Raw genomic sequence first — 72,089 nt, forward strand, 5'->3', positions numbered from 1 at the left:
AATTGGTGTGAATTATCTGTGTAGAGTTGCTTTCATTGGAATTCAATTTGTGTACGAGTTTAATTGAGCAGCAGCAGAATTTCACTAGAAAGTTTGGAAAGCTTGTGCAGCCAAGAGAAAGGGAAGTTCTTACTGCCCTATATCTTTTTGTGCAATCTGCTTAGCTAAGGGTTTTTAAGTGACAAAAACTTTGTGCAATTGATTGTAGGATGAGACTGACAAGGAGATTCAAGACAATTGATTCCAGAAGCAACAAAGTTGAGCAAAAAAGCATAATGAAGTGGACCAGGACCGTAGCAGCCTAGCATAGTTGTTTTCTTTTGTAATTGTTTTCTTCAATTTGTTTGTAATAGGCTTGTGTTAGCCTACTGTTAGCATTAACTTGTTTTGTAAAAAGGCCTTTTATAAAGTCCAAGTGCTTTGGAAGAGTCCTTGGTGCTCTTTCAAACTCTTGGCAACTTTACTTGCTTTAATTTTAGCATAGCTAGACAAGTGAGTGTGTCTTGATTAGCCAAAGCTACAAGCCTCACCATAGGAGTAGACTTTAATATTGATTGTGTGATTTGTGTTTCACGTTTAGGGGTGATTTAGGCTAAAAGAGATTAAACTCTAAGCCTTATCACATTAGAGTCCGAGAGTCTAGTCTTTTAATTGTGCTTAATTGTTTGTGATTGTTTGTGAGTTGTGTTCTTGGATTTTAAAGGTGATTTTTGTTTAAAGGGTAACTAGTAGTAACTTAAGACATTTCTGGCAAGGTAAGACTTGGTACTTAAGTAGTCTTCATGACTAACCTCTCTTACCTGGGACTTGTCTAAGTGTGAATCTTGTATACCTTTCACACAAAGAAAACTTTTAAAAACAAAGATGTCTTGTTATAATTCATATAGGTCTTCAAGGTTAGATAATGTTGATGAAATGTTTAAACAAGCTAGGAATCTTCTATCCTTTGGTAAAGACATAGGTGCATTAACATACCTAGCTTGGGAAAAAGAAATTGATAAAATAAATCCTTGGTTTTATGGAGAGAGTGAATATTATGTCCTTAGCATATATCTCTCTAAGTTAGAAGAGCATGCAAGTGAGTGGTGGGATGAAAGACAATATCATGTTAGGAAAGATAGAAAGTCCTCCATACGTGATTGGCATGATTTAAAAGCTTGCATGAGAAGAAAGTTTGTGCCTTCAAGCATTAAAAGAAACCTAGAACTAATTAGGGATTGCATTGATGATGGAAAATTATTTCTTGAGAGTTTAAATGATCATGGGTTTCTTCGTAGAGAATTAGAATTTAGGGCAAGACTTAAAGAGATCAAGGACAAGAAAAGAGAAAGAGAGGAATTAAGAAGAGAAGAAGAGAGAAGAAGAAGAGAAGAAGAAAAGGAAGACGGAGAAGAAGAGAAAAGAAAAGAAGAAGAAAGAAAAGAAAAAGAGAGAAAAGAAGAAAAGAGAGAAAGGCAAGAAAGAGAGAAGAAAGAAAAGGAGAAATTGTTAGTGATGACAAATCCTATTCTTTCAAAGACCATGGAACCTAAAAGGGAAGGTTTCCAAATCTTTACTTCTTTTCCAATAATTGATTATTTTTCAATTTTTAACTTCTCTTTCAAACAAATTGTCATCTCATATTCTATTAAAACTTTTTCAAAATATGACAATTCAAATCTTGAATTATTCTTATCTTTTAGGAAAGAAATAATTCAAGACAAAAGTGAATTTGGACTTCTAGAATTTCCAAATATGATAAAACAAAATATTAGAAGTCCTTATTTCCTTTTTTATAGAAAAATTCTTTCTTGGATTGATATTAATTGAAAATATATTTGATGTTTATTGCAGATTTGTGTTTGATCCATGAGGAAGAAAAAGTGGATATAAAAGAATAAGGCCACTCCAAGATGGCCATGCTCCCAAAGATTGTGTGGAGCTTCTTCATAAGGCGATTGCCAGATTTGAGGACAAATCTTTTTTTAAGAGGGAGGGTATGATGGAATCCTGCTTGATGTGTTTTCTCAGTGTTCTTTTTTTTTAGTTTTCACATTTTATTGTGCACGTATTTTAGCTTGTAAGGAGCATGGGTTACTATAAATACCCAGCTCCTCTCTTGTATTGGCACTTTTGGAGCTTAATGAGAATTTAATTTTCTGACCTTCAGAAATAATTCTCTCTTGAAAGTCACATGCTAGAGAGTCCAAAGACTCCCTCTAGCCACCTTCCTTGCACACTGCCTCCATTCTCATTTTCCTTGAATTCCATTGTGCTCCACCTCATTTCTCTCACTTCCACGATGTTGTTTCCATACGCGTTAGCCATTCATTCGCTGCCACATCTTCAGCGCTTCAACCATACCTCATTGCACCTTGCGCGTCTTCATTTTTGTGTTTCTTCTTTCACGAGAGCATTTCTCTCTCGAGCCCCTCGTCGCCAGCCATTGTTCTTCACGGTGAGTCTTCTATCCTCACAGATTCACTTCGTCACTCTCGTGTCTCCCTCGCCACAGCCTCTTCCCACCATTTGTTCATATTTTGACCGTTTAAATACCTCTCTTCACATCGCTTTCCATTTTCCACCGATTGAATCCTCCTTTACTTCGATCTAACCCTTTTCCATCGTTCAATCTTCAACTTCAAGCGATTAATCGGTTCCATTTCACTTTTCCACCGCTTAATCGGTCTGATTCGCGTTTTCCTCCGGTCTTTAGGTTTTCCACCGATTAAACCCTAGATCTTAGGGTTCTTTATGTCTGCCCTCAGTTTTCCCCTTCAATCTCGCGTTCCCTCTCCATTTCGCTGCGTCGTCTCTCGTCGAGGAAGGCTCGAGGAGTTCGAATGGTGCTCGCACAACTTCTATCGTGATCACCTCGGGCATTCGTCTATCAATACATGTTTCCCATATGATTATCAAAGAATTAGAGTTAGTGGAGAAATTCAGAGATCTAAAGCTACAGATGGAGTATGAAGTAGATTTCATTAGATGCAGTAATCTGACTATATCTAACGACTTTCTAAGTTTAATCAAGGAGAAACAATTGGTGGACCCTAACCTCAAAGAGATAGCAGAATTGATCGAAACAGAACCAACTAAAGAATTTAGGTTAGGACCTGATGGTGTATTAAAATTTAGAAGTAGAGTGTGTGTACCAGACAATGTAGAGATAAAAAGATTAATCCTTGAAGAAGGACACAAGAGTCATTTTAGCATGCATCCCGGCATGACTAAAATGTATCAAGATCTTAAGGAGCCCTTTTGGTGGCCGGGAATGAAGAAGGAAGTAGCGCAATTTGTAGAAGCTTGTTTGACTTATCAAAAGGCAAAAGTGGAACATCAAAGGCCTGGAGGAATGCTACAACAATTAGACATACCAGAGTGGAAATGGGATAGATTGCTATGGATTTTATTACCCATATACCACGAACAATGAGGGGTAATGATGCCATCTGAGTTATCATTGATCGATTGACAAAAAGTGCTCACTTCTTAGCAATAAATCTGAGAATGTCAATGACTAAGCTGGCACAATTGTACATAAAAGAAATATTGAGATTGCACGGTATACCTTCTAGCATTGTGTCAGACAGAGACCCAAGATTTACTTCTAGATTCTGGCAAACCCTACAGGAAGCTATGGGCAGCAAATTACGAATGAGTTCCGCATATCATCCCCAAACTGATGGACAATCTGAAAGGACTATCCAGTCATTAGAAGATCTCTTGTGGAATTTACCTATAACAACAATTTCCAATCAAGCATAGGTATCGCACCTTATGAGGCTCTGTATGGCAGACGATGTCAAACTCCGCTGTGCTGGTATGAGGATGGTGAATCAGTTTTAATAGGACCTGAGCTACTACAACAAACCACCAACAAAGTAAAATTGATACGGGAAAGAATGAAGGCTTCTCAAAGTAGACAAAAATCATATGCAGATCAAAGGAGGAGACCGTTAGAGTTTGCGGTTGGGAATCATGTTTTCCTGCGAGTAACTTCAACCACGGGTGTCGGTAGAGCTCTTCACTCGAGGAAACTTTCTCCTAAGTTCATTGGTCCATACCAAATTTTGAGACGAATTGGGCCAGTCGCTTACGAGATTGCGTTACCCCCTCAGTTGACCAATCTCCATTCAGTTTTTCAAGTTTCCCAACTAAGAAAGTATGTACCTGATCCTTCTCACATTTTAGAAATAGAAGAGATTCAAATCCGAGAGGATCTCTCAGTGGAAGTACAACCTGTTTGTATAGAAGACACTAAAACAAAGGAACTTAGAGGAAAAACTACCAATTTAGTCAGGGTAGTTTGGGATAGGAGAACAGGTGACTGATGAATCATTATTTTATTCACTTCATTTAGTTTATTGTGCTAGAATTAATCAGGGAATTGTGCTTATTTGTCCAGTATTTTCCCATTTTACTGAATTGAGCCTAATCCGATCAGAAATTCTTATTTTAATTAATTTGAATTATCTGAAACGAATTATTTACATTATTGAGTGCAGGAAAAATTTTGGAAAATATTTTTGGACATTTAGACTTTCTGTACAAATTCCCAATTTCTCTCGGGTAATCGTTTACAGGGGTGCTGTAAACGAGGGTCACCCCACACTCCTTGGCCTCACATCACATCACCATCCACCCTCTCCCACCACTGAAACACCTGAACAAGCCTCAGACAGGGGCAGAAGTGCCTAAAAGTCAGTTTTTTTGCCAATGGTGACCTGTGTTCACCTGACTGAGTATCTGTGTTGGACTTTCTGTACAAATTTGCAATTCCTCTCGGGTAATCGTTTACAGGGGTGCTGTAAACGATTACCAGTGCTGCGTGAATGTTGTGTCAACTTGTGTGTCTTCGTTTGAGTTCAATTCTTATCCGTTTTGCATGCAATTTTTTTTCATAGTTTCGTCTGGATGTCTATTTTCACGTATAGTTTTTACTTTGTTCAAATTCGTTTTGTGCTGTTCCCAGTATTTATTTTACTCTCCTATGTCAGTCTAGTGATTACTGTTTGAGTGACTTCTAATTTGTTTGCATTGTTTGCTTGTTGTTTGATACTTGTGGTGGCTGGAATTGATCATTGGACGGTGCTAAGACCTCCCAACACTCAAGGATTCAACACTCATGTTGGCACATTTTAATGCTCATTTCAAGAAGTAATATTGGTTGGTTTGGAAACCACATTGCAAACTCACGGTTTATAGCTCTTGGAAGATGACAATTGTACTGCCACATTTACTTAGTAAATGTCACGGCCATACCACCTTGACCCATTGGAAAATTCAACAAGCATCACATATTGAATGGAAGGCCACGGCAATATACACACAAGGAAAGGCAAATTGTAATTAGAGGAGGGGGCCATGGAATTAAACTCACGGCAGATTTTTAGCTAGCTAAAGAATCCTCTTTCTTACTTTCTAAATGGCATTGCATTTGGCATAAAAGAGGAGCCACCACTTTGAAAGCCTACATCCAAATGAAGGAGCTCCAAAATAATTCTATGCTTTTGATTCTTAAAACAAACACATGGCCCCATGGTGGACAAGTCATTTTGGCATGATATGGAACAAAACAAAAAGACCAAATGGAAGCCACCACATCCCTTTCTTTGCTGAACGTGATTTCAATTGGCTTCTTGGCCTTTGAAGAGAAAAAAACACAAGGGACCACCACTCTTGCCAAAGCTCACGGTTTTTAACTTGGTGCAGAATTTTTGAAGTGCTTTTCCAATCAAAGCTCACGGCCCACATGCCAAAGAGAGTTGGATTTTCAATTGATAAATGGAAGTGTTACGGCATGAAGCACAAAGGCATGTTACAGCAAGATCTTCATTGCTGCAAAGTGAAGAGAAACAGCACGCCTCAACACAAGACCTTCACGGTCCAGCAGCAAGGATGCAGTAACCCGTCCAGCCATCTCCAAGTCCAGCAGCCCCTCCGTTCTTCTCAAATACAGCAGCTTGGAGCTGGAGATGCACACACGGAAGAAAAGACAACCAAGCGTCCAAGGTTGGGCAGCAGCTAACATCTAAGGAGCTGGAGTGGTGTCACGGCCCTGGAAGAAGGTGAAGCATCCATAAAGAGAGTGTCCAGCCATTGGAAGAAAGAAGAGAAGCCATGGATGAATGGAAAGGAGAAGGAAGGAAGCACGGTCTAGCTTTGCACAAGGAGAATGGTGTTCTCGGCTAGCATGGAATGGAATTGAAGCAGAAACGGACACAACAAAATGAAGGGTCCCACCTATTTCCTTGGACATCTAGGAGTTAAGGAAGTCAAATGCTACAGGGGACAAAAACAAAACTGGAAGGTCACGGACACCAGAGACAAAATCCAAAATGCTGAATTGAAGGAGGATGTCCAGAGTGTTGACACTATAAATTGGCAGCATAGCAGAGAAGAAAACCATTAGATTTTAAGAGTAGTTTAGGAAGAGAGCAAATACGGAAGTGTTTTATTTTCTGCAGCTTATTTTTCTTCCTCCCCGTTGGGGAGGTTTAGGATTTGTCTAATTTTACAATTTCATGTATTTGGTTTTAATTGATGTTAATTGCAAATTTCATTCTGTCAGTTTTCTATTTACGGTTTCAAAACTTCATTCACATTTCTCAATTTATTTTCACTGCACCCGTTGATTTACGTTTTCAGAAAAAGTTAAATTTCATTTTCATTTAAGTGTTTTATTTTTACCGTCTCTTTATTTTACCGTTTATTGTTTTCTGCATCGTTAAATTTTACCGTTTCTGGATTTTTACTGTTCCATTTTTACCGTGTTTAAAATTTATTTCAAAAGTTTTTAAATTTTGTTTTATTTAAAATTCAGTTGTTTTTAATTTATTTTATTTTTCAGTGTCAAAAACAACCTTTAAACCCCCCCTTTCGTAAAAAAATCTGAAACTGAACCGACATAAATTGGTCCTTGAGAGACGACCTAGGAGTCACTTCCTAAGTCCTGTACTACATTAATTTCGTGTATCAAATTTGTATGACCACGACAGTCGTATCAGTGACTCTACATGGGAACTAGAAGAAGGAATGAAACAATTATACCCTCAACTATTTCCTTGATGTATAGAATTTTCGAGGTCGAAAATTTTTGTTGTTGTTGGGGAGAATGTAAGACCTATGAAAAGTATTTACAATTTTGTTACTAGTAGAAATGAATTTCTTTGTGAATGGAAAATATAATAAGTTTATGTGAAAAGTTAAATAAGAAATTTTGGTAGCTTAATTGGTAGAAAATTTTGGTGATGGGTTCAAACTCTTTTCTACCTTTTAGTAAAAAAAAAACGAAAAAGTAAAATAAAATTTAAAATATTGATAATGGAGAAAGCATTCAGATTTGAAGGAATTATTGAGGAATCCATTATGTAAGTGGTGATTAAAAAATTAATATAATAAAATAATAAATAATATTAAAAAAATTGATTAATAGTAAAATTTTTGGACTATAAATAGTCATGAGGGGGGAGGCTATTTTGCACAAAGAGAGGAAGAATCAAGTGAGAAACCTTGAGAAATAGAGAAGAAAGAGTTAGGAAGAAATTTTTAGTTGCAAGAAGAGTAGAGCCTTTGGAGGGTTTTTGGGGAAAATAAATTCGGAACAAGAGAAGTCTGGAATAGAGGTAGGGGAGCTAACCTTTTTAAGCTTTTATATTATGATTTAGTATTGTTTTATTACTATTCATGTATTGAAATTTTGTGTGAATATTGTTAATGAAGAACATAGGTGCTTACGGTATATCTATCTATAGTGAATTTCTGTGCTAATATTATATGCTGTTGTTTTGAATCTCTAAATAAGAAATTTGTTAAAAACTAGTTGAGGAACACTTTGGCTAAGGAAAGACTTGATACTTAAGTTGTCCATTGTGACGCACTTATCTTTTTTAGAAGTCTACTCGACAGGTTTTTAACTTAAATCCTATTGAACAAATTATGTACTGTTAAATTATTGTGCAATATATCTTGTTGGAATGGAAATTTCTGATGAATTCATGTTATTGTGGTAGATATGGAATTATGAATTATAATTGTGATGGTAGGATAGAGGAATCTTAAAAACCGGAGTTGGTATATCCCTGATCATAGAGCAGCCCTGGTCCAATCCAGTAAGTTGTGACTAGTCATATGTACTGGCGTTTATGGTGAGTTTGATTTGTCAAACATTTGATTCTTCTCCGATGACCATTTATAGTGATATTTTAGAATTGTTAATTTATTTTGTGATATATTCATTTTGTATGATTTCTCTGATGATTGTAATTTATTATGTTGGATTTGAATTTATGAATCTGAACATGATATGAGTATTATGGGGAGATTTCGTAAGGGTATAATATGAGTCGAGGAATGTGAGCATGGTATGAGTCTCGTGGAGAGATTCTATAATGTCATGGTATGTGTGTATATGTTGATGTTGAGAGTCATGAAGTTTGAGATTATCCTGATACTCTAATAATCATTCAGTCTCAAGTAGAGAAGGATGAATTATGTGGTGAGAGGGGCAGGAGGTCCTGGTCTATGTGCCGGTTTTGGACATAGTGTTGAGGACTAACCTTGTGGATGGTATGGAGGGTAGGAGATCCTGGTCTATGTGTCGATTTTGGACATAGTGTTGAGGACTAAGAAGGCATCACAAGTGCGGAACCTCCCGTTGATCGCTCATCAACATATCGTCAGGATAAGTGTCTATTGGGTATTGCGGAATGAGTTTCTATTGGGTATTGTAGAAGGAGTGTCTATCGAGTGTATCAAAGTAATGGATGAGTATCTATGATGCGATTGTTGTATGATGGTATGAGTGTGTCTGACATAATTATTATATGAGGTTTGTTGAGTGCATCAAAGTAAATATGCATGCTTTATAAATGATTAGTTGCATGTTAGCTCACCCTACTTGTTTGCATTTGTGTTTGGGTATGTGCGATGATCGTATAATTCGTTATACGGGAGTAGATGAAGGAATGTCGTGTGACTCAGTGCCAAGGAAGGGAGAGATAGAAGAACTCAAGTTATAATTATGATTTTTGAAATCTGAGCTTAAAACCTATATAGACATATATCAACTATGAATTTTTAAGTGTGAGATTACGGGATGTTACCGTAAATGTAATGTTAATATATATATATATAAATTATGAATTATCAAGTGTGATATATTGGGATGTTACAGATTTCCTGTCATTTTAACATGAATACAAATTATTTCCAAAATCACAATTGTGGATGACTCTTATCCAACTTAATTATAAGGCTTAATAGGTTATTTCGTCCCCAAGTTAAGAGCTGAATTTCCGTTTAGTACTCGGTTTTAAAAATGCTTCTATTTTATCCCAAAGTAGTATAAATTGTATGATTAGATTCCTTCCGTTAAATTCACATAAACGGAGTTAACTCCAGTTGACGAATCTGCACTTTTTCTCCTCTTTCCTCTGTATTTCCTGCAATGTTTCAGCTTTTTGTATATTAATGATTTTCATAATTTCTTCAATTTTAGGAAGTGGAAGAGAATGTCGGGATGAGCGGCGGGGCCCAATGGGCCTTCAAGAAGTCCAGGAGGCGGGCATAGTGAACTTGGGACACGAGTGTGTCTGAGGGTGGAGAGGGAAGAGGGAGTATTTTTTCTCAAAGTATTGTTCAGACCATTTCAGGGTATGTTCCAGGTGGAAAGATATTCAAACTTGCAGCTAATTTCTTCCATAACCAATGCATCTCTAGGGTTGTTGTATTTGTGCTTAGGCATATGGGTTTTAGAGGAAAACTTAAGGAAGAGTCACACTCTTCTTCCACTTAATGGGTGGTTGGTATAACTCTTTGAAAGATTCAGATGGTTGTTAGTATGATTAAGTGTAAGTCTTAAGCTGAAACAACTTCCAAGGTCATGGTTGTGGTTGTTTTCACTTATGCAATTTGTAGCAGAGAATTGATCTTCAAGGAAGCTTTAGATGTTCTATATAATCGTATATAGACGTCGGGATAGCGGGATCAGACGTCTATATGGCAGAAAAAATAACTTTTCATCTACTTGTCAGACATATAAACGTCTGTTAGGAGGGGCACCGACGTCTATAATATTATAGACATCGGGGACTGTTAACTCTTTGGCAAGTGTACCAAATCGTTCAAAGTAATAAACCGGTAAGACCGGATATCGTTTCCCAAGAGACTCGTGTAATACTTTAAAACCGTATAATAAGTTAACTAACTTAGACTAAGAATAACATCATTTTGGTATGATTCAAGTGTAATAAAATTTACATTCATAAATATGTGATACAATGAACGTCTTAGAGGATAAAAGATTGAAAATGGTTAATGGATAATGAAACAATATGGATGAGATGTTGGAGAATGATTGTAATTACTACGCTATCATGCAAATGCACATTACTACTTCATCAATTGATTGCGTTTGTCAACCTTCCTACTATACTTAGACCCAATTCCTTGGTAGAAAAAGCCTAGACTCACTTTTGCAGTCCCAATTCCTTGGTAACCTAGAAAGTTCATCTGCATTACAATTAGAGGTTTATGACAACTAAAGGATCAAGCTCCATTCCTAGATACAATCTCCTATAGGTGTTAATTCCAGTTCAAGATCCACACAATATTTTCCAATATCTAGCAAATCTTAGAATCATGCTATGGTTGATCAAGTCACAACAAGCTTTAAGAGAAGGAAATTAAACACTCACAATCAAATGAAAGAAGCTTAAATTCATTAAAACTCAAGTGCATTTACATGAAAGTTTCGTAACTACATCATTCCCCAACAAATTGAGATTAGTTCTCCATAGTCATGGAGAACTTGAGCTTACAATGGAGAAAAATGGAGGAATGGGGATCCAAGGAGGAAGGATGGAGAGTTTCCACTGCTCAAAACCAGCTCCCTTAGGTCTGAAAATGGTGTTCCAAGCTTTAGCCGCCAAGAAGATGCCACCCTCAGTTACAGAATGCTTTAAATAGATCTAGGGTTCCAGGTCAGCAGAGGTCGCGCCCGGGCGCCCTCTTTCTCGCGTTCAGGCGCGGAGCTCGCGCAGATGGTCGCGCCCGGGCGCCCTCTTGGTCGCGCCCAGGCGCGGAGCTCGCGCAGATGCTCGCGCCCAGGAGCCCTTTTGGTCGCGCCCGGGCGCGAGGCTTGCGCAGAAAAAGTATCCTGCCTCCTTCTTCTTGGGCGCTTAGGCATGAACTTCCTTTCCTGCTCCATCAGATCCTGCTTTTGAATCCTTTTCTTGCTCCCATTCTTGGTAAATGCAGTACTTCTCTAACAGCTTGCAATTCTCCTACAAATTTGACGAATTAATGATGAAAACTTGTATGTAACGCTTAAGCTAGACTTATTCGCAAACTTAGATAAAAAGGGAGGATTAAACATGTTTCAAGCTTAAAAAGGGTAGATTTGGTACAAGAATTGGTTCAAAGATAATGGTAAAAATTACCGTTATCACAACCCCAAACTTGAAATCTTGCTTGTCCTCAAGCAGAAAAACAAACAAATGAACTGGTTTGAACAAACAACTCAACTTTAATGCTTCATCACTCAACAAGAGTAAAATTCAATCATGCTTGCTCATCATGTTGACTAGATTTTTGTCACAAGAGGTGAAACTTTCACTGGTGGTACTCACAAAATTACAGAATTTAAACATCAGCTATGTTCTATGAGGGACCAACACACATGGCAAAAGTATTTTCTTAACTAACATGGAACCCTTCCTCTGAAAAGAAACTGTTTCACTCACTTTCACAGGTGTATGGGGATGTGTGTCTCTCACTCAAACATCACAATATCACACAATTGAACTTTGCCTTTCATTTCCCTTACAATGAACACACTTACCTATAAATTTGAAGTACAAGAACATTCAAGGCTTTACAAAGGTTGGGCTAAGAAGGAGCTTTGGTTTTTCTAGGCAAAACTAATACTAAGAGAGCATTCATTTTAGCACAAGATAACAAAGTCTCGCGTTATTCCACCAATTGTAAGCAAATCTTACTTATTTTTCTCTTTTTGTAGTACTTTTATTTTATTTTATTTTTTTGTAAATTTTCCTTTTTCTTTTCATTTTGGCTCTTAATGTCATTTTTCTCATGTCACCTCAAATACCCCAAACTTGAACCATTTTCCTGTACCCCACTTGAATGCTAATCTTAGCTTAAGGTAGAGGGATTACAAATTTTTCGGATTGCTTTTTAAGGTTCATGGATGGGCTACATAAGGTTACAATAGGCTTTGGGTTCAAAAACTTAAGACAACAAAGGGAGAACAAGACAACCTTGATCATGTGTAATGAACAAGTAAATGATCCACTTCAGGGAAAATCAGGCAAAACTCAATTGTGCTTCTAAAGTGAATTCATTCAACAATAATTCTGGAGCACAAAATCTCACTAGGTTACTTAGGGTTCCATATTTGTTTTCAAACACAATGCCATGCATATTAATCACAAGAAGAACAGCGCATGAAATTCATTCAGTCGAGCGTAACCACAGTGAAAAAACTACCCAACTCGATCCTAATTTCTCAAAGTCTCGCAGAGTAAGAGCAAACATAAGTGATTTCTAATCAAGTCAAGTTCAAAACATTTTCATCAACATGTTCATTCAACCAAGTTCAAAATTTGACCAAAAGTACGAGTGCTGAAATTAAATTAACTACGGAAATTAAAGCATGAAAGTAGTAATTTTTTATGAAAGAGATGAAAGTTGCCCGTCTCATTGTCTCATCTGTCTCCTCAAGAATCACTCTCAGTGTCCTCCTCTTCTTCTTCCTCTTCAGATTGCTCCTCCTCATCTTCCTCTTCAGATTGATCCTCTTCCATTGCTTGAGCTCCAGAGGATGTTCCAGCTCCCCCATCAGTAGAGGTCTGGTCCCCAGGCCAAGCTACTCTTGCAGCATACTCCTCAGAAGTCATGAAACCTGGGTGAGAGAAGGCGTAGACCTGACGCATCATGTCTGCGTAAGCAAGGCCCATCCTGTGGAGTGCTTCCAGCTTAGCATTGAGGTCAGCCATATTGAAGGGGTTTTGTGGGCCGTCTTCTTTAGGCTGTGCAGGTGGTTCTGGATGATTTCTCCTATGCCTTCTTGGTGGCTGGGGTGCAGGAATGTTTTGACCCTCCTCATCAATTAAGCAGTATTGCAGGTAATAGGACCGATCAATGGTTTTCCTTGGTTTCTCAAATGGAGGCATTGAAGTGTCAACCCCAGCAATCTCACATAGGTGAGTGATCAGAGATGGGTGGCCTAGTGGAGTGTTGCTCAGTGCAGTATGGGCATAGTCATTGATCTCATGTGCAATAATGTTACCCACATTGATTGGCTGACCCTGCAGTATAAAGAAAAGGAGAAGTTCTCTACTCACATTGAGGTCAGACATATGGGAGCATGGAGATATGTTTGCATGTATGAATGCCATCCAATATTTGGAGAGAGGTGTAAGAAAGGAACGCTTGATATGCAATGGTTGTCCCTGTCTGTTTCTATGAAAGTGGCCTCTTGGGAGGCACAAAGTCCTCTCAACCTCCTGATAGTCTATCCCTGCAAAATTAGTCCGATTTGCGTCTGAATAATGACATGTTGAATTGCCCCCTGGCCACTGAGTGTTCAAGAAAGAGTTGATTGTATTTGCATCAAAAGCCACTGGCCTCCCTCGCACATAACTTGTGAACGGCTGTGGTTCGTCTGAATAGCTGCGAGCATTGGCATAGAATTCCCGGACTACATCAATATTAGCCGGTTCAGGGAAGGAGATAAGATTGCTCCAGTGTCGACGCCACACCTCTTGGGAAAATTGTGGTTCCTCCTGAGGTAGCTGTTCTACTACTCTTTCCATAAGGAGCCGTCTGTTTTGAGACTCCTCAAAATTTTTCTTATGTCTCTGGGAGAGGAAGGTTTGAGGTTTGGAGTTCTTCTTTTGCTTCTGCCTCTTTGTTGCTATGGTTTTGATTCTTTTTGTTCCTGAAACAGAGGCCATTTCTGCACAAACATGCAAGCATTGTGATTGTAAGGAGGAGACACAGAAAAATCAAAGTGAGATGTAACGTTTGTGCAAAGGTTGTGCATTCATGGCTCAAGAGCATACACAAACAATTAGGACACTCAATCACAAACAATCACAAGGAAATCAAAAGACAAAAATTGAAAAAAAACGTATGAAAAACTCAACCATGGCCAAATGCTGGCCGAACCAGTCGCGCCCAGGCGCGACTTCTGCAGAATAATTCTGCAGAATTTTCCTTCTTGGAGCCCTATTTTTGTGGTTTTTAAGGTTTTTCAGAATTCAATCCATCATGCAAGCAATTCAATTAAATACACATACTAAAACAAAGCAGTCAAAACATGGATGAAACAGAGAAAATGGAAAAACAATTGAAGATCAAAGCATGGGCCGCATTCTTGGCCGAGCCACTCGCGCTTGGGCGCGACCCTGCAAGGAGCGCCCGGGCGCGAGTTTCTGCAGAGTGCAGAACTCAGTGGCAGTGGTTTGGTTCCACTTTTCCATGATCAAACACGCATTCACACAGTTTAATTGAACAAACCTATTCTAATTCAAACAACAATCAACACATGAAAGCAAAAGAAATTTTCAAAACTAGCAAACGAAAATAAAACCTACTTGATTTGGAGAATTGAATTTGAATTTGGAAATTGGGGATCTTGAGAGAGTTGAGAGCTTGACCGTGATTGCCCAAAGAAAACGGATTTGGTGAGGAGAATGAGTGGGTGTGATGTGTAAGTGATAAAGTTGAGTGGGTGGGTTGAGTTGGGAATAGGTTTACCAAGTGAGAGAGTTCACAATGGTGAGTGGGATGGTTGTTGAGTGGTGGCAGTTTGTGTGGCTTAGATGGAAGGGTATGGTGGTTTTGGGGTTTTGGAGAGAATAGGCATGAGAGAGAGAGGGGGGGCTGGAAATTAGGGTTTGAAAATAGGCAAAATCTGACCACTGTGCACTTAAGGGCCATTTGGGTTGGGCCTGCACATGTCGCGCCCGGGCGCCCCTCGTGTGGAGGGCGCCCGGGAGCGACCAGCACGCTGCTGCATCTCGCGCCTGGGCGCGCCTGGTCAGGGGGGCTTGGGCGTGAATTCTGCAGAATTTCAGCAGACTGCAGAATGGCTCAACTCACAGTACCATTTTCTGATTTTTGCATTTTCTAGCTCTCAAAGCACCCCAGAACACCTTATTTTTATCAAACACGTTTGCTTAAATCTCCAATAAGGGAAATTCACTTGAAGAATCAATTTGAAGGTGTTCAATTTCACAAATTTTCAACATTCTCCAAAACAAGCAATTAAAAATCAAGACACAACACAATCACACTATTCACATCTCAAGCTACACAACATACTAACATACTTCCTCACAGACAAATTTTAACAAGATCTAAAACACAATCAAACAATCAACATCACACACAAATAACAAAATAACACTGAAGGAAGGTTAGAAAGGTGGGTTGCCTCCCAGTAAGCGCTTGTTTAACGTCATTAGCTTGACACACTGATGCTCAAGGATCTGAGAGATGAATGATTGTGGTGAGACGCTGAATCTCACCGCCTAGGTACTGTTTCAGCCTCTGTCCATTTACCACCCAACTTCTGTTTGGATCATCTGCTGCAGGGTTAACCAACTCAATAGCCCCATGGGGCTTTACCTCCTTTATGATGAACGGTCCAGACCACTTTGATTTCAACTTGCCTTGAAGAATTTTGAATCTTGAATTGAAGAGTAAAACTTGTTGGCCAGGTTGAAACTCTCTCTTTAAGAGCTTTTTGTCATGATACAACTTAACCTTCTCTTTATAATTCTTGGAGTTATCATAAGCTGTCAATCTCATTTCTTCCAACTCCTGTAATTGCAACTTCCTCTTTTCTGCAGACAAGGTAGAATCAAAGTTCAAGAACTTCAGGGCCCAATAAGCTTTGTGCTCCATCTCCACCGGTAAATGACAAGATTTGCCATAGACTAGTTGAAAGGGAGTCATCCCAACAGGTGTTTTCATTGCAGTCCTGTAAGCCCACAGAGCATCATCCAGCTTTAATGACCAATCCTTCCTGGAAGAAGAAACAGTTTTCTCCAGAATCCTCTTGATTTCTCTATTTGATACTTCCGCTTGCCCATTGGTTTGAGGATGATATGGGGAAGCAACTTTATGTTTCACCTCATAGTGTTTTATTATCTTTTCAAGCTGATAGTTGCAGAAATGTGATCCTCCATCGCTGATAAGAATTCTTAGTACCCCAAATCTTGAGAATATATTTTTCCTCAAGAATTTAATCACAGTGGTTGCATCATTCTTCTGACATGCTACTGCTTCCACCCATTTGCTAACATAGTCTACTGCAACCAGAATATACTCATTAGTATAAGATGAAGGTAGGGGACCGACAAAATCAATACCCCATCAATCAAAAACCTCAACTTCCAGGATGCTTTGTAGTGGCATTTCATGCCTTCTTGAGATAGTGCCCACTCTTTGACATTTATCACAACGCTTGGCGTGGGCATAAGCATCCTTGAATATAGTAGGCCAGTAAAATCCAGATTGGAGGACTTTGGCAGCTGTTCTTTCACCATTGAAGTGTCCTCCATAGGGTGAATTATGGCAATGCCACAAGATTCCTGCTGATTCTTCTTCAGTAACACACCGCCTCAAGAGATTGTCAGCTCCTAGTTTGAATAAATAGGGGTCATCCCAAACAAACTGCTTAACATCATTTAAGAATTTCTTCTTTTGTTGCCATGAAAGATCATCTGGAAGGATTCCCGCAGCTTTGAAATTAGCTATGTCAGCAAACCATGGCCTCTGTTGGATGTGCAAGAGAGTTTCATCAGAAAAGGATTCCCGGATCTCTTCTTCTTTACTTGTAACTTCATCATTGATGAGCCGGGACAGATGATCAACAATTACATTTTCACTGCCTTTCTTGTCATGAATGTGCACGTCAAACTCTTGTAGTAAGAGCACCCATCTGATCAAGCGCGGTTTGGAATCAGGTTTGGTGAGCAAGTACTTGATGGCAGCATGATCAGTGTATATAATCACCTTAGACCCAATGAGGTAGGGCCTAAATTTCTCTAATGCATACACTATGGCAAGAAACTCCTTTTCTGTGGTTGCATAATTTAGTTGTGCTCCATTCAAGACTTTGCTTGCATAATAGATTGTGTGGAACACATTCTCTCTTCTCTGTCCAAGCACTGCACCAATAGCATAGTCGCTAGCATCACACATTAATTCAAAATCTTTGTTCCAATCAGGGGATATGATCACCGGAGCGGAAATTAGCTTGGCTTTCAATGCTTCAAATGCCTTCAAGCATTCCTCATTCAGTTCAAATGGTGTATCTTTTACAAGGAGATTGCTTAAGGGCTTAGCAATCTTGGAGAAATCTTGAATGAATCTTCTATAAAAGCCAGCATGCCCAAGAAAGCTTCGAATTCCTTTTACATTAGTTGGTGGTGGAAGCTTTTCAATGACTTCCACTTTAGCTATGTCCACTTCAATTCCTTTGGATGAAATTTTATGCCCCAAAACAATCCCTTCCGTCACCATGAAGTGACATTTCTCCCAATTAAGAATGAGGTTGGTTTGGATGCATCTCTTCAAAACTGTTTCCAAATTTGCTAAACATAGATCAAATGAGCTTCCAAACACTGAGAAGTCGTCCATGAAGACTTCTATACATTTCTCCACAAGATCGGAGAATATAGCTTGCATGCATCTTTGAAAAGTGGCAGGGGCATTGCAAAGCCCAAAAGGCATCTTTCTATAAGCAAATATACCGAACGGGCACGTGAATGCGATCTTTTCTTGATCTTTTGGATCGACAGCTATTTGATTATAGCCAGAATAACCGTCCAAAAAGCAATAGAAAGCTTGCCCTGCTAATCTCTCCAGCATTTGATCCATAAAGGGAAGTGGAAAATGGTCTTTTCTTGTGGCTTTATTTAACTTCCGGTAGTCAATGCACATTCTCCAACCAGTGACAGTTCGTGTAGGTATAAGCTCATTTTTCTCATTACATATAACTGTCATGCCACCCTTCTTCGGGACCACTTGCACAGGACTTACCCATGTGCTATCAGAGATAGGATAAATGATCCCTGCCTCAAGAAGCTTGAGAACCTCTTTTCTCACCTCCTCTTTCATGACTGGATTTAGCCTTCTTTGAGGTTGAGTTGCTGGTTTAAAATCATCTTCCATAAAAATGCGGTGCATGCAATAGGTTGGACTTATCCCTTTTAAATCAGAGATAGACCATCCTACAGCTCCTTTGCTTCTTTTCAACACTTCAATCAACTTTTTCTCTTCAGCAGATGATAAGGAACTGCTGATAATCACAGGCTTGTTGTTACCCTCATCTAGAAAAACATACTTTAAATGAGAGGGTAAAATTTTTAGTTCAAGCTTCTTCTCTTCCATCATGACATCAGTCTTTATATCTTCGATCTGTACCTCATTAGATGGAATCTCCTTCAGCACATCCAAATCTGTTAAACGTTCTTCAATCATTCTCTCTTCTTCTTCATTGAGAGATTCACGTGCATCTATGAGTGTTTTTATCAGCGGGGACGACACATGTATCTCCCTTTCTACCGTTATGCATGCTTCGTCAAGCACATCAACTTGAAAACAAGCTCCCTCATCAGTGGGGTGAGACATTGCTTCAAAAACATTGAAATTCACCTCTTCATCTTCCACCCTCACCTTGAGCTTACCATCATCAACATCGATGAGTACTCTTGCCGTCTTCATGAATGGCCTTCCAAGGATGAGTGGTACCTCCACATCCGCCTCCATTTCCATGATAACGAAATCCACTGGAAACACAAATTTATCTACTCGTACAAGGACATCCTCCACTACACCAAGTGGATACTTGATGGATCTGTCTGCCAATTGTAGGCTCATCCGAGTAGGTTTGAGTTCAAGCTCTCCAATTTTCTCAAATAGAGAGAAAGGCATCAAATTGATGCTTGCACCCAAATCGATCAATGCTTTTCCAATAGCTAGCTTACCTATAGTGCAGGGAATGGTGAAGCTACCAGGATCCTTGAATTTAGGAGGGAGGAGCTTCTGGATAATGGCACTGCAGTTACCTTGAACTTCAATGGTCTCTTCCTCAATGTATTTCCTCTTTTTAGTGAGGAGTTCCTTCATGAACTTTGCATAGGCCGGCATTTGTTGTAGTGCTTCTGAGAATGGTATTTTTATCTCCAATTGCTTGAAGATATCCATGAACCGTCCAAACTGCTTTTCTTTATCCTTTCTTGTGTATATTTGTGGATAGGGAAGGGGCCTCTCAACTTCTTTTTCTTTTCTTTTTCTTCTCTCATCCTCTTCTTCTTTTTCTTTCTCTCCACTAACACTATTCTCATTTTCTTTTCTCTCATTCTCTTCTTCTTTTCTATTCTCACTCTTTGTCTCATTTTCATCTTTTCTTTCATCACTCTCTTCTGAGTTCTTTTTCTCTCCACTCACTAACAACTTACCACTTCTTGTAGTGATTTCCTTGCACTCCTCCTTTGGGTTGGTTTCAGTATTAGCTCCAAAACTCTTATCAGGTTTTTCTTCTAGCTTCTTGGCCAGTTGGCCAACTTGTATCTCCAAATTCCTTATGGATGCTTCCGTGCTTTTGTGATTGGAGATGGATACTTGCATGAATTGTTGAAGAGTGTCCTCCAATTTAGAGGTCCTGTCTGATAAAGAGGGGTGTGGTTAGTATTGTTGTTGAGGTGGTCTGTTTGAAGGTCCAGCTTGTCCTTGGCCCATGCTTGGGTGCGGTCTCCATCCTTGATTAAAGTGATTGTTACGGTTTTGATTACCCATATAGTTCACGTCTTCTTGGGTATTGACCTGCATAGCACAATGACCATTAGCATGTTCTCCACCACACAATTCACACCCTTGATGTTGGGCTTGTAAAACATTCTGGAGTTCTTTTGGCAATTGAGAGAGTTTGTTCATGAGCGCTTCAAGCTGTTGGGTCATTATCTTGTTTTGGGCTAATAGAGCGTCCTGAGATTGTAGTTGAAAAATGCCTTTTTGCTGAGCCCTTTCATTCTGCAATTCACTGTCATTTGCAGCCATGTTTTCTATTAGCTCATGAGCTTCTTCTGGTGTCTTCCAACGGATATTTCCTCCAGCTGAGGCATCTAACATCAATTTGGTTTGGGATCTCAATCCTCCCAAAAACATGTTGAGAACGGTAGGTTCATCAAACCCATGAGTGGGTGTCTTTCTCAGTAGCCCTTTGAATCTGTCCCAGGCTTGACTCAAAGTCTCATTAACATCCTGCTGAAAAGATGAAATCTCCTGTTTCCCTTTGTTAACCTTGGACTGTGGAAAGAATTTGTTGAGGAATTTTGCCACAACATCCTCCCAAGTAGTGAAACTATTTTCAGGGAAAGAGTTTAGCCACATCTTCGCATTACCTCCCAAGGAGAATGGAAATAAGCTGAGCCTTATTGCCTCATCTGGCACTTGATGGATCTTTACAGTGTTGCAAATTTCCAAGAAAGTTGCCAAATGATTATAAGGATTCTCGTGTGATAGGCCATTGAATTGATTACTTTGCACCAGATGGATGAGAGCAGGCTTCATTTCTATGTTCACAGCATTTACCCGTGGTCGAGCAATACTATTAAAGTGGAGCGGTCCTGCGAAAGTAGAGTAATCTTCCAAGGTGCGCCTTGCTTGTCTATCACCATTGCCATTCATATCATCACCCATATCCCCTATTTCCTGATTAGCTGTGGAAGAGTTTGGTTGCTCAGAGATTACATGTGCGGGAGAAATGTCTCTCGAAGTTCTGTTTTCTCTCCTTCTTCGGCTATTGTTTCTTCTTGCTGTCTTTTCAACTTCAGGATCCAATAGAAGAGGTTCAACTGATGGTGTGCTTCTAGTACGAATTTTTCTCTGCATTCACTAGAAACAACAATACTAGAGCACAAGATTAACTTTAAGATCACTAAAACAAATTTATTCACAGTATAAAGAATATAAGAATAAAGCCTAAGTTGGTTAAGAATTACACAACAGTAAAGTATTAACACCGAGTCCCCGGCAACGGTGCCAAAAACTTGTTAACTCTTTGGCAAGTGTACCAAATCGTTCAAAGTAATAAACTGGTAAGACCGGATATCGTTTCCCAAGAGACTCGTGTAATACTTTAAAACCGTATAATAAGTTAACTAACTTAGACTAAGAATAACATCATTTTGGTATGATTCAAGTGTAATAAAATTTACATTCATAAATATGTGATACAATGAACGTCTTAGAGGCTAAAAGATTGAAAATGGTTAATGGATAATGAAACAATATGGATGAGATGTTGGAGAATGATTGTAATTACTACGCTATCATGCAAATGCACATTACTACTTCATCAATTGATTGCGTTTGTCAACCTTCCTACTATACTTAGACCCAATTCCTTGGTAGAAAAAGCCTAGACTCACTTTTGCAGTCCCAATTCCTTGGTAACCTAGAAAGTTCATCTGCATTACAATTAGAGGTTTATGACAACTAAAGGATCAAGCTCCATTCCCAGATACAATCTCCTATAGGTGTTAATTCCAGTTCAAGATCCACACAATATTTTCCAATATCTAGCAAATCTTAGAATCATGCTATGGTTGATCAAGTCACAACAAGCTTTAAGAGAAGGAAATTAAACACTCACAATCAAATGAAAGAAGCTTAAATTCATTAAAACTCAAGTGCATTTACATGAAAGTTTCGTAACTACATCATTCCCCAACAAATTGAGATTAGTTCTCCATAGTCATGGAGAACTTGAGCTTACAATGGAGAAAAATGGAAGAATGAGGATCCAAGGAGGAAGGATGGAGAGTTTCCACTACCCAAAACCAGCTCCCTTAGGTCTGAAAATGGTGTTCCAAGCTTTAGCCGCCAAGAAGATGCCACCCTCAGTTACAGAATGCTTTAAATAGATCTAGGGTTCCAGGTCAGCAGAGGTCGCGCCCAGGCGCCCCTCCTCAGTCGCGCCCAGGCGCGAAGCTCTCGCAGAAGGTCGCGCCCGGGCGCCCTCTTTCTCGCGCCCAGGCGCAGAGCTCGCGCAGATGGTCGCGCCCGGGCGCCCTCTTGGTCGCGCTCAGGCGCGGAGCTCGCGCAGATGCTCGCGCCCAGGCGCCCTTTTGGTCGCGCCCGGGCGCGAGGCTTGTGCAGAAAATGTATCCTACCTCCTTCTTCTTGGGCGCTTAGGCATGAACTTCCTTTCCTGCTCCATCAGATCCTGCTTTTGAATCCTTTTCTTGCTCCCATTCTTGGTAAATGCAGTACTTCTCTAACAGCTTGCAATTCTCCTACAAATTTGAGGAATTAATGATGAAAACTTGTATGTAACGCTTAAGCTAGACTTATTCGCAAACTTAGATAAAAAGGAAGGATTAAACATGTTTCAAGCTTAAAAAGGGTAGATTTGGTACAAGAATTGGTTCAAAGATAATGGTAAAAATTACCGTTATCAGGGACCCCCTAACCAACATCTATATGCCCAACTTATTTACGAAAATACCACTGATGAATAATTTATGTTGGTTATTTTGTGGTCCGACGTCTACGGGGTGACGTTAAAGGCCAATTATGCACTAGTGTTAATAAAAAACTACAATTAAATTTTAATCTTCTTTTTAAATAGTTTGTTGGCGGTTTTTGTAAACCTCGACAAGTATCCGCGGTTTCGCTTAACCTCGGTTAGTTCCAGCGGTTTTGGCAAAACTCCCGCTAATACCGACGGTGTTCTCAAAATCCTTGGAAATCGCAACGATTTCTCAAAAATCTGTCAGTAATTATTTAGTGATGCAACTTTTTCCAGGGTTTTTTTAACCCTAGATAACCTACTTTTTGGGGGTTAAAACTACCATAAACGAAAAATAACCCCAAAAAAATTGTATATTTTTGTAGTGATAGTTGTAGATTATTCGGCAAATCCTCAACAAAAGCCAGCCGTTTCCCACAAAGTTGTCCCAATATTCCACGGGCATTAAGTATTGCAATCTCACATTTATCACTTATGAAGGTTAGATTACAATTTATTTAGAAACAAATATTTCATTTTTTAATTCAAATTTTGTTTGCATTTGTTATGAATATTGTTTTGTTTTTTCATGTGTTAGTGTATTCATTTTGTTTATGAATATTTTTTAATAAATAAATCTTGGATTGTTAAACTTCAAAATACATTTGAATACTCAATTGGATTAGAAAACTTCTTTGATTTTGCTTGAGGATAAGGCTTCTAGAGATACAATTTGATGTCCATGTCCCAATTATTAGTTTATGAAATGACAAACTATAGGCATATTTGAGGAGCATTTTATTTAAAACAAGAGGACCATCTCATACTAACAACATTTAAGAGATTTATGATGTTTTTTTAGGATGAAATTATATTTAGTCTATTATGGATTTTGAGTAATTATGGATGAAGTTATAATTTTATTTCAGTTAAACTTACTTTTATATTATTATGATGACATTAAAAATAAAATGTTTTGATGATATATATTTAAACACTTTGGTAAAAAAAATTTGTCATGTCTTTTGTCTCCAATATATATTAAAATTTTGTTACAAATAAATATTATTGACAAAAATATAAGCACCTAAATACAATACAAATGAGAAAGGATAACATCTCCACATTATAATTGTCAAATTAATTAGGACATTAATCACAAAAACAATGAAAAAATGGAAGTAATCTTTACATTGAAATAATTAAAAATAATGAAATTTCAAACTTTTACAAACTAATAGTCAATAAAGAAAAACTAATTTTCGCAATATAAATTCGATATAAATCTTTGTAATCAATTGTGGCAGACTGCGAAGATTTAAAAAATCTCCACAAATTAATTTGTGAAGAGTAAAACCTTTTTTTTTAATGAAAACTGTCATGTGAATACATAATCACGTGTTAAAGATTCATTAGTTAAAAAAGGACTTTTGAAGGCGCCATATATGCTTCGGTTACGAAAAACTGAAGCATAAAACCCTATATACCTCGGTCACCAGTTCACCCAAAGCGGAATGATTGTACTGCCTCAGTTGATAGAAAACCCGAGACCTATACCATTGTACAAATCATTGCAAATCAGGCTGTCCTGTCTGACAACTTTTCAAACAGCCTTACTGCCTCGGTTTCTTAGGCACCCGAGACCTATGCACCCGTGAATGCCTGCTTTTCACCTGCTTTTTGCCTGAACCACTGACAGGTCAGCTACGACATCGGTTCTTCAGAAACCGAGGTGGTTAAGGGGGACTTTATACTTCGGCCATTGCTTTTAACCGGTGCAATATGTGATATTACCTCGGGCTTTTTAGTAACCAAGGTAGTAGCTTCATTCACCTCGACTTAACCTACACACTTTCATTTGCGTCGCCCAGCATAGCTTCTTCTCCCTAAATTTTTTTTTCTCTCTATTGAGTCAACCAAAAACTATACTATATCACTCTTCCTGTTTACTCGCCTCTCTCTGATGAGGAAACCGGATCTGGGATTTTCCATGAACGAGAGTGCGGTGACTACAAGCCCAAACCGCCGATATTTGTCACCCGAGACAGCCCCAACGCGATGCGAAGCCACGTCATGGAGATTGCCAGCGGCACCGATATCACCGACTGTGTGGTCCAGTTCGCGCGAAGGCGTTTGCGCGGCGTGTCAATTCTCAGCGGCAGCGGGGCCGTCGTGAACGTTACTCTTCGCCAGCCCACGGCTCCTGGCGTCGTCATGGCTCTCCACGGTCGCTTCGATATCCTCTCCCTCACCGGCTCGTTTCTCCCCGGACCATCCTCTCCTGGTGCCACCGGTCTCACCATCTATCTCGCGGGAGGCCAGGGACAGATCGTTGGCGGCAGGGTGGTGGGCTCACTGGTGGCGGCTGGTCCAGTTTTGATAATGGCGGGTACGTTTTTCAATGCAACTTATGAGAGATTGCCTTTGGAGGAGGATGATCAGGAGTAGGGTGGTGGCGGCGAGTCTCTGCCGGGGATGGGAGGCGGTCCTGGCGAAGCTTCGTCGTCAATTTCGGTGTATAATAATAATGTTCCTCCGAATCTGGGTCTTCCAAACGGACAACAGGTGAACCATGAAGCTTGTTCTTCTCCTTGGGGTCATGCTCCTCATGCCAGACCTCCTTTCCAAAGATGAACATGAATTTTCTCAAATCAACCAAACATTATATTACTCTTGAGAAGGATCATATATGAGTCTTACTTAGTTCAGCCAGTTAATTAATTACCTTCTAGACTTTATTTAAATATAATAATAATATTATTATTAATATTAAAAAAAAAAAACCTTACTGTCTCAGTTATGATCACAACCGAGACAGTAGAGGTGAACATACTGGATCGATTGACTTGACCCGAGGCGAAATTATTCAACTTTAGGTCTCGGTTTGGAACCGAAGCATAAAACTCTGGACTTTTTCCCTCGCCTGTATATGCATCGGTTCAGGAACTGCTGCCAAATGACGAAAATAACCGCTGTCGTATCCCTTGACTGCACTAGTGATTGAAGCATCATAGTTAATATTTACCCCTCTTTGAAATATCTTTTTTGTTTTTGCTTTTATTCTTTGGGTTGCTCTATGAACGAAACGTGGTTACTTATGCTTTCTATTATCAACTTGCAGTTGAATTTTCATGAAATTAGTGTTGGGACTAAAGGAAACAACAATCGTAGTATTAATCAGAATATTGTCCTTAGACAATCTTACAATAACATACCACCAACTGTGTCATTATTCATCCGTTGGAAATAATTTTGTAGTGATGTTTAAGTCACATGAAATCTCCACCATAAAATAACTTAAAAATTAACACAAAATGCAATGAACAATTTTTTTATAAAATATATAAAATTTAGTTATGGAATATATACTAATCAATATTAAAAATTTATTAATATTTTGAAATCGTTAAACTAGACAGTTCAAAATTTAAGACAATTATTATGAATAACACTTCCATTTGTTTTTATATCCACTTGTTTTTATATAAAACAAAACAAAAACATTTCAAATAAAAAATATACTACACAAATAAAATTTGTATTAAATTTCAAAAAGGAAAATTAAGAATATTTCAATGCAAATAAGTATAAAAGAATTTGTCATAACGATTGAAGCACAAACTTCCCAAAATATAACAATACAATTTGTTGTCGAACCTTTGGACCAATACACATTTTTCAACGTACAATTTTTAACATAACTAAATAAATTAATATCTAAATAATTAAAAATACTTAATATAACAACATGTAATATTGATTTTTAGTCTAATTTAACTTAGTAACTTCAAATGAAAATCCTAAGTTTACCTTAAAATAATAAATATAATTTCAAATATAATTTCTAATAATTTAAATTTTAAATTCTAAAAAACATAATATATTTTAAATTTAAAACCTATTTAATATTATATTAAATTAAATTAAATACTAAATAATAATTCAAATAATAAAATATAACATAAAATTACTAACCTTGAAAAGTTGTAGAGGCGACAATAAATAACGTTTCAGAAAACAAATAACACTTCAGAAAACAGTGACATAGTGAAACAATAGTGTGATGGGACTACACAAAGCAACAAGTATTAATCAGAATATTGTCCTTTGACAATCTTACAATAAGATACCACCAACATTGACACTATTCTTCCATTTGATAAGAGTCATCCACAAGTATCACATGCCAAATATGCTAAGTGAGATGAGTGTCGTGAATCAAACATGTAGAGTAGATGAATGTCAGATGTTAGATATGACAGACATGCAAACTTTGCCAACCTTTCCCTAACTACTGTACACACTCTTGTTAGTCTAGTACTGTGTTAGCCACAATTTTATGCGTGTTATGGTTTACCCCATGAGTTCCTTCAATATATAGACCCTATAGCCTTGGAGCAAACCATTCATTTTTTCATAAATCAGAAGAAGAAAGCTTTGAAAGAAAATAGCATGTCTATTGCACCTTCCACTCTTCTTCTTTCTACTCAACATGCACCACCTCACATCACCACGAGACCTTGTGCAAGTTTTCCTCCAAGCTTTTGGGGAGATAATTTCCTTCAGTATCATTCACATTCACTGGTACTTTCTTTTCTTTTTCTATTCACAAATATCTACACAAATATATTATATAATATTCAGCCATTACTAGGTTAGTCTTAATGCAGAGTTTGAAACTTCTTTTCACAACAAACTGCGACACCTTTTTCTTCAGAGTTTGATATGCTTAATAATTTGAATCCCTTCATCTGTGGCTGATTGTGCAGTGCATGGTATTGCACATGCTCTCTTGTAGCCTCTCATACAACATAACTTTTACCTTAAAGACCCAATCCCCTTATTATTTTCATTCTCTTTAAGGTTCATCTTCAAAATTTTAGCCAAAACAACCACCTTCAAAATTTTACCCAAAAGATCGAGCGAGCATCCTCATACTGTTTCTTACTTTTGATCCTCCAAAGTGCTGTCTTAACTAATATTTCACCTTCAAAACTTGTTCTAAAAAGTTAAAGTTATATTCTATATTATATTTTGAAGTTTTCAAAATATTCTATATAGAAATATATATATATATATAGAGGATGTTACTTCAGTTAAAATGAGTTGTAACCCGTGAGTCCACTCGATTCACCATGAGTTTAAGTTAGGTTGGGTTTGAAAAAAATGTAATTTTTTTATGCAGGTTAGTTTCCAGGGTGTTGCTCCCTCCACCACCACCCTATACTTCCTCCACCTCCCCACATTATTTTAAATACATTTATATCCTTAAGTTAAAAAGATTTTTACTTTTACCCTATTTTAAATAATTTGAAATCCTAATTTTACTTTCCCAGTACCCACCCACGGAACTCTCTTCCCCTTTCCTCATTTTCGTTTCACCTCCCCACCTCCCGCACTTCCATTCCTTTTTCTTCCCAGTTTTTTTTTTGTTTGAAAGCTTCCATTGTCGCCGTGATGTGAAGGAGCATCGCCGCCGTGGTGTGGAGGAACATCCAGGAACGTCCAGAGCATCAACCGTGAGGAAGTATACATCAACGGAGATGTCACCTAATAAAACAAATTCTAAAATAAAAAACATAACCTTTAAACGGGAGTTGACATCTTCAAAGGATGTCAACATCTGTTTAAGGTAAAACGGATGTCGACATCCGTTTTTCCTTAAACGGATGTTGACATCCGTTGAAAGATGTCACCTCCGTTTAAAGGTTACGTTTTTTATTTTAGGGTTTTATTATTTTAGGGTTTTATTTCAAGGTTTATTCCAATACGAGGAAACACTCCACGCACTGCACCACGATAGGGAAACTGCTTGATAATTCTTTCCACCACCACCAACTTTTGCAACTTGTAGTATCTCACAACGACGAAAGAAAGAGAGGAAGAAATATAATGTTAAAATAAAAGAAAAACATTTTACTCATGTTCGAGACTAGAATAGGTTATTAATGAAATAAGTTCTGAATGGGTAAAATTAAAAAATAATAACTCTAAAAATAAAATTTTACTGAGAGACAAAATAGTAAAGGGGAGGTGGAGGGAGAAAGGTGTGGTGGTGGAGGGAGCAACACCCTAGTTTCTAACCTGGCTCACTTAGAACACGGCTCATTCGGGTTGAACCCGTAGTGAGCTCGGTTAGCTCACCAACCCACCTAATTTAATTTAATTATTTATTATTTTGTTTTTAAATATTATTAGTTAGTATTTTTTTATTATATTGTAGATGAGATAAAAAAAAGATGTTTTAATACAGAAAAATATTATAGATTTATCTATTCAAGATTCTAATATTATAAAATGGACATATGATACAAAAATTATCAATCTTAAAAATTTATTTGTTCGCTTTTTGTGCTTGCTTTTGAATTAGGCTAAGATTGTATGATATTTTTTATTTATTTTGAATTGTCTTTGGAATTGAACATAATTTTAGAGTGAAATTTATTTAAATTTGAATTAAAAAATTGTAATTTTTTTTGTTTTAAAAGATTATAATTAAGTGAGTCAGTGAGTCAACTCGTTTAACCTATCTATTCGTGGTGGGTCGAACTGGAATTAAATTTTTTCATCTTACTAATAAATGAGTCGGATTGAGTTGACTCCCTGATTCAAATTAAAAATATTCATGCGATCTCTGAATAAGTCATAAGGCATGACTTGATTAATTTTTCAATTTAATTCTTTAGATTATTTTTTCATTGTCATTCTTCAAAACTTTAATTATCTTTTTGTTATGGTCTTTAAAATATCTTCTTTCATTTCTTGTATGAGCATAAGCTTAATTTGAATTTGTTCTTTCTCCAACATCGATCATTTTTCCTGGAAAGGAAACTCTCTGCAACGTGATTATCCAATTGTATCGTTATCTCAATAATATCTTCAAATTGAAGTAAATGAATAATTTGGTGTTCAATAAGATATATGGTTTCAATAAAGAAATATGATTTGACCGTTGATTCAATTTTTTTTTCAGAATATAATTAGGATAAAATATTATTTAACATTGGGAATCATTTAATCAATTCTCAATTTCAAATAATTAAATAAAATTATCAATTCAAATAATAAATCATAGATTAAAGGAAAGAACTTAGTCAAATCACAGGTCATTTTGACGTAATGCGTTTAGAAATATGGTATTTAATTCATGTGAGTCTACACAATTTGAGTTGTCTAAAGCCTTGATTGTCTACTGGTTTGGTTTGTCAAGGGACTTAAGTTGTCTAATGCCTTAGGACGTCTAACATTTTAGGTCATCTAATGTACTGATTTGTCTACTTTTTAGATTCGTCTAGTATCAAGACTTTGTTTATTGCATGTGTCAAATGTTCAACTTTTATAAATACTAATAAAACTTAAATATAAAAGATTAAGCATATAAAAACACATATCCAGAATATATATTTTGGTCTGCTAAACATGTTTGTTTCATATTTAAAGTATATGTATCAATTAGATAATTTCCTTGTCTTGTAGTATGAGTGTTTTGTTATTATCAAAACTTTTTTAACTTGAGGGACTCGTTGCTTCAACAATAGGATTATACATATATTTGCAAAATAACAAATCTTCAATATTGGATTTTCATACCGAATAATTGGTGAAGTCCAATTTAATCATGATTTCAACACATTATTAGTTTTCATCTTCAAAGTACAAACCAAATCTTCTCAAAGCTCCTAAACAAAGCCCTGATACCAATTATTAGAAAGATAATGAAAATAACAAGCAAAAGCAAAACCTAGATCAAAGATTCCCTTCCCTACACAAATTTGTACAACATACAGTGGTTGCTCTTTTCTTTTCACACGAGAGGCCTTCAAAGCTATTGTCTTTCTGTCTCCCTCATAAGAACTTAATGCAAAGGATTGTATTATTTTAAATTTTATAATAGGTTGATAATCCATAAAGAAAAAATACCCCATTTTTTTCTTAGTTAAGTCCTCATGAACCCAATAATTAGTGTCTCACCTGGCAATCTATAACACTTATATAAAAAATAACGTCAATGAAAATGACAATCACTCACATGTGCATTAATATTAACAGTCTAATTGTTTATTAATATCAATGAGAATCAATGTGTTTAAATCTTTCTAAAACATATTGAAGACATTTTTTAAACTATTTTTTTAAAATGTGAATGAAATTATTAAATCAATTTGAACCATTACAGCCTATTTAAGATCAATCAAGACTTTACAAAATCTTTTAGAGAGATAGAAAACCCTCCTACATTGTTTTTTTTATTGTGTAAGCTTACTATAGGTTTCGAATTATTCACACGTGCCTGTTTTTAGTTCCTCTTTCCATCCCATCTTCATTACAAAAACTTCTTTCTTTGCAACTGAGTGCAGGAAATCAATGACCATATGAAGCAACAATTTCAAATGCAGAAGGAAGAAGTGAAGAAGATGTTTCTACCTTCAAGCAATAGTATCTTACAAAAACTAAATTTCATTGATTCCTTGCAACGTTTGGGTATATCTTATCATTTTCAACATGAAATTGATGAAGCATTACAGCAAATCTACAACACATCTACAAATGATAATGTCATAACAGAAGAAGGTTGTCTCACTATGTGGCGTTACTATTTCGTTTGCTTAGGCAAAGAGGGTATCATATTTCGTCAGGTATGTAGAACTTTGCCACCATATATCCTTACCAAACGATTCATGAACCATATTATATGCATAGATTCTTTATAATCCAACTTATATATTCTATAGATATATTTAACAAATTCAAGAACAATAAGGGAGACTTTGATCAAAAGATTGCAAAAGATGTACAAGGATTGTGGAGTTTGTTTGAAGCTTCACAGTTAAGGATTCACGGGGAAGATATATTAGATGAAGCACTTGATTTCACACAAACACATCTAAAGTCCTTGATTAATCAATTGAGTTCATCCTTTGCTGCACAAATAAGTCATTGCTTAAGGAAACCTCTTCATAGGGGTGTTCCTAGGTTGGAGGCCAGACGTTACATTTCCTTCTATGAAGAAAATCCTTCCCATTGCAAAGTTCTTACATTTTCAAAACTAGATTTCAATATGCTACAAGGATTGCACAAGATAGAAGTCGGGAGTTTCACCAAGTAAGTATTACAAACCTGTAACCGTGTACTTGTAGAATAAATAGTTTTAATAAAACAGATGAAGAACTAAGAAAAGATTTTTTGGACAGACATATATGATTTCACCACAAGCAAAATTACTATATGCATTCATAACATTGCCTTATGCTTATACAACAAAACTTTTAAATTATAAAAATGAAAGAGTTAAGTTGCTATTAAGCTGTCAACTATCAATAACATTAGCTGTGTTTTTTCTGCATGCAGATGGTGGAAAAAGTCAGAATTTACAACAAAGGTCCCATATGCAAGAGAAAGGGTACCAGAGTGTTATTTATGGCCAATTTCCCTGTCCTATGAACCTGAATATAGTATTGCAAGAAGGATAGGGAGCAAATTAACTGGGTGTATCTCTCTTCTAGATGATACTTATGTTGCCTACGGAACAATAGAAGAACTTGAACTCCTCACACAGGCAATTCAGAGGTTGATCTTAGTTCAAATTATATGATCAACCAATTTTATATGATATTATCACAATGGGAAATTTAATGATTTGAAAAGTCTTCACCAGTTGACTATTTTTATTCTACTATTTTAGTCCCATGATATTATTGTTTTTAAATTTAAATTCACAATTCTCCTTTTGTTCGTTTGAATTTCAGATGGGATATTAGTTCCATTCAGTCTCTCCCAGATAGCATGAAAGTAGTGTTTAATGCAATTATAGAAGTGTGTGATGAAGTAAAGTTGGCTACCATAGAGAGTAAAAACTCGAACACAGTGGTGCAATGTGTTAAAGAAGCTGTAAGTTCTTCATTCATATACTTTTAAACTAGTCAACTAATTAATGTTTGACATCATTTTCTTATAAAGTAACTAATTAACATTCAAATTATTTTACTTGCAGTTTGGTAACTTGGCACGAGTCTACTTGACTGAAGCAAAATGGAGTCAAGAGATTTGTATTCCAACATATCAAGAATATAAGGATAATGGAGTTATATCTTCTACATACCCTCTTATGATAACATCATTTATTCTTCTAGCAAAATCAGCACAATACGTGTTTGATTGGATTTCGAGTAATCCAAAAATCATTGAAGTTGTTTCGCTTATTGGCAGACTTGGGAATGACATATGCTCACATAAGGTACAATATATTTATTTTGATTCAAATCTACAAAAATTTAATGGTGCTTGATGCCTTGGATTTGCTTTGATTATTTGTAGTTTGAACAAGAAAGAATGCACGTGGTTTCAGCAGTTGAATGCTGCATGAAACAATATGAGATTTCAGAGGAAGATGCGTACAAATTCATTGAGAAAGAGATTGAAGATTTGTGGAAGGTTATAAATGAAGAGTGTCTCAAGTCAGACCTTCTCACTAAACCTATGCTTGATTGTTTTCTTAATGCAGCCCGCATAACTGAACTTGCCTATGAAAACTTCAAGGATAAATACACAGATGGGAAACTATGGAAGGATGACGTTATTGCATTACTTGTGGATCCCATAAGCATGGAGAAACCCAATGGAAATGATATCCATTATAAATAACTATTTATGTATTTATTCTACATCTTGTTTTATTTGTTTGAATGCGTTCCAATATTTTATTTGAAGTAGCTACCCCAATGTTATGTGATGTATATTTTCATTGTTCTATATAAAGTCTTAGTATCAGTTCTTTTTTTTACACTGGCGTAATTATTTTTTTCAAATTTATCAAAATGAGTAAACTAGTAAAAAATTACACAAATAGATAAGTCCTTTGAATAATACGACTTACGAATAAAAAAATTTGTTTTTCATTTATTTTAGACTAACTAGGAAGAAAGAAATCGTATTTTGAAAATGTGACAATTTTTTTTTATTTGTTTATAGAAGTCATGCTTTATAAATATTTTTACTTTTTTAAATTTTTTTGGTTTACAAAAAGGTCGTACATTACAAGAAAACAATAAATTAGAGTCAACCAAAAGACAACTTTACACATTAAAAATCGACGCTATAGCGTCATTCTAGAGTCATAAATCACTTTGATGCAAAACTCATGGAAGCTATGAAAACTAGAGTCGGAGATGAACATGATGCTAGTAGCGTTGACCTAGCCCTTTCGAAGGTTTCTATAATAAAATAATGTTTAATTTAGAGTCGTTAAGGCCAACTCTACTATAAAATAATTAAAACAGTAGCATCATCTTGGTCATCCTAAGGGCATCGAAACTTTAAAATTAATTCTTTGGTAAGAGTCAGCCTAGCCAATGCTACCTATAGGCATTGTAAAACAGACACTCTATTTGATGAACTTTGCAGAAGTTCCTTAGCATGATACCTGATAACAATGTAGACATGATGACTCCAAGCTTCACGGATTGATAGAAGGAATCTCGAATTTAGATAAACAAAAATGATAAAAGGTCCAATGATGACTCTATTCTTTTACTATTAATACTTTTATTTTTATTACTTTAATTTTAATTTTTTAATAAAAATATTCTAAAAATATAAATCATATTTTAATAATTATTGAAATACAAAAATACTATAAATAATATTAAAATTTTAAATTAAATTTAATAATTATTAAACTTTAAATAAAAACAATATTTTAAAAAATAACTTTATCAGATATTGATATCTGATAAAAGAAATATTTTTAACCTCGGGTTTTGATATGCGAAAGTTTTTTAAAATTTAATTTTCTATTTAAACATTATAAATTAATACAAATTTATACAAAAATTAAAAAAATTATAAACTAATACAATATAATTAAAAGGCTAACGTAAGGAAAGATTTTAAAAAACAATCAAACAAATCGAAAATGAACATCTAAAAATTACAATATGGAATGTTGATATTCAATTTATCATGCGTTGGATCTCGACATTGGATGTTGTGATTTTTGAATATCTATATGCATATATGATAGTCTCATGTACACATCAAACATAAATCGGATATAGACATCCGAAAATTATAACATCTAATGTCAAGATGCAGAATGAATCGGATTTTGACATTTGATATTGTGATTTTTGAATGTTCATATCCGATCCATGTTTAATGGTTTTTTAAAATCTTTCCTTATGTTAGCTTTTTAATTATTGTATTAGTTTATAATTATATTTTAATTTTTGTATAAATTTTTATTAATACAAAAAGTTGTTGCCACGTCACCACATCTGACCATCAAGAAGTTGTCATGTCATTAATCCTCTGCACACCAAATTAACCAATCAGTTGTTGCCACGTCACCACCCTTGACCACTACAAAAAAGGAGGGCATTACCGAAGGCCAGAATCCTTCGGTAACATCCAAAAGCCGTCGATAATGACAATTTACCGAGGGATTAGCGACGGCTATTAGACCGTCGGTAAACATGTTGTCGCTAACCATTACCGACGGCCTATGGCCCTCGGTAATTACCGAAGGGCAGAAGCCTTCGGTAATTACCGAAGGACAGAAGCCTTCGGTAATTACCGAAAGACAGTATCACATAACAGCTCATTTATTTCTCTTTATTTCTCTATAACAACTCATTTATCACAAGGCAAATTCCAATTCACTATAACAGCTCATTTATTTCTCTGAAAAATCTGCACTTATCCAATTAAAAAAAACACAATTTGTGAATGCACTAGAACAAGTTCACCGACCAGCTTAAGCAGACAGGTCAATTTGACCAAATAATAGCAACGTGCAAAATTGAATTCCTAATGCACTACACCTACAATTAACCAGACGAATCTGATACATATTGCATGATATGACAAAACAAACAGCAATTGCACTACTTTCCCTTGTGATCTTCGAAGCTCTTTGGAAATATCTCGAAGCTGAGAGAGCGTAACAGGATTCCCTTGAAGGACCCATTTCTGAAGAATGTTTGTGGCGCTTCGCTTGGGGAGCCTTAGCCTCAAGATTCTGCTCCTTAGGTCATCACCTTCCACACTCTCTTCAACTAAATCACTGCTCACAGCACCCAAAGACACAAATCTTGTTCTGTTCTAAACATAAGTAAAACGATTACTTCTGCAAGATTTTTATTCCTCACCAAGAAATACAATCCTTGAGGCAATCCCATCAGGTTTTCTCCCTTGGCCTCGCTTCTCCGAATGGACTAACCCCTTAGGTTTCCCCACATTCCCATCCCCCCCTTTATTGGACACCAACAGAGACCGAGGTTGCAGAACAAGCCTTGGTCTCCCTCCACCAGCACCAACACTCTCACTACCAACGTTGGATTCGCCTATCTTCTTGTTCTAGTCATTTGAATCAGCATGGCTGGAGCCAAACCCAATAACCTTCCTCTTTCAGTCAATTTCAGTCCAACACCACTTCACTGCAACGCCCTCGACACGCCAACCCCAACAACCCCTACCTCTGTCGCAACACTCACAAGGACCAAAACACGAACCCTAGCCGCAAACCAGCCACCAACGAACCGCCGTCAGCGTCTGCAACAGCAACCACTTCAAACCGCCTTAGGGCGACAACCTCACACTTCAAACCAACGAATCGCTTCGAACAGAGAGTAGGGAATGGAAGAGCGCCACCTAGCAACGAACCTCCGTCAACATCCACACCACTAAACTCGCACCGTCAAACCGTAGTGTCGAACCGACTGACCACCACCACCCCTAACGCAAACGCCAACTTCCACGAGTCACCACCCTCCATAGTAATAGCCACCAACAAACCCACCTCCGTTAGCAACACGACAATGGCTTAGGGTGACCAACTTCGGCTTACGGTAATGACGAACAGACCAGGGAAGGGGAGAGAGGGATTTCTGAAATTGAAGAGACGAGGGAATTCTGAAATTGGGGAATTCAGGGCAAAAAAACCAAATTTCTAATCGCTGACATTACCGAAAGCCTACATGCCTTCGATATATTATGTGACCAATACTTTACAGAAGGCCTAAAGGCCGTCGGTAATTACGCTCTTTCCTGTAGTGGACACATCATCATCTTCCCCAAACAGAAACCCTAATTTCATCATCCTAACCTAACCCTTGCCGCCACTACCGTGCTGCCGTCATCACCATGCTGCAAGGCGCCGCCGCCGCAAACCCCAATGTCGCGTCGCCGCTATGAACCCTAGATCTGACCAACCACCTCATCGCCAGCGCCGTCGCACAGCAACCATCGTCAAAGCCGCCGCAGGAGCAAAGGGAGAAGCCCTTTCCCAATCTGAAACCCTAATTGGGTGAGAAAGAGGGTTGCCACGTGGCAAGCTTCCATTGGCCACGACCATATGAGTCAAAGCTGGTCAAACAGTCAAAGTCTGGTCAATTAAGGGGTTCTGTTGCAATTTTGGGAAATTCAGTTGGGGCTAAAGTGCAGATAGAGGAAATTTCAGGGCTTTTATTTAATTTTGGAAATTCAGAAAAGCTAAAAGATAAAATTCAGTTGTTGAATTAATTTAATTTGGGAATATCAACAGAAAATATCTTCCAAATAATGTTATAATTATCTAAATCTTTTAGTTATTTGGAAGATACAAGATAAAAGATTTTATCAACTGAATATTCAGAGTCCAAGCCCAATCAAGCCCTATATAAAGAGACCTAGGGGAGGCAGAAAAGGGGACTTGACTTCATTCATTCATTCACCACTTCTCTCTCTCTTATTTCATCTTGTATTCAACTCCATTCATGGAGAGCTAAGCATCTAGGGCTATTCTGTTGTAATTCCATTATGGATTCTGAGGTTAGATTGAGTTAATGCAATTGTTTATTTTGATTATTGCTTTAAGTTGTTCTCTCTCTATGTATTTCATCTCTCTATCAAATTAAAAGCAAAGACTCTTGCATCATAATGTGTTTGAATCTACATGCACATTGATTATATGAGTTCTAGGGTTTCTAGGTTTAATTAAGAATCTACTTTGATTTAATTTAGGAACTTTCAGATGATTAATTGGTTTTTACTATCAATTGAGAATGTACTTTGATTGGTAGTAATAATTTCAACTATAATCAATTGAGAATTTACTTTGATTGATTAGTTTTTAATTTGGTTAGGCGATTTAAGAATAGACATGATTAAACACAATAGGATTTGATTGAGAATGTACTTTGGTTGAATTCATTGTGAATAATCTAGAAAGGTTTTGCATTTGATTGAGAATTTACTTTGGTTAAATGCATGATCGCCCTCAAATTAATTAAGAATGTACTTTAATTAATTTGAAACTTAAATAATAATCGATTGAACAATTATCTGTGAATAACCGATGATGAATCTATCTTGGAAAAGTAGTGGAATTAGCCTATTTCATCATAATTGTTTTAAAGTTTCTTATTTGTTCTTTAAACCTTCTCCAAACATCATTTTTATTTTTGAACATTGCATTGCATTCATAAGATTCAAAGATTAAAAGGCAATTCCGTAATCGTTGGGAGACGACTTAGGGTTACTTTAACCCTATCTACTTTCTTGAATACTACTTGACAATACTGAAGTTGACTTGAAAAGTAGTATTAATTTGATAGCTTCAACGACAGCCTATCAAATTTGGCGCCGTTGCCGGGGAGTACGGTTAGTATTTTGAATATTTTGATTCTTATTTTTATTTTTATTTTTTATTTTTTTTATCTTTATTTTTTTTAACGCACATACATTTAATTTAATTTGAAGTATTTTGTAGTCTTTAGTCATTATTGTTTTAGCAAAAAAAAAAAATCTTTGTTCTTGTTTTAATTCAGAATTTCTCTTGAGAAATACTTGAGGCTAGTTTGAATACACTCTGGCTAGGAAAGACTTGGTACTTAAGTTGTCCATTGTGACGCATCTCTCTTTCCTGGGAGTGGACCCAACAAGTCTCTCTTATCTCTTATTTGAAATCTTTCTCTAAAGCAAGAACAAAAGAAAAAAGAGAAGTAACAAAGAAACAACTTGAAGCAGATTGCGTAGTGCATGACCAGAGCTAACCCGGGAGAATTTTATCAAATTAACCCGGAAGTCGAAAGGAATTTGCGTAAGCTGCGGAGAAGATTGAAATTTGGGTGTTCTACTGAGGGAATACTTCCTACATCTGAAGTCATACCACCTTCATTATCTCCCATCACAAACATACCATCTAATCCTTTACCTGATCCTAACCCAAACAATATGGGACAAAGAACCATCAAACAGTTAGCCACGTCCCAGAATACAGTTATCCGAAGTAACATTGAATACCCTAATGAGGAGTGGGAGTTGAGACCTGACCTGTTAAATGCCTTACCAAAGTTCAATGGGTTATTAAGGAAGAATCCACACAAGCACTTGAGACAATTTCACATGTTGTGTGAAAACTTTAGATCTCCCATGATCACAATAGAGAGCCTTAAAATGAGAGCTTTTCCTTTTACTCTTCAAGGAGCAGCTTAAGATTGGTGGTATTATCTCTCTGCACGTATCACAAATTGGGAAACTATTGAAAGACTCTTTCTTGAGAAGTATTTTCTTGCATCTAGATTATCAGCTATCCGTAGAGAAATTCAAGATATAAGACAGAGAGATAGAGAGAATCTTAGTGAATATTGGGAAAGATTCAAGAAACTATGTTCTTCATGCCCTCAACTCCAAATTGAAGATTTTATTCTAAGCTTTTATGAAGGCTTAAGTCCTACTGATAGGTCATGGGTAGATGCTGCAAGCGGAGGATCTTTCTTAGACATGTCACCAGATGTTGGCATAGATCTAATAGAACGGAAGGCAGTAGACAATCAACAGTATGGCACAAGAGAAAATTCAGTTACTTTGCTGAAGGGAGTGCATGAAATTGAAAATGGTGTAGTTGATGGAAAGAGGATAGATGAAAGATTGAATAAGCTAGAAAGCAAACTCGACGAGATTGCAAGTTTGTTTAAAACCTCAACTCCACAAATTGCTAAGAAGTGTGGAGTTTGCATTTCAACTAACCATTATACTAATGAATGTCCTAGCTTGGTGGAAACCACTGTGGAAAACTCATCTCAAGCTTTTGCTGCAAACGTGATTAGAGGAAATAGACCATACCAGAATTATCATGACTCATCCTCCAATAGGTATCAACAGAATAAACAACCTTATGTTCCACCTCAACAAAGGCAGCAACCTCAACCTGAAATGTCACTACAAGATTTCATGAAAACAATACTTGAGCAAAATTCAGAAATCAAGAAATCAATTGTAGAGTTGACTTAGAGGGTGGAAAAATTAGAGGCTAAGGAGTCAAATAAACTACCTGCACAAACAATGATCAACCCGCAAAATGTAAGTGCTATTACTTTGAGAACGGGTAAGCAAGTAGAAGGCCCTGAAGGAGCCCAAGAGGATGAAGATAAGGAGAAAGAAGGAGTGCAAATTGATGACAATGGAGGACCAAGTGAACAATCACCTGAGACTACCATTGATAAATCCAGGTTAGTATCCTCTAACTCTTCTTCTAAAAATTCTTCTTCATCTTATTCTCCACCTCCTCCATATCCAAATCGGTTGAAACCGAGAAACAAAAAAATGGAGGAATTAGACCAAGAGATCTTAAATACTTTCAAAAAGGTGGAGATCAACATTCCTGATGCGGCTGTCGCGGCCCATCAAATTTGATGTGCAAATAAATGCAGTATAGTGCTAGGAAGTGACTCCTAGGTCGTCTCTCAAGGACCAAATGTTGTTCGTGACTTAGGTCAAGCACGAAGTGGGGGGGTTTGAAAGAGTTTGTGAATGCAAATGACAAAATAAAAAATGAAACTTAAACACAACCGAATAGAATTGAAGGCATTAAAGTGCATGAAAACATTAAACTGAACACTGCAATAGATAAATATCCAAACACAATTGAGCTATTAAAAGACAATGTTGAGCTAACAAATTAAATGCACATTGGAATAAAGCTTGGAAATTGTAAAACAAAAATCACCACCGATTCAAGCATCAACACAATGTAAATAGAACTTTTTAGAGCTAAAGCAGAATAAAAGACAAATCAAAGAAAATGCTTTTCTAAAAGCAAAATGCAAATGAGCGTGTGTGCTCTTAGTTGAAAACGCTTTCTCCAACTCTGGACGTCACATTGTCCTCACTCCCTCAATAATCAAGCACCATGTACTACCATGCCACTAAAGAAAGTCACCATCCTATTCTAAAGAAAAGAAGAATTTAGAACCTTCCAGCCGTGACAACACACCACTTTCTCCATACCAAGCCGTGACACCACATCTCCTCCAACGTGCTTCACTTCTTCCAGCTCAATTCCCGTGCACCACAAAAATACCAAACTCCTAAAAGCATTCACCGCATTTGCAAGTCACCGTGTGCTTCTCTCCATGCCATGACAGCACTTCTTTCTTTTCTCCCTCGCTACATATCTTTTCCCAAATAAAAATCCCCCACCTCTGCACCGTTTTCATTCAATGATTAACTCAAAAAAAATAAAACTTTCTAGCTTTGACCGTGTTCCATCACCGTGCACACCATTCCAGCCCTTCTCTTGTTGAAAAGTGAATATTAAAAAAAAACGTTCCAGCCATGGCACCACCTCTTCTCTCCTCTTCCATGAATCAGCGTTCACACCCCTTCATCCATAAATCACCGTCCTTTCCATGGTGCACTTCTTTGAGAGCATTTCTCCCAGGCCGTGACATGTGCACTTTCCAATGACTCAACGCCTACCTATCTTTCAAGCCAAAATGAATTTTTTTATTTTCTCCCAGGTGGCAGCTGCACCACACACCTCTTTCAATCACTCATGTGCATCTTAAAATGAAGAAAATGAATGCTCATTCACGTGCTGGACATCGTGCACACTGCTGCAGCATCCACTCCTCTCCGTCAACGTGTTGGAATCAAAAGAAGAAAAGAACATTCAATAAAAATGTGTTGTACCAAAAGAAAGCAGCCAATTTTTCATTGAATCAAAACGTTCCTCCTATTCCAGCACCTTTTGCTCTCCTCTCTGTAACAACATTCACATTTTCCCCAAAAAAATAAAACGTTCCAGCCCCCCAAAGAACTGTATGAGTGTGGCGGCCCTGCCTCCTCTTCTTTCACGTCCAGCCCCATTCATTTAAAATAAAATGTGCCTCTTCTTCAAATTGAAATCTCCGTAACAGCTGCTTGACTAAACATCAATCAACAGTGCATAAAAACCAAAAATGAAAAGGCAATGAGAATTCAGCCAAAGGAATAAAACATCAGCTCTTCTATTTTTTCCATTGAAAACAGCGTTCCAGGAAAACCAAGGCCAGAATGAGAGAGTGGGAATCCTCCGTAAGGGGGTGGCGGCTGCCCTAAAGGCCGTGTGTCACCTTTTAATAAGGGTAGGGTCCACACAAAAAACCCTAAGGTGCCAAGTCATTCACCTCCACTTTTGGGTCTAGTCTACTTTACCAAAAATTGACCCAAAATGTGAGAGTTGATTCAAAAATTCTAAGCTACTGAATTACAATTTAATTAATTCTAAAATGTCTATGTGGAGAGTCTTGAATTTATTTGCATTCTTCCTGATGTCCCAAAATGTATCTCCAAAAGTTTCCCTACAATCAATAACGAACATAATAAGCTCAGATAATTTAAATTAATTAAAATAAGAATTTCTGGTCAAATTAAGCACAGTTAGCAAAAACGGAAAAATACCGGACATTTAAGCACAATTCCCTGATTAATTCTAGCACAATAAACTAGGTGAAGTCAAGAAAATATTGACTCATCAAAATAGACCACACTTAGTCTTTTGCACTCTTTGGCAAAATCAAGACGCGAATCAAGGAATAGTTCAAAGAACATCAGGGAAGTGACATAAACTCAGCACACAGAAAACAAAGACTAACAAGGACAGAAACAGAATTACACAGTTCTCCAGGAATTTGGAACAAGAAAGGAAGTAGACAATATCCAACACAAAATCAAAGAAAGCAGATACTCATGAAATTATCCAAGCACTTCCAAGCATGGCAAAATAATCAATCAGTTCAAGAGGTGAATCAAAAGCAACAAAACCTCACAGATGCACTATCAGTGTTTCTCTCAAATGTCTAAGGTAAATAATTTCAACTCAATGCACTCAAGAAAGCAAGCACCAACAGACTTGGCAAGCCTCTAATATCAACACTCAAAACATATGCATGTTCAAATCAAAAGGTCTTTTATGGATGTAATGGGGCCAAGGACAAGGGAGGATAAATATGGATGAGAAGCTATAAACCAAAAGAAATAGAGGAGCAATGGGGAACAAGTGTAAACACAATAAAATCACACCCAAACCTCTAATTCACAAATTTTTTATTTTTCTCATTTTTCTCACTTTTTTTTTCTCATCCTGTCTCTTTTCTTTTCTCTCTTTAGCACACAACTGTAAGAGACAAGATATAAAGGACGTCCAACAACTATTATCTTGGGAAGACCTTGTTCGAGTAGACAAGTTAATTTTTCCAGCAGATTTCTATATCTTGGACATGAAGGATGATGAAGGAATCAGTCCAACAACTATTATCTTGGGAAGACCTTTCATGATGACAGCATGAACCAAGATAGATGTGCATGCAAGATCATTGACAATGGACATAGGAGACGAGAAGGTGCGGTTCAACGTGTTGAAAGCTGGGAAGCACCAGATTAAAGATCATTCTTTGTTTTGTATTGACTTATCAAGTGATGTTGTAAACAATTTTTCTTTTTCAAATATGTCGTGCCTAATTTTGGACGAAAAAGGAAACTATATAGCAGGTGATATTGAGGATGCGGTATTAATAAATGATACCTCTGTGGCGTCCGAGTGTGATGTTGAGGTGGCTGAGATTACCTTAGGTAGTAAAATTTTGCCATTTGTGGTGCAGCCACCCATTTTGGAGTTGAAACCTTTACCATCCCATTTGAAATATGCTTATCTTGAGAGGGATGAGAAACTCCCTGTTATTATATCTGAATTGCTTACTGATGAGCAGGAAAAATAGCTATTACAGGTTATCAAAGACCACAAGAAAGCAATAGGCTGGACTTTAGCAGATATTCCTGGTATTAGCCCTTCTTTTTGCATGCATAAAATACTTTTGGAGGAGGATGCTAAACCAGTGAGACAACCTCAAGGAAGTATGAATCCTCAACTGATGGGGGTTGTAAAGAAAAAGGACACCAAGTTGCTACAAACAGGTCTTAAATATTCAAATTCTGACAGCACTTGGGTGGACCTTATACATGTGGTTCCCAAGAAATATGGAATCACAATGGTCAAGAACGAGAAGGACAAGTTGAATCTTATTCGAGACAGAAGTGAGACACATAATGTAGTATTTGACCATCTTAGTAGGATTGAAAAAGGAAAAGATAACATTCCTATCCAGGATGACTTCAAGTCCTACTAGCATTCCTTCCATCATGAAGGAGGTAAGTTCCCTCATACTTTTTCTTTGCATTTTATATATAAGGCATACATTGAGGACAATGCATAATTTAAGTGTGGGGGTGTGGGGAAACAATTAATTTTGTTCCTTATTTTGTTTGTTTTGAATAAATATTTGCATTGGATTTGAGAGTTTGAATCAGTAACTGGAATGATCATGAATTCAAGAGAAAAAAAATGAGTCATGTTGATATGAGTGGATTGCTTTTATGATTTGCTGATTGAGTTGACTTGATAATTTCCTGATGAAATCTTTTGAGAAAGAAATTTGAAACCATGTGAGTTTTGGGCTTAATGTTAAGGATGGACCACCATGTGCCATACCTATTTTTCTTGTGTGATTTGCCCATGTTTCGTTGATACTGTAATAGTTAGCTTGATTCTATGTTGTGCAACTGAGGTGAATATGCATGATTTGTTATGATTGAGGCATTTCTTATTTTAGCTACTTGGCCAAATAAACTTGTCCTAACATTAATCCATTGGAACCCTCTTTCAGCCTTAAGCCTATTTTTCTTGTTTCCAGTCATTGTCAAATGAGAAAAGAAGAAAAATCATATGTTCCTTACCTTAGGAAAGAAGAAGGAGTAATGGATTCTGTTAGAAGTAAAGTGAGGAATAAGTGTGTGGGTGAATACCTCACCCACAAAATAATAAAAAAAAGCAAAAAGGAAGATGAAAAGTTAGAGTTTTAACAAGAAACAAAAAAAAAGAAAAGAAGAAGAAAGAAAAAAAAATCTTCCTTGAAAGAAGCAAGAAATAAAGTCGTTTTTGAAATCAAGTATCATTACTCTTTCTATATCAATTTCAAAAACTCAGAAATTCCAAGAAAATTCCCTACCTTTGCTTTGGCCTCAATAAAACCTTAAAAAGCCCTCATGATCAATAATTGCATGTTTTCTGAAGTATGTGAATGTTAGAATCTTGCTAAATATCAAGGGTGTCTACTTTCATGGGTATTTTGAGTGTAAACACAAGCCAAAAACACTTGAGAGAATTGGAGAGAAATAGATACATGTTGACTTGAGTGTTATCTTTCATATTTGATTTTCGTGGGAATTTAAAAAGGTCAACTCATGTGTGAAGAATACAGTAATTTCATTTGCATGTCCATGACAAAGTGATCTCTAGATGATTTATCTATATCTGGTGTTGTTCATTCTTTTCACCCAAATGCAAATATGGAATAAAATGACCCAGAACAAAGTCTTGGAATTAATTAATTTTACCCAGGAGTGCAAAAGGATAAGTGTGGGGGTGTGATGAGTGCATATTTATGCCAATATTTATGCTTTAAAATTTAAATTTTTGATGAGATATTTGTGCTTAAATGGTTGATTTAAAGAAGATTTGTGATGATTGGATTGATTGTGTTTGGAAATAAAAGGGGCGTAAAAAGTGTGTTTTAGCGCATAAACTATTCTTGGATGTTCTAATGTTTATTTGTGTAGCAGAAATTATAAGTTTTATTGGTCCAAATGGCAATTCAAGGCCCAAAATCAGGTTTTATTTGAAAAATAATGTACAGATGGGCCAAACAGACAACTTTTACCCTTGCACCTCCCAATTTCCCTACATACACCCCTTTCCTCTTAACCAAGCCCAATACTAAGCCAAACAGTAACCCTATTCTAAATACACCTCCTAAATTTTCCTACCCATACCCCTCCTAAGCCAAACTTCACCAGATCATGCCACATGGCAATCTAATACCCACACATCTGACCATCAAGAAGATGTCATGTCATTAATCCTCTGCACACCATTTTAACCAATCAGTTGTTGCCACGTCACCACCCTTGACACATCATCATCTTCCCCAAACAGAAACCCTAATTTCATCATCCTAACCTAACCCTAGCCGTCATTGTCGTGCCGTTGTCATCACCATGCTGCAAGGCGCTGCCGCCGCAAACCCCAATGTCGCGCCGTCGCTATGAACCCTAGATCTGACCAACCACCTCATCGCCAGCGCCGTCGCACAGCAACCACCGTCAAAGCCGCCGCAGGAGCAAAGGGAGAAGCCCATTCCCAATCTGAAACCCTAATTGGGTGAGAAAGAGGGCTACCACGTGGCAAGCTTCCATTTGCCACGACCATATGAGTCAAAGTTGGTCAAACAGTCAAAGTCTGGTCAATTAAGGGGTTCTGTTGCAATTTTGGGAAATTCAGTTGGGGCTAAAGTGCAGATAGAGGAAATTTCAGTGCTTTTGTTTAATTTTGGAAATTCAGAAAAGCTAAAAGATAAAATTCAGTTGTTGAATTAATTTAATTTGGGAATATCAACAGAAAATATCTTCCAAATAATGTTATAATTATCTAAATCTTTTAGTTATTTGGAAGATACAATATAAAAGATTCTATCAACTGAATATTCAGAGTCCAAGCCCAATCAAGCCCTATATAAAGAGACCTAGGAGAGGCAGAAAAGGGGACTTGACTTCATTCATTCATTCACCACTTCTCTCTCTCTTATTTCATCTTGTATTCAACTTCATTCATGGAGAGCTAAGCATCTAGGGCTATTCTGTTGTAATTCCATTATGGATTCTGAGGTTAGATTGAGTTAATGCAATTGTTTATTTTGATTATTGCTTTAAGTTGTTCTCTCTCTATGTCTTCCATCTCTCTATCAAATTAAAAGCAAAGACTCTTGCATCATAATGTGTTTGAATCTACATGCATATTGATTATATGAGTTCTAGGGTTTCTAGGTTTAATTGAGAATCTACTTTGATTTAATTTAGGAACTTTCATATGATTAATTGGTTTTTACTATCAATTGAGAATGTACTTTGATTGGTAGTAATAATTTCAACTATAATCAATTGAGAATTTACTTTGATTGATTAGTTTTTAATTTGGTTAGGCGATTTAAGAATAGACATGATTAAACACAATAGGATTTGATTGAGAATGTACTTTGGTCGAATTCATTGTGAATAATCTAGAAAGGTTTTGCATTTGATTGAGAATTTACTTTGGTTAAATGCATGATCGCCTTTAAATTAATTAAGAATGTACTTTAATTAATTTGAAACTTAAATAATAATCAATTGAACAATTATTTGTGAATAACCGATGATGAATCTATCTTGGAAAAGCAGTGGAATTAGCCTATTTCATCATAACTGTTTTTAAGTTTCTTATTTGTTCTTTAAACCTTCTCCAAACATCATTTTTATTTTTGAACATTGCATTGCATTCATAAGATTCAAATATTAAAAGGCAATTCTGTATTCGTTGGGAGACGACTCAGGGTTACTTTAACCCTATCTACTTTCTTGAATACTACTTGGCAATACTGAAGTCGCCTTGAAAAGTAGTATTAATTTGATAGCTTCAACGACAGCCTATCAGTGATGCATGATCAATTTATCTGTACCATCTGAGACTCTTTTCTCTGAGGAATGCTCAAATTCTTAAATTTGAGTAATAATCATTTTCGTGTTAGTTTTTCACCACCCACCACGAACACACTAGCAGGAACCAAAGTGGAGAAGAAAAAAGGAATGAAGTGGAAACGAGTATGGAGAATGGTAGGAAAAAAAAACCTGATACGAAAGAAAGAGAGAAACTGAGAGTTGGGGGGATGGAGGTTGCTGTTGTGAGTGAAAATCAGTGGTAAGAAATTAGGGTTTTCATATAAAAGTAAAAAAAAAGATAAATAGTTAAAGTAAAAAGGTAATTTGTAATTAAATTTTTGTTGGAAAGTTGTAGAGAGGAGTTGGGTGGTGGAAGGAGTAGCTCTCAGCCTATAAATAAAAGTGTCTACCCATCTTGTATTTATCATTTAATTTTAGTAATGTTATGCTGTCATTTTTATGTTATATAGCTTAGATCACAAATGACTAAAACATTCTATGTGGTCTCCATTAGCCACTTTCTTCTAAGAGTTAGTTTTAACCTATCTAAGAACACCATCAAACAATACCCGACCGTACCAAATTACCAAAACCATGAGCATCCTGCTCCGTACTTTTGTTTTCGCACATTTTACCATCACCATAACTTTTCATCTAGTTTTGGTCCAACGTAATTAAGAAAATTACTATCACATTACATCTAAAAAAAGAAATCTCTTCAAGCGTGATGATCTAATCAACACAAATCACAGTGTTAAAATACGTCTTCACAAATCAGTGTCATTTGTTTATTTAAATTACACAATTTACTTTGTAGAATGGCAAAAAATTGAGGCGAATTTTGGTTATATATTTGTACAATGCGTCAAATCATAAATAGGTCAAAAAGGAGTTTGTTAAAGTATCTTATTTTCTCAGCACAGCTGGATTCTGCTGAAAAGGAGAATTATAATGCATGTGATTTGATGGATAATGTGGATAATTAAAGGAGCTAGCTGTAGTTTTCAAATTGAATTCATGGCATAGTAAACAACTTAACTATATATGCAACAAAATTTGATAAAACAAAGAATTTAATGGCATTGAACCATTCCTTTCAGATTACATAACTTATGCGAGTTAGTCAACAAATCCACAAACCAAACATTACAAGTGACGGACCAACAAAATTAAACTGCAATTTTTATGCTGGGATGGGCCAACTATTTCTTCTATAATTAAATAATTGAGTTTAAACCATTCCCATTATGGTCCATATATTTTGTTTTTCTAACTGTATTAATTATTTTTTAGTTTAGATATTTTTAAATCATTTTTACATAATGAATGACATGTGAATAAGGAGAAAATCAAATTCTCACATTAGGATATAATATTGATCTCAATGATAATTTTTTGTTAAACTCTGGATATGACAATGGGACGAGATAAAGATGAGTTTTATTATCAATCTCTATCCTTAAAGTAAAAATTTATCTTCATCATCATATCCCTGAGAAGTATAAATTTTTTGTTTCATCCTTATCTTTACTGAGTAACATCTCATCTTTACCGAATAACAGATATACTGATATTTGTTTCAATTCATACTTTTACTGTTTCAAAATCAATCAATTAATTTTTATAAAAAATTAAAAGTCATAGTAAATTAAAGAAAAAATATTTGAAGAACTTGTGTTATGAAGCCAAATTCTAACTCGTATTTGGTTAATAAGCATGCTAACATATGTAGTAGGGCTGAGAAAAAACAATCCAAAGACAAAAAAGACTCAAAGAAATAGCAAATATATATTCTTTCTGATTAGATTAGATAAACTAGTAATATTAGATAAATAAAATTAAGTACAATAAATAATTATGGTCGGACATATAACATATTAGAATTTTATGAATATTGGACTTAAATTAAATTTATAAATTTGTAAATATGTTTTATATTTTAAATTTTATTTTTAATATGATATTATTTTGTTAAAATTAGTAATAAGTTTTATAATATTATAGCTTATTATAATAGTCATTATTAAGATTATACATGTTTTAAGATAAAGATTCGTGATATTTATCTTATTTATTTAAAATAAAAATAATTTTTTCGTTAAAAAAATTAATTTAATATAAATTCGTAATCTGTAAAAACCTAATTAATTTGTAACTTGAACAACTCGAATTCAACTAATCCAATAGATTAAATGATGGAAATAAATTTTAAAATATTAAATTCGAATAATACTGAATGTATCCTGATCTAAATTTGGTCCAATCCTATCTATAGTCACGGTATTTTTATTCTAAGAATCAGATAATTTTCATTATTTTACAAGAATCAGGTATTTTTCTATCAATAGTTACGGATTTATATTCAGATTCAGAATAACTTTGTAATATACTTATATTTTATATTTGCATATTCAACTTCTTGCTACCCCTTCACATACCTTGCTTTAATTTTATTGAAAGATAGTAGATTGTTTTAATCTTTGATTAGTCTATCTAGGTGAGTGTATAAACTATATGTACGTGTCCAATTCAACGTTACTTAGGTTGGTAAAAATTGATAACTTCTACAATTTATCTCACAATAACTACAAAATGTAAATTTAAATCTATATTAAATGTCTTGAACGCAATTGATTTGTAGGAAGTCCACCAAGCAACTAGTTCAAATACTGAAAGAGGAACTGAAAATGATGTTCCAATAATCAAAAAGAGATATCAGACAAAAGCTAAACTTGATAATTCACTTCAACGATTCGGTGTATCCTATCTTTTCCAACAAGAAATTAACAATCTATGGAAAGAAATTCACCACAGTTTTATTAAAGATAACACTATCATTGAAGATAACAATTATCACTCTCTTGCTCTACTCTTTCGTTTGCTTAGACAACAGGGATATCGAGTTTCATAAGGTACGTGTATACTTTTTCTTTATTATTTGGATTTGAAAATCACAATCTATATGTATTAATATTATATATACGTCAAAACTCAAAATCAATACTGGCTATTATGTATTCAACTAAATGAGCAGATATATTTAAGAAACTAAAAAATGAGCAAGGAAACTTCAATGAAACACTTGACAATGATATTGAAGGGTTGTGTAACTTGTATGAAGCTCCACAAATGAAACTCATGGAGATGATATACTGGAAGAAATATGTGACTTCTCAAATACTCATCTGTTAGAAACAAGTTGTAAATTTATAAAGTTGTTTTCTGTTTGTAAAGTTGTTTCCTGATTTTAAGTATAAGCTGTTACCAGTGCTTATATAATTGTACCTCTTTGGGAAGAAAAAATATGAATAAAAGAATAGTAATTATTTCCCTGAATTGTTTTAACAGTCACCCAAGTAGAACCATCTCTTGTTGGACAAGTCAATCATTGCTTAAACCACCCTCTTAATAAGAGTGTGCTTAGGTTTGAGGCAAAGTAGAATCTAAATGTGAGTCTAAGTCCCACATTGGATAGAAATGAGAAAATAGAACACTATATAAAAATGAAAGAACCATTAAATCTTAAGGTTTTGGGTAGAGAGTGGTGTCAATCCCTTCTATTGGTTGGGTAGAGCTATCAAAACGGGTAATCCGGCTCGACCCGGCCCGGCTCACCACGGGTTGGCTTGGTCACTTAGTGCGCCAACCCAACCCAGCTCACTTATTAGCAAGCTGAAAAATTCGAACCCGGCCAGCCAACCCAACCCAGCTCACTTATTAGCGAGCTGAAAAAATTCGAACCCGACCTGACCCATTACGGGTTGGTGGGTTAAACGGGTTGACTCACTAGCTCATTTAATTATAATTTTTTTTTAAGTTAAAAAAATTACATTTTTTAATTCAAATCTAAATAAATGTCACACTAAAATGACGTTAAACTCCAAAGACAATTTAAAATTTAAAAAAAAAGTATCATAAAATACAAATGTAATCCAGAAACATGTACAAAAGCGAACAAATAAGTTTTTAATATTGATAATTTTTGTATCACTTGTCCATTTATAATATTAGAGTCTTCAATAGATAAATCTATAATACTTTTCTCTCTTGAAACATCTTTTTTATCACCATCTAGAATATAATAATAAAAATGTTAACTAATGATATTAATGTTAAATTATATTAATTTAAAATTGGTTCATGTAATTTAAAGTATAATTTTGATGTACAGATTCTAATGTGATGATTATTAGAATATAAGGTATTAAAGTTAAAGGGATTATTTTAGAGTTATTAAAATTAATCCCTCTCTTCTCACTTTAATAAAGGGTATTTTGGTATTTTACTAAAGTTGATTAAATATCATAAAAGAGGGAAAAAGGTTTTACTACTGTTGACGTTAAGTTTCTGGAAAGAAAAGAAGAGAAGTAACGTTCTCAGGAAAGAAAAAGAAACTGTGACTTTTACAGAGAAAAACATCCTTCGAAATTTCTATATCATCAAGAAAGCATTAAAGAGGGGTAAGAGAAGAGATAACATTGACAGGAAGAAACTATACAATAGATCCAGATAAGTTCTTTACTACTGTGTATGAGAGAACAGTGAGTATCATGAAAATTCAAGATCCTGTGTGTTTTTCAATCAATTGAAAATTAAAGAATTGCTTACAATTGGTATCAGAGAGAGGTTCTGACTTTTATGATTCTTTATGAATGGTAATTATTTTTTCAATTTTGTAAAACCTTAATTTTTTGAATTATAAAATTTTGAGATTTTAATTTTCAGATATTTAATTATTTTTATTGGCATGAAAGAAAATTAGATTAACTTTAATGTGAATCTCAAAGCTGCAAGTTTTTTTCTTTTAATTTTGATTGTTGCGCACGTCACAGTAAAACAACTTTCCTGTTGCATGATTGTTTCAATTCACTCTAACGTGAATTTGGAAGCCGCAATTTTATTTTTATTCATTGAAGCAACTTTACTGTTGCACGCGCATTGTAAATATTAAAGAAGTGTTATTGCCATATGCATTGAATGGAAATGATTTTGTAAATTTGAGAAGGAAAAGCAGTAACGCAACTTTAGTGTTGCGGCACACATTATAAATAATATAAATTAATAGCATATAAGGATATGATGACTAACCTTGTTATTGTCACTGTACATTGGTTTTCTGGGCACACAACTAGAAGTACACCATTCATATATTAAAAGGGGTATTGATAGGTAATAAGAAGCACGAAAATAAGAGCAGATTGCATGGTATTTTTTTGCTATTAGAAGTGCTTTGAAGATCATTAATTTAGGACTCCTTTGCTTGCTGTGTATGGATCCAATGTGTATCAAAATATGATTTACTTTTGAAGAAATATTGCGAAAATTATTCATAATATAAAGGATATTAAATTATGAATATATAGTAATTAGTCATTATTATAAGGATGATATGGATTACCCAAAAGTGAACCATTGTTTATAATTGATGACATTAAAGTGAGACATTCACTAGTAAAAAAAAGGTTTTCTAACGCGGCTAATAGGTCTCAGTTTGCACAAACCCGAAGCAAATATAAATGTGGTGGCAGTATTGCAATTTGAGCGAACTTATAGGCCTCGGTTCAACAGGAACCGAGGCATAATAGCCATATTAATTCGGTTAGAAACTACTCGAAGCGTATAATCTGCGTATAGGCACCGGTTGGAGGAAGGAATCGAGGCAGTAGAAGTCAATTACTTCGGTTAAAGGAATAACCGAGGCAATTTACCCTACCTACTGCTGCTCTTCTCTCTACTGCATCCAAAAAATACTTCTCCACTTTTCTTCTCTCTCGCTGCATCCACATCCAAGAAAAAGTTCTCCACTTTTCTTCTCTCTCGTTGCCATCCAACCATTGCCTCACCATCGCGCCTCCCCGTTGTTGCCTCGCTGCTGCTCCCTCCCCGCTGCGTCCACAACGTCACCGTTGCGGCCTCCCCGTTGCTGCCTCGCCGTTGCGTGGTCAAGACAGTGTTGCCGCCGTCCGTCGAGCTCCCACTTGTCATTGGCGGCCTGCTTTATCCGGGCGAGCCTCTTATCACCAGCTTCATCCATTAGGGAGCCACGGAGCCCACAGTCGAGTGCGAGGAGGCTCGAGGTGGGGCTGAAAGCACTGTAGTGGTTGCGGAAAGCAGGGCTAATGTTGACAACGTCGAAGAATGGGGCTTGAACCACTGGACCCCGGTGCGGATCGGCGGCGAGTAGAGAACCACCCAAGGACGAAGGAGTGAGGGTGGAGGGCGGAGGGGATGACAGCGTCGGAGGATTCATGGAAGGCGGGGGAGCAGAGGAAACCGGTGACGGTGGCGAGGGTTTTCTTCTTTCCCTGGAGCGATCTTCTTCTTCCCCTGGAGCGATCTTCTTCTTCCCCTGCGACCTCCACCACCACTGGCCGAAACCCTAGCCACCTTGCTGTCAACCACCTTGCCGTCAGCTAGAATCGCGTCCTCACCAAAATCACGCCACCAGAATCGCGTCCTCAGCAAAATCGCGCCGGTGCTATCTTCCATGGCGATCTTCACGAAGCTCTGGCGTTAGCCTTGCAACCTCCATCTACGCGCCACCATTCATCTTCATCACCTACAAACCCAGAAATCAAAAAATCCCAAATCCCCTTCACATCTCTGTCTACTGTTCAACCAAGTTGCCGCAAGTTCCTGTGGCATAGTGAGACACTGCTGCTATATTTTACATCTATTGATTTTACACTGTCGCAAGTTCCCTTGGCCTTCATTCCAATGTTTCACATATATTGATTTGCATTCTTTGGATTAGGATTGTATTGTGCTGGTATAACAATAGTTTTGATGCAGAAGTTTGACTTCCAATATATGCTTGATGCAATCCAGAAGCATAAGGTTAATACCGTGCCAACAGTGCCACCAGTGATCCTTGCGCTAGTGAAGTATTCAAGTAAAGCTAGGTGTGACTTGTCCAGCGTAAGAAGAATGTTTCCAATGGGTTGAACTAAGGCAAGGTTATGGACTAATAGAAAGTAGTGGTTTGAGTAGCTTAATTCTTGATTGCTGGAAGATCTACAAGCAGAAATTGTTCTTAATGTGGATTGGGAGATACTGCCTCGGTTCAATAGGAACCGAGGCGAAACGTTCTTCAAAAAAAAAATATAAAAGAAAATTGTACTGCTTCGATTACCGATGAATCGAGGCAAAATCCCATCTCTTTTTGACTCGGTTCAGAACCGAGGCAAAAAACTTATCCCTTTTTACCTCGTATGTATATGCCTCGGTTGCAGAACCGGTGCCTATAAGCGAAAATAACCGGTGCCATATCCCTTGACTGCACTAGTGATTTCATGTACTTAGTAAATATGTTTGTATATCCAAAGATAGCATACATATAGACTGAAGTATGATTGATTGTTTATTAAAGTATATATGGAATTTGTCAGTTTAAGAATCACCCAAAAGTGAACTTAAATGAATGACTTAAATGATTACCTATCAAGGTGAACTTAAATGAATGACTTAAATGATTACCTATCAGTTTAAGTGTCACCCCAAAGGTGAACTTGAATGTATGACTAGTGTAGTAATTTGTTTGAATCCATTAATTTTATCAAAGCATTAATGGATGAGCTTGTGTATTATTTCCAGCTTACATGAATTTATCAGGTTTGAGCAACAATGTGGTCAAGTTTAATGGGCTCAATTATGCTGATTGGTCAGAACAAATCCAGTTCCAACTAGGTGTGTTAGACTTGGACATGGCAATTATGATGGATGAAATGCCCGCAGCCATTACAGAGACTAGTACAAGTGATGAGAAGTCTCTTTATGAGGCTTGGCATAGGTCTAACAGGCTGTCACTAAACTTGATGCGTAAGTCTATGGCAGAGAATGTAAAGCCTTCTATGCTTAAAACGAAAAAACGCAAATGAATTCATGAAACTGATCAAGGAGTACTCACAATAAGACATAACTGACAAGTCTATTGTGGGAACTCTTATGAGTGAGCTGACTACCAAAAAGTTTGACTGGTCGCAGCCCATACATGACCATGTAACTGGAATGGCTAATATAGCAGCAAGATTAAAGTCAATGGGAATGGAGGTGAATGAGTCTTTTCTGGTATAGTTTATCATGAACTCTCTTCCTCCTGAATTTGGCCAGTTCCAAGTGAACTATAACACTCTTAAGGATAAATGAAACTTTCAAGAAATCAAAGCCATGTTGGTACAAGAGGAAGGGAGATTGAAGAAAATGAAAGATCATTCTATCCATCTCACAACTCATGAAGGTGCTAGCTTCAGTAAAGCCAAATCAGGAAAGAAGAACAAGAAGGACAAAGTCCCAATGAAAGTGAATAAGGGCAATATCCAGAAGGACCATAAATGTTTCTTTTGCAAGAAAGTATGTCACTTCAAGAAAGATTGTGCGAAAAGAAAATCTTGGTTTGAAAAGAAAGGTACTTTTTATGTTTCTATAAGTTTTGAAGCAAATATTATTGAAGTGCCTAATAATACCTGGTGGTTGGATTCTGGAGCTACCACTCATGTTTCTAATATTATGCAGGGATTCCTTTCAATTCAGCCCATAAAAGGAACTGAAAAGTATTTATATATGGGGAACAGAATGAAGGCACAGATAGAAGGAATTGGGACTTACAGATTGATTCTAGATAATGGTTATTGTCTGAATCTTGAAAAGTGTCTCTATGTTCTTGGTTGTGCTAGGAATTTAATTTCTGTTGCAAAATTGGATTATTTAGGTTTTAACTTTAAGATTGAAAATGGTATTTTTCATTTGTATAAACTTTTGTACTATTATGGTTCTGGTACATTATTGGATGGTATATATCGTTTAAATCTTGATGTTAATTTTTCTGAATCCCTGTTTAATGTTGAACATGTTGTTGATAGAAATTGTGGTGCAGGAAAAGAATGTTCTGCTTTCTTATGGCATAAAAGATTGGGTCACATATCCAAAGAAAGGATGATGAGGTTAGTGAAAAATGAAATTTTACCTCAATTGGATTTTGATGACTAGGATGTATGTATTGATTGTATTAAGGGTAAACAAACAAAACACATATCAAAATATCCTGCCACAAGAAGCAGTCAACTTCTTGAGTTAATACACACTGATATTTGTGGTCCTTTTGACATTAAATCATGGAGTGGTGAAAAATATTTTATCTCCTTTATTGATGACTTCTCACGTTATTGTTATATATATCTATTGCATGAAAAATCTCAATCAGTGAACATCCTTGAGGTGTTCATAAATGAGGTGGAAAGACAATTAGATAAAAAAGTAAAAGTGGTGATATCTGATAGAGGTGGTGAATATTATGGTAAAACTAATGAGAGTGGACAATGTCCAGGTCCATTTGCAAAGTTTCTTGAAAGTCTGGGTATGTGCACAGTATACAATGCCCGGTACACCACAACAAAATGGTGTAGCAGAAAGGCGGAATCGTACTCTTATGGATATGGTTAGGAGTATGTTAAGTCATAGTAATATTCCTTTATCTTTGTGGATGTATTCATTAAAGACTGTTGTATATCTGGTTAACAGGGTTCCTAGAAAAGTAGTTTCTAAAACTCCTTATGAACTATAGACTGGAAGGAAACCCAATTTGAGACATCTTCATGTTTGGGGTTGTCTAGCAGAAGTAAGGTTATACAATCCACATGAAAAGAAGCTTGATGCAAGAACCATTAGTGGTTACTTCATCGGTTATCCTGAAAAATGAAAGGGATATAGATTTTATTGCCCTAACCATAGTACAAGAATAGTTGAGTCTGGAAATGCTCCGTTCATTGAAAATGGTCAATTTAGTGGGAGTGAGGAATCACGAATAGTGGATATTCAAGAGCATACTGATAGTGTTTCTACATCTAATGTCTCTTCTGAAGTTGTTATCCCTCTTGTTGTATCACAGTCACACAATAAGCAGAGACAACAAGTTAATGTTCCAATCCCAGAAAATGAACATATAAATGTTGAGCCAATTGACAATGAACAAGTCACAAATGAACAAGTCATAAATGAGCAATTGATAGAGGAACCACAAGAAGCAACATTAAGAAGGTCTGTAAGGGAGAAAAGACCTGCTATTTAGAATGATTATGTGGTTTACTCTGTTGAACATGAATGTGACTTAAGAATTGATGAGGATCCAGTCTTTTTCAGACAAGCCATGGAAAGTAATAATTCAGAGAATTGGTTGAATGCTATGAAAGAAGAATTGAAATCAATGGATGACAATAAAGTATGGGATCTAGTTGAATTGCCTAAGGGTTCAAAAAGAGTCGGTTGTAAATGGGTCTTTAAGACTAAACATGACTCAAAAGGCAATATTGGAAGGTATAAAGCTAGATTAGTCGCCAAAGGTTTCACTCAAAAGGATGGCATTGACTACAAAGAGACCTTCTCTCCTGTTTCTAAGAAGGACTCTTTGAGAATTGTTTTGGCTTTTGGTGGCTCATTATGATTTAGAGCTTCACCAAATGGATGTAAAGACCGCTTTTCTGAATGGTGACTTAGAAGAGGAAGTTTATATGGACCAACCAAAAGGTTTCACAATAACAGAAAAAGAAAATTTGGTGTGTAAATTGAAGAAATCAATATATGGACTAAAATAAGCTTATCGACAATGGTATCTAAAATTTAATGATACCATAACTTCATATGGTTTTGTAGAGAACATCGTTGACCGGTGTATACACTAGTGCAGTCAGGGGAAATGACAACGGTTATTTTCACCTTTTGGCAGTGGTTCCTGAACCGAGGCATATACAGGCAAGGCAAAAAGTCTAGACTTTTATGCCTCAATTATGAACCGAGGCAAAAAGGTGGACGATTTCGCCTCGGTTCAAAGTCAACCGATGTAGTATGTCTTTTTTTCTTAATTTTTTTTCCCAGGACTTTATGCCTCGGTTCCCTCTGAACCGAGGTAGTATGTCCACCTCTACTGCCTCGGTTGGGACCTGAACCGAGGCAGTAGGGTCTTTTTTTTTAACCAGACTTTATGTCTCGGTTGGGACCTGAACCGATGTCGTAGGGGGGTTTTCTGCCTCGGTTATGGCCACAACCGAGGCATATTCCCTTGTTTTTTTTAAAGATCAGGTCTGTTTCTACAAAAGCCAGAACAGTGCAGAACAGTCCAGAATAATCCAAAAGCGTATATTTTGAATGAAAATTATATTAAAACATAAATACATTCAATGTAATCATAAATCAACTTCTTAGAAACATAAATCAATCCAATGTACTTATAAATAAACTTTGAAACATAAATCAATCTAATGTACAAAGTTAAACTAATAATAATGTACAAAAGCATAAAACAACTTAGAAGCATAAACTTAGAATTTACTATATCCTAATATCTACTACATACTATTATATAATTGAATTACATATTTAGACAGTGCTTTCCTCACGAGTTTAAGTGTCTTCTCTAGAATTGGAGCAGTCACATTGAATCTCTGCATAAAACACAATGATTTCAATTAGTGTATATGAAATCTAAACTATAGAGAAAATAAAATTCAAACCTAAATATTACCGTGTGTCATCCACTAGTGTAATGTGCATGAATAGTGGATTGAATCTCAAACGGGAAACTAAGGCTAATTGTCAACAACAATATATATTCAAGCAAACAAATAATTACATATGCAACATACAATATATTCAAGCAAACAATATATTCACTCAAACAAATAATAACATGTTCATATTAAATGGGAAAAATTAAGAATAGGAACCTGGGAGCGTGAAAGCCGGTCAACAATGAAAGTCAGTCAACTATACAATATCTGAAAAACAACAAACAACACATTAATTACTATCATTCGATTTGAAGAATGTTAAAGTGACTTATTAGTGATCTATGGACAAGATCTTCAACCAACATATAAGTAATTGCACAGAAGTAATTGAGAAGCCCAAATAAAGATTTTGCATGCAAATATAATTTTCTTTTATGTCTAAGAAGATTAAAATGTATTAAATTCGTACTACAAAATAGACATCTTTAGCACAACTTTTAAATAAAATATTTCCCCTTCAAAATTATGTATTAAAACACCAATTCTTTAGTAAATTTTCTTCAACACTTACACTTGGAATTTTTTTTCATTGTATTTTATAGCTATTCACACATGAATATTAGTTTTGAAACAGTTGCAAAAAGAAAAGTTTGTGATCATGACGTAGAACCTCTCTCCACCACACCACAAAAGCCTATATTCAGATTTAGCTTTTATTAAATGAAGTCGTGCTAATTAATACTTTGCTAAAATATCATATGTCACATATTTAGTATAAACATATTTTTATTCATAAATGGATATAAATAAAATAATGATATGTGACAGATATTTAATTATTTTGTAAAAAGTAAAATTCTTTACTTTTATCATTTGACTAAATAAATAGGAGAACTCAAGTTTATTACATTATGTTATTTCATTAAAAACACATAAAAATTAAAAAAACATCATGACATTATGACAAACAGTGCCATCGAGAAAAATCTTTCAACTTTATTATGCAGACAGTGCCACCAAGAAAACCAAACAAATTATGCAAATAGTTCTCTGAAGAAAACCAGACAAATACGTGCAGACAGTGCTCCCAGAAAACGGCTTTTGCACCAAAATAGGCATATTTGCCTTTAATATTACCGAAATGGACAAATTCAATCAAAATTACGAAAATGGGGAAGTCGTGGGGGACCCAAACGACTTTAATTGAAGAAGTTGTGCCCCCCTGCACGACTTCACCCTGTTCATTTGACCAGGGTTAAAGTCGTGCACCCCCAAAACGACTTTAGGGTATGGTAATCGATTACCACATGTTGTAATCGATTACCATACCGTTTTTAATAAAAAAAATTTGAAATCGTAGGGGGGTTCACGACTTCAATAAGAGAAGTCGTGCACCCCCAACACAACTTTACTTTCTTATTATTTTAAACTTTTATTAATTAAAATCATTTATAATTTCTAAAAAATATTTTTAAAAGTATTTAAAATAATTAAAATTATATCTAATTAATAATAAAAAAATTTCAATATTATTAAATAAATAAATTTCATACTTTTAATTATTTTTGTAATTAAATTAAACTTTTTATAAAAGAATTTCAATTAAATAATTTATAACTATAATTATCTAATTAAAAATTCAAAAAAAATTATATTTTATTATAATTCATTGTTTTTAATTTTTATTATTATAGTATATTTTTTTACAAAATTATAATTAATTAATAATAATTTCTTTCATTATAAACTATTTAAATTAATAAAATTATTAAATATAAACTAATTAAATTAATAAAAAGATTATATATAATTATATATAACTAAAATCTAAAATCGTGGAGGGGGTTAACGACTTCTTGTATTGAAGTCGTGCTCCCCCCACACACTTTCACTTTATTACTTTTTTTTATTTAAAATGATTTATAATTTTTAAATTATATATTTAAACGTATTTAAAATATTAAAAATTATATATAATTAATATTTAAAGTTTCTAAATATTATTAAATAAATAAAATTATTTTTGTTATTAAATTAATCACATTTTTGTAATTATTTAAAGTTTCTAAATATTATTAAAGTTTCTAATTATTAATTAAAGATGATTTTAATTATTTTAAATACATTTAAAAATATTAATAATTAAAGTTTTTTAATATTATTAAATAAATAAATTTCATACTTTTAATCATTTTTGCAATTAAATTAAATTTTTTATAAAAGAATTTTAATTAAATAATTTATAACTATAATTATTATAATTATCTAATTAAAAATTCAAAAAATTTTATATTTCATTATAATTTATTTTTTTAATTTTAATTATTATAGTATATTTTTTTACAAATTATAATTAATTAATAATAATTTTTTTCATTATAAATTATTTATGCATTTTAATTTATGTAATTATAATAATAATAGTTATAAATTATTTAATTAAAATAATTTTAAAAAATGTGATTAATTTAATAACAAAAATAAGTTTATTTATTTAATAATATTTAGAAACTTTAAATATTAATTATATATAATTTTTAATATTTTAAATACGTTTAAATATATAATTTAAAAATTATAAATCATTTTAAATTAAAAAAAGTAATAAAGTGAAAGTGTGTGGGGGGAGCACGACTTCAATACAAGAAGTCGTTAACCCCCTCCACGATTTTAGATTTTAGTTATTTAATCTTTTTATTAATTTAATTAGTTTATATTTAATAATTTTATTAATTTAAATAGTTTATAATGAAAGAAATTATTATTAATTAATTATAATTTTGTAAAAAAATATACTATAATAATAAAAATTAAAAACAATAAATTATAATAAAATATAATTTTTTTTGAATTTTTAATTAGATAATTATAGTTATAAATTATTTAATTGAAATTCTTTTATAAAAAGTTTAATTTAATTACAAAAATAATTAAAAGTATGAAATTTATTTATTTAATAATATTGAAATTTTTTTATTATTAATTAGATATAATTTTAATTATTTTAAATACATTTAAAAATATTTTTTAGAAATTGTAAATGATTTTAATTAATAAAAGTTAAAAATAATAAGAAAGTAAAGTTGTGTTGGGGTGCACAACTTCTATTATTGAAGTCGTGAACCCCCCTACGATTTCAATTTTTTTTTATTTTTTTTATTAAAAACGGTATGGTAATCGATTACAACATGTGTGGTAATCGATTACCATACCCTAAAGTCGTTTTTGGGGTGCACGACTTCAACCCTGGTCAAATGAACAGGGTGAAGTCGTGTAGGGGGGGCACGACTTCTTCAGTTGAAGTCGTTTTGGCCCCCCACGACTTCACTTTGGGTCAAAATTTGCCCATTTTGGTAATAAAGATGGCATATTTGCCTAATTTGGTGCAAAAGCCCCAGAAAACCAAACAAGTTTCTTCATGACATTATGGCAAACAGTTGAAGAAAATAGAAAAAGAGAAGACATGAAATGGAAGACAAAGGTAGTTTGAGGGTACCTTGACTACAAATGCAAGACCTGCAACGACAGAGAGCAGAAACAGTGGCACCGAGAACAACCGGTGGCGGCAACGTTGATGACAGGCAGAGACGACGGCGACGCTGGACGACGGGGCTGGAAGGAGCGAAAGTGAGAAGGGAGGAGGCTCAGCTGCGAGAGGAAAATGGGGAACAGTAGGTTCGTAGGAGGGAGAAGTGAAAATTGTTTGCGTAAATGAAACCTACTGCGATTTGGCTAGTAAATAAAGGAGATTACCTCGGTTAACAAAAAACTGAGGCAGTAACATAATATAGGACTTGGTTAAACACACACCCGATGCATATTCCCTTCAGGTCTGGCAAATTTGAAATTCTGCGTCACACTATAGGATTCGGTTCTACAGTTAATCGAGATCGTATCTCTTTTATATTTCGGTCTTGCATCAACCGAAGCAGTATCTGTGTTTCAAAAAGCATGTCAGATGTAAAGTCTGACTTACAGCACATTGTGCAGGGTGTTACGCTTCGGTTATCCTTGCATCCGGTGTCGTAAATGATTTATGCCACGGTTCTTTGTACACTTGCCGAAGCATATAACTTCATCTTAATTTCAAAACTAACATCGCCTCTTCAAATGCTTCGGTTTTTACAAAACCGTTGCATATAGTGATATATATAAAGATCAGTGGGAGTAAGTTTGTTATATTGGTTATATATGTTGACGACATTCTTCTTGCTGCTAATGATGTTGGTATGTTACATGATGTAAAGAAGTTTCTCTCTAGCAATTTTGAAATGAAAGATATGAATAAGGCATCTTATGTATTAGGAATAGAAATATTTTGTGATAGATCACAAGGATTGTTAAGTTTGTCTCAAAAAATCTATATTAACAAAGTGTTAGAGAGATTCAGAATGGAAAAATGCTCTCTTGGAGTAGTTCCAATTCAAAAAGGGGACAAGTTTAGTCAAATGCAATGTCCCAAGAATGATTTGGAACGAAAGGTCATGGAGTCCATTCCTTATGCGTCAGTGGTTGGGAGTTTTGATGTATGCTCAAACTTGTACTCGGCCAGATATCAGTTTTGCTGTTGGAATGTTAGGCTGATATAAAAGTAATCCCGGAATGGATATCTGGAAAGCTGCAAAGAAAGTTCTTAGGTACTTACAAGGTACCAAAGAATACATGCTCACCTACAGAAGGTCATATCATCTTGAGGTGATTGGCTACTCAGATTCAGACTATGCTGGATGTGTGGATTCATGAAAATCCACATTTGGGTATGTTTATCTATTAGTTGGAGGAGAAATTTCTTGGAAAAGTGCAAAACAACCAGTCATTGTTACTTCTACCATGGAGGCTGAATTTGTGGCATGCTTTGAGGCCACGGTTCATGCTTTGTGGTTGCGGAACTTTGTATCGAGGCTTGGCATTATTGACAGTATTGCTAGACCAATAAGGATTTATTGTGATAATTCCGCAGCCGTCTTCTTCTCTAAAAACGACAAGTACTCAAAGGGTGCTAAACACATGGATTTGAAATACTTGTCGGTCAAAGAAGAAGTGAAGAAACATAAAGTGTTAATTGAGCATATTGGTACGGATTTGATGATAGCAGATCCGTTAACTAAAGGACTATTGTCCAAAAATTTTATTGGCCATGTTGAAAGTATGGGCATTATGGATAAGTCAATATTAACATGATGATGTTATCTATCTATATGGATATGTATAGTTATATGCTTGTACTGTCATGACACTTGTGAATTCAATTAAAGTTATGTTTCTCTTTATTCTACTGTTATCCACATTCAGTTATATACATGTATTATTGATTGTGGTAACATGTTATATCTCTTTTAGAGACATGAAAGTTAAAAGATTGATTAAAGTTATATTGAGTTGGTTTGATTATGTGATACATGGAAGGAATCTTGTCGTTCATGACTTTTGCCCGCCATGATCCGATAATTTCAATTCATATAAGGATGATGACTTGATAATTCTAATGAATGGTGCACACTTAAAGTTTAGTTTTAGATCTTCAAGTCATCACATGAACCAAGTGGGAGAATGTTAAATTATATTAATTTAAAGTATAATTTTGATGTACAGATTCTAATGTGATGATTATTAGAATATAAGGTATTAAAGTTATAGGGATTATTTTAGAGTTATTAAAATTAATCTCTCTCTTCTCACTTCAATAAAGGGCATTTTGGTATTTTATTAAAGTTGATTAAATATCATAAAAGAGGGAAAAAGGTTTTACTACTGTTGACGTTAAGTTTTTGGAAAGAAAAGGAGAGAAGTAACGTTCTCAAGAAAGAAAAAGAAACTGTGACTTTTACAGAGAAAAACATCCTTCGGAATTTCTATATCATCAAGAAAGCATTAAACAGGAGTAAGAGAAGGGAGAACATTGACAGGAAGAAACTATACAATGGATCTAGGTAAGTTCTTTACTACTGTGTATGAGAGAATAGTGAGTATCATGAAAATTCAAGATCTTGTGTGTTTTTCAATCAATTGAAAATTAAAGAATTGCTTACAATTAAAACACAAAAATAATAAATAATTAAATTAAATTAGGTGGATTAGTGAGCCAACCCGGCTCACGACGGGGTTCAACCTAGTGAGTCGGGTTTTAAGTGAGTCTGATTGAAAACTAACACGTATAAAAAAATTACATTTTTTTCAAACCCAACCCGGCTCAAACTCGTGGTGAGTTGGGTTGGCTCGCAGGTTACGATCCATTTTGACAATACTAGGCTCAAATCTCATTGGTATTGAGTCTCCCCGGTAAACCTCCTCTTTGATAGACTCAACAAGTATCACATATATGTCTATGAACAAGTATCGAAATTAAACCCATGTTTATAGAATTTACAAGAATATAACCAATTAATTTACCTCTTAATGGTCATTAATATCAACCTTAACCACACATCAATAGCAATTACCGTATTGATTATGTTTCAACTGTACTCAAATATTGTCGGGACCACGCAATTCATTTTCACGTCTCGGTTGTTCGGTCTATTCTACTCAGCATAATATCATATCCAATCGGTCGTGTCTAACCCTGTAATAAAATACCACTGTTAATTCAAAATGTTATAAGTAACTGTCAGGAAATGAATATTAGATACTTAAAAGCAAAATCACATGTTTTTTCAATGAGAGCCAATTTCAAAACCATCTAAATCGTTTTCAAGCATAAAAAAGAATCGGTGAAGATACCTGTCATGCACTAAAAATGAGTGTACTCCTTTTGGCGTATCTTGCAAGGCAATTCTGTCAGATTTTGTCGGTCATCACGAAACAAAGTAAAAGTTCACCTCTTACTTTATTTTTATAAATTTATAGAGTTCTACATTTTTAAATTAAATATATTTTTAATTCTTTAATTTAAAAAAAATTGTGTTTGTTTTAAAATTTAAATATTTTCTATATTTTTGCTTTATTAATAAATTTAAAAGATTTAAAAAGAATTATATCAAAACCTGACTGGATATTTGCTTTAAAAATTTAAAAATTTAACGTGATTAGGTTAAAAAAATTATATTTATTTATTTTTAAATTTTGAGAATCATATTATATCAAAATTTAAAACATAGACAAATTTCAATATTTATTATTAAAGTTTAGAGTCTAAAAATGTAATTTTTGTTATTTTACATATTAATATATATTACTTATTATTTTATTTAAATTTTAACTATTAATTAAGATATTTAAACTTAGGTTAAGTTTATTGGAACAAATTTTGATAAGTATTGTAAAAAGAATAAGATATGTTATATTTTTATGTGTATTGAAAAAGTAAAATGTTTATAATTTTTTTAAAAGATTAAATAAATTTTTAGTCTCTTTTGTGTCTAAGAATGACAACCGCAGTAAGGATTGTTAGAATCGTGCAACAAAATGTTTATGTTGAAAATAAAAAAGGTGGGAATGAATTAGTTTAATAAGAAAAATTTATTTTAAAAGAATTTTCCCTTTTTTAAGATCAAAGTTCAATTAAAATCCTTTTCTTTATAATAACAACAAATAATTTAAAAAGTGTTGAAAAACAGAAAATTGGTTCGGATCAAAAGAACCTATAATTTATTATTAATTTTTTTAAAGAACGACTAACTTAAACACTAAAATAAATCGAACTTACAATCACAAATGAAAGAGTTTAAAGTTTAGATAACAGAGATAAAAAAAAATACTTTCCTTCAATCATTCAAGGAATGAACCACTTCATTTGGGTCACAAAAGAAATCTGAAAAAATTTCTAAAGGTTTAACTAGTTGAGCAATTAAGAGATAATGAAAATTAATTAAACAAAATAAAGAATTTTACAAATGAAAGACAATTTAAGGATCAAGGACAATAAAGATAAGTTTTTTTTATATTACCTAGTAAATGAAGTGTTTACACGATTGAACATAAAAAATTAGGAGAGTCAAACATTAGTATAAATAATTAAATGAGAAACTTAAAACTTATTTGAAACTTAATACACCATTTGAATAATCAAGTGATATTTGTAATTAGGTGATATTTGTGAGTGAATTTTGTGGATATAATTATAAAAGTTAGAAGAGAGGAGCAAAAAGTATGCAGGGAAAGAAAAAAATAAAAGAGTTATGAAGTAAATACTGGAAAATAATGTGTGTGTATATATATATAAAATGCATACATAAAATACTGACAAAAGCACCAAAATAATCGGTCAAAACAAACGAAAATCATACATAAAATGCATTCGAATCAAATGAAAGAAAGATTACATGTGATAGTCGTCAAACTTCGTTCAAGAAAAGTTTGAGAAGAGAAGAGAGTTTCGCGCACTAAGATAAAGTCAATGAATTTTCATTCTCCTGCTCAAATATTTATTGAATTCACTAACATTTTGACGTCTAACGCTGGACATTCGACGTTTTATATCTTTTTACGTCGAATTACATTTCTAAACAACATTTAATAATTGCATTTATTTACAAAAATGTCACCGGTCACTTTTAACGTTGGCTATTCAGTGGTTGGACGTTGAACGCGTGACGTTATCCGTTGTTTTTATACTAGTGAATATATTTTTTATATGTTTTTTTAAAATTCTTTCTTTATTTTCTTATGAGTTTAGAATTTTACTTTTTTCTCTTGAATTATTTATTCATGGAATATAATAAATAATTAAATTATTGGTCGTAAAATTGATTAAAACTAATTAATAAATATTACTTTTAAATTTTAGAAATAATATATATATATATAAAGTAATTTTTTTACCGTTTTAAATATTTAGTAGATATTAAATAATAATAAATATAGTATATTTTGGTGGTATTTTTTAATTATCAAAATATAATAAAATATTATATAATTAGAATAATTTTTGTGATGGATTTTAATTGTTAGAAAAAAAAAATTGATTTTTAGTAATAATAGGGTTTAACTTTTTATTGTTACAAACAGTATATATAATTCTGTTATTTTAATCCTCAAAAGTTTTATTTATAATATTTTTAACAACTTAAATATATAATTTTAAAATTTACAAGCATAATATACTTTTTGGTGTGAAAGTGGAGCTTACGAAGCATTTGTATTTGGACTGAAATGCAGAAGTACCCAAGCGAGGGGTTGCAGGGGCTTGCAATTATATTGATAGTGCGACTGAATCAAGCAACAATCATATTATTAATTAGAATATTTTTCTCACACAGTCTTACAATACCATACCGACAACTTTCTCATCATTATTCCACTAGATTCTGCAAGTTGCAAGTGTCATTTTTCTAATATATATCACAAAAATTTATAAATTAACTCATCTATTCGATATATATATATATATATATATATATATATATATATATATATATATATATTACTTTTTTTCGGGTTTTGAATAATATTTGTTTTCTTCCAGTATTTTGACATGAAGTTAAATAAATATTAGATTTAATATTAAAATCTCAAATACTATTAACTAATATGATAGGAAGGAGGGTCAATTGAAATTAAAATGCACATACGAATATTTAAAGTGTTACGACTGGAAGGTGTTTGTGAGAATGCAACAGAGAGATGGGCAGAGGGTCTAAAATAGAGAGAATAACGAGTGTTAATTCTCATTAATCACAGCGGGTATATATATATACAGAGAATGGTAGACTATCATTTGACAATTAAAAATGTTAGAGTTTAGATTTATTTACAATATACCCCTCTAAAACTAAACTCCCTAGAAATTTAACTCCAAACTTTGCCAGGCTGATCGTCCATCATATTAGACTGCCGTTTTTTACTTCTGATATTTCAGTTGAACACCACAATTCTCACCATCGGGGCTATTTCCACTCTCTTGGTTCCTTCGTTTCTTCTTTCGACGTTTGTTTCTCCTTTTACCATGCCTATGCTCATCTTTTCTAGATCTCCTTTTCTTCTTCCGCGTATCATCACTAGTATCAGTCGTAGCTAGGCACTAAACAATCGTGGCCTGCAGATTCACCTTAAAGATTCGGTTTCGAGCAAGAGGGGCTTTGCGCACCAGCCGTTGCCTTTCATCAAACACTTCGATGAGTCCTTGTTGCATCGTCACAGTGTATCCCTTCTCCAGGAACTGTCCAAGACTTAATAAATTGTTTTTCATTGTTGGAACATACAACACGTTGTTCATGCAGGCTGATCGACCATCCTTGCGTGTGATCAGGATTTTTCCAGCCCCTTCAGCCATGATCACGGTGTTGTCGGCAAATTTCACGCTGCTTCTGACACTTTTATCCAAGTCTATCAGCCATTCCCTCTTGCCTGTCATATGGTTGGAGCATCTTGTATCTAACTACCAGCATTTATCGTCTTCTACATGGCTCGCATCTGCAGACATCAACACGTGTTCCAGTTCTTAACACCTGTCAACGCTCGTCCAGTTTCTTTATTAATAATCATTCGGTTAAACAACCGTTCGGTTTCTCCATCGACTCCCATTCGGTCTGAAGACACCAGTCGTCCGGTTTCTTCATTACGACCCGTTCGGTTTGAGAACAACACCACTTCTTCAACACCCGTTCGATTTGAAGGCAACACATCTTCTTCAGTAACCGCTCGGTCTGATGGCAACATCTCTTCTACAGCAATCGTTCGGTCTGAAGGCAACATCTCTTCTTCAGCAATCGTTCGGTCTGAAGGTAACACTTCTTCAACAACTACTGTAATTGAAGACCGTTCAGTTTCTTTATCAACTGCATTAGAAGACAACATCTGCTCGATTTCTTTACAAGCTGCACTTGAATACGACAGTCGTTCGTTTTCTTCTTCTGCTACATATGAAGATGACACCCGGTCGGTTTCTTCATCAACTAAATGCCTATCTTCACTTGACAGCAACAACACGTGGTCTGTGCCACAATGACACGCATCTGCAGGGCTTGTTGCTCTCGGCTGCAACACATGTTCAGATACACATTCACACCTGTCCCGCGCTATCTCTCTACACAACTCCTCTTCTACTCGTTCTAGAGTACTCATCAGCACAACAAGATCGGATTACGAATCACATGCCTCCTGAGCAAGGTTCACCGCCTCGTCATTCTTGTTCTTCTTCGCGGCTTCATTGTGCCAGCACTCTACAGAGTAGTGCCCGAACTTGTTACAGGTGTAGCATTGAACACTTCTTTTGTCCTTTCTTCCTCTACCTCGAAATTGTCTTCCCCCTCTACTGTTTCCCTCATTCTGCTCACTTGCATCATTTTCGTCAATTTGTTCAGAGGGTTTCGTACCTCCACCACCCGTTCGGCCACCGCGTGTCCATCCTTTGCCTCTTCCAGATCCTCGGCTCTTGAAGCTTTGATCATTTCTGGCTTGCAACGCTTGATTTATGCCTTGCACTGCATCCTTTTCTGCATTCTTTCTCTCAATCAACCTCTGTTCATGCGCTTTGAGGGAGTTCTATAGTTCTTCCACTCCCGTCGTTTCCAGATCTTTGCTTTCTTCTATAGTCACAACAATGTGGTCATACTGGGGCGTCAGCATTCTCAAAATTTTCTCGATAATCTTTTTGTCTTTCATAACCTTATCGCATGCTCTCATAGCATTCACCAAGATTTGAATTCTGCCGATGTACTCTACCATCGTTTCCTGCTCCCCCATGCATAGAAGCTCATATTTCCTCTGTAGGGATTGCAAACGGACCTTCCTCACCTTGTTGGAATTACCATATCCTTCTTGTAGGATATCCCAAACCTCCTTCGCCGTAACAACTTTCTAGACTTTCTGGAAGATAGCAGCCGACACACACTGATGCAACAACATTTGAGCCTTGCATTCCAACCTCTTGTTCTCCTTGTGTTGTCTCTTCACTTCTTTTGAGTCTCCCTTTAACGATTCTTTAAAGCCTTTCTTGACTATCTCGTCCACTTCTTGAAAGCCAAGAATTGCGTCGATCTTCACGCACCAATCATCGAACCCTTTGCCGTCAAATACAGGTAGGTTACTGTCAATCATTCTGGCCATCACTTCCACACTCCTTTCTTCTTGAAGCGTCTTCTTGAGCATCACAAAACTTTACCGAGTTTCAGAACCTATCGCTCCTGATACCACTGTTAGGACTAGAAGGTGTTTGTGAGAATGCAACAAAGAGAGAGATGGGCAGAGAGTGTAAAACAGAGAGAGAATAACGAGTGCTAATTCTCATTAACCATAGTGGGGTATATATGTATACCAATGCTAGACTGTCATTTGATAGTTAAAGACGTTAGAGTTTAGTTTTATTTACAACATAAAGTACGGTAAAAAAAGTAACAATTAAACGTAAAAAGTAACATATACAACAATAAAATTTAAAATTGTTAAAGTGACTAAAATGATGTCATTGTTTATCTTATTTAAGTTGCGTTATATAAAGATTAAAAAATAATAATTTAAAAGTGAGTAAGACTCGATTATATTAATATTAAAAAAATTTAATGTAAATAGGTTTTTTATAAATGAGTTTATTTTAAAACATATAATTTTTTTAGAAATTGATTTTTTAGAGTTTTGTGCTTGTCTAACTGAATAAATGTTATTGTAGGATTGATCCTTGTGATGAAATTTTTAATCTGGACTCATGAGTTTTTTCGTTTGAGTAAGTTGAATTTCAATCTTTTTTCTTTGCTCTTTTCTTATACCTGTTTTATGTGGGTATTGCTTCGTTTGCAAATGTCTATTGAGTCATCAGTTTGAATATTTGTCGATCAGTGATTCTAACAGTATATATTGATTGTCTTTCTGTTATTCGTAGGAGCAAATAAAGTTTCTTGTGTGTTTGAAGCTGTTTTAGAGCTTGTTGGCCATCTGTCAAGTAAGAGAAGTTAAATACCTTATTTTAAGTTTTTAATACTTGGATAGTATGAGTTGATATCCTTAAGTTGGATTAATTTAATTGAGTTGTTGAATTTGGGTAGTTAAGCACGTTGAAATTTTGTTGTGTTTAAGTATGTTGATTGATTTTAGTTTGATTGTGTGTTGTCTGGTATAGGGAAATCTAGCTATGATAGCTTGTTAAATGTTACTTGTTTTGGTTGTTTGAAATGATTAAATTGATGTTATAATTAGTTGAAATTGTTGTTGAATCGTGGTTTGGTAATAGGTATAAGTGATGGTTTGAAATTAGTCTAAAATTGGTGGTTGACGGATGAATTTTTATGGGGATCGTTTATTGAATGAACTTGATATTTGGAGTATGAGTTTATGCATTTTAGGACTTGGTTAGCTACTTCAAG

At 35.2% G+C, this 72,089-nt stretch overlaps 1 protein-coding gene and 2 pseudogenes across 1 annotated transcript; all 3 read left to right on the plus strand.

Annotated features, from left to right (window-relative positions):
* The first annotated feature begins 3,884 nt into the window (after positions 1-3,884).
* LOC108322101 (uncharacterized) lies at positions 3,885-9,579 on the plus strand. The gene is made up of 2 exons (XM_017554079.1): positions 3,885-4,305; positions 9,482-9,579. Exons 1-2 carry the CDS (start codon positions 3,885-3,887, stop codon positions 9,577-9,579), a joined length of 519 nt encoding a protein of 172 aa, XP_017409568.1.
* A 14,127-nt stretch (positions 9,580-23,706) lies between these two features.
* Positions 23,707-25,165, plus strand: LOC108322102 (AT-hook motif nuclear-localized protein 20-like; annotated as a pseudogene).
* A 5,530-nt stretch (positions 25,166-30,695) lies between these two features.
* LOC108322103 ((-)-germacrene D synthase-like) lies at positions 30,696-33,235 on the plus strand (annotated as a pseudogene).
* Positions 33,236-72,089: the final 38,854 nt, after the last annotated feature.

This window comes from Vigna angularis, chromosome 11 (assembly GCF_016808095.1).
Source record: "Vigna angularis cultivar LongXiaoDou No.4 chromosome 11, ASM1680809v1, whole genome shotgun sequence".
NCBI lineage: Eukaryota > Viridiplantae > Streptophyta > Magnoliopsida > Fabales > Fabaceae > Vigna > Vigna angularis.

Coding starts and splice junctions, on each gene's coding strand:
- LOC108322101 (XM_017554079.1), top strand. CDS start 3,885: ATGAAGGCTTCTCAAAGTAGACAAAAATCATATGCAGATCAAAGGAGG. Junction 4,306..9,481: donor AGTTTGGGATAGGAGAACAG/GTGACTGATGAA, acceptor CTTCAATTTTAG/GAAGTGGAAGAGAATGTCGG.